At 39.7% G+C, this 72089-nt stretch overlaps 1 protein-coding gene across 6 annotated transcripts; it reads left to right on the top strand.

The window, feature by feature from the left end:
• Positions 1 to 9587: 9587 nt before the first annotated feature.
• ZNF527 (zinc finger protein 527) lies at positions 9588 to 36976 on the top strand. Of its 6 annotated transcripts, none has more exons than XM_032325612.1 (5): positions 9588 to 9792; positions 13141 to 13215; positions 18843 to 18969; positions 19566 to 19649; positions 33654 to 36976. In XM_032325612.1, the coding sequence occupies exons 2-5, from the start codon at positions 13183 to 13185 to the stop codon at positions 35222 to 35224; spliced, it is 1815 nt and encodes a 604-aa protein (XP_032181503.1). In that variant the 5' UTR covers positions 9588 to 9792; positions 13141 to 13182; the 3' UTR covers positions 35225 to 36976. The 6 variants fall into 6 exon arrangements, with proteins under 6 accessions (XP_032181503.1, XP_032181509.1, XP_032181504.1 ...); XM_032325618.1 differs by having other exon boundaries at positions 9642 to 9792; positions 19566 to 19661; XM_032325613.1 differs by lacking the exon at positions 9588 to 9792 and having other exon boundaries at positions 18843 to 18959; positions 19566 to 19661.
• Positions 36977 to 72089: the final 35113 nt, after the last annotated feature.

Below are 72089 nucleotides of genomic sequence, written 5' to 3' on the forward strand. Positions count from 1 at the left end.
TTGAGCTTAGAAAGAATAAAAGTTGCCTCAGAGCAGATTAAAACACAAATGAAAACACTAACTATGGCTTAAAATGTAAAATGACTTTAAAAATAAAAAAAATTAATTTTTTTAAATTTGATAGACAGAGATCACAAGTAGGCAGAGAGGCAGGCAGAGAGAGAGAGGGAAGCAGGCTCCACGCTGAGCAGAAAGCCTGATGCGGGGCCAATCCCAGGACCCTGAGATCATGACCTGAGCTGAAGGCAGGGGCTTAACTCACTGAGCCACCCAGGGGCCCCAAAAATAAAATTTAAAATTATTGTTGTCCCCCTCACTAAAGTCCTCACACCCAATAACATGTACAGTTAGGTGGCATTAATTATTTTCACAACATTGTACAACCATCACCACCATGTATTTCTAAAACTTTTCATCATCTCAAACAGAAACTGTAACCATTAAGCAATAACTCCCATTCCCTGCTCTCCCTAACCCCTAGAAATATCTAATCCACTTTCTTTCTCTATGAATTTGGCTAATTTAGATGTTTCAGATAAATGGAATTGTACAGTATTTGTCCTTTTGTGTCTGGCTTACTTCACTTAGCACAGTGTTCTCAAGGTTCATCCATGTTGTATCGTGTATTGGTACTTCATTTTTTTATGGCTGAATAAATTCCCTTATATAGATATACCACATACATATCCATTCACCTGCTGATGGATACTTGGGTTGTTTCCAGCTTTTGGAACCCTCATATACTACTATGCATGTATACACACATATCTGTCTATACCTGGGAAAAAAAAATCTGTTCGTATGGATGCTTCCAATTTCAATTCAACATCACAGCGTTCATTCTAAACTCTTTCCCACACCTAAAATCCCTTTTCTTATAGTTAGAAACCTGGCCCCCATTACCCATATTTGCTTATTTGTTTAGTCTTAGAATGCACATTAAGTAGTTTCAGAATTGCTAATGCATACAACCGTGATAAGCAAACCCACTCACTGGAGTTTATTATTTTTGTAGATCTTTTTGTCTTTGGCCTGAGAGTTACTCAAGTTAGTTCCATTTTCCCCACCTTCAGTGTGGTTATGTTATTCACTTGAAATAGAATTAATTTGTTCATATTTAATTTGGGGATTCCCTCCATCTTTGCTGTTCTGAACACATCTTAGGGTATCTCCTATGATTCTCACTCCTAATACCACACTGTTGGGTAATACCTTTCCCTTGTGTGTGAGTGGGAGTGTGAACAGCCTCTATCCAAAAGAATATGGCAAAGGTTATGTGATATCACTCTTGTTTTTATGTTAAATTGTATGGCGAATGTGAAGAGATTTTGCAAATGTAATGAAGGTTCCTTAATCAGTTGACCTTGAGTTAATGGAAAGGTAAATTATCTTAAGAGGGTCCAACTTAATTCAGTAAATCTTTAAAAGAAGGCCTCAGTCTTCCCTAAAGTCAGAGGCTCTGAGAAGCAAAGATTTTCTCTTTATTGCTGGCTTTGAAGAAACAAACTGCCCTGAATTCTATATCCACAAAGAAACCATTTCTGCCAACTATCAGAAAGCGCTTGGAGGTTAACCCTTTCTTTATCAAGCCTACCAATGAGACTGCAGCCCAGCTGACACCTTGATCTCAGCTTTCTAAGAGACTGACAGAGAATCTAGCTAGCCGTGCCCTGATTCCTGAACCACAGAAATTATGAGATAATAAATGGGTCTGTGGTTATTTGTTACATAACAATAAAAAACTATATTCGTTAATTTTATCCTTTTTTAAAATATGTGAAATGCTAACATTTCTGAGTCTAAACTACACAAAATATTTCACTCAAGGAAGTGTAACTCCCTCAATCACTTTTATTCCCTCCCCTCTCCATATGCTCTTCTTCTGGATTTGAACTCAAGGCATCAGAATGATGTCTAGCTGTAATGTAATATAATGTAATATAATTTGGCTGATGTGCCAAGGCCAGCACTAAATAGGTGCTGCGAGAATTAGGTTCTATCCATCAACACGCAGAAGCAGCAATGAAAATTAGGTAAAAAAAAAAAAAAGCTGGATTAAAAAAAACAAGCTGGATGATTCTTGAGAGAAGCAAGAAAGTCATAAATGAATGTTCATTTAAAGATTTTAGGATAAAACTTAAATGTTTTTAGTATGTATCATTTTTCATGATTTCCCACTAAAACCATTTTTCATAATTTCCCACTATCTAACACTTCCAATTAATCAACCAATTGCATTTGATAAAAGGTATCAACTATGAAAATAAATAATATAAAATTCTTTTGATATAATTGTTCAGCTTTTAGCCAACTGAACTTGCCAAGTGGAGAAATAAATACCTTTATTGTAAAAGCCACTTCTACCTGGGATTTATATAACTGCCAGCTAAAAGTATCTTAATTGAAATATCCCAAATTCTTACTCTACTACCAACCCTCCCACTGATGTATACACATGTCTAAGTGCCTACTTGATATCACCTCTTTAACATTCAACAAGTACCTCCAACTTAACATGACCCCACCCTACCCTAGATACCTGCTACATATCATCATTTACTATTTTAGTAAAGGATACTATCATTCATATAAATGATCAGGACAAAAATTGAAGCATTATATTTAGTATTGGTCTTTCCTTCATATTCACATCCAAGCGTCAGCCACTCTTGTTACTTCTACACTCAAATTGTATCATTTTGACCATTTCTTTTTTTTAAAGATTTTATTTGTTTATTTGACAGAGATCACAAGTAGGCAGAGAGGCCGGCAGAGAGAGAGAGGGGAGGAAGCAGGCTCTCTGCTGAGCAGAGAACCCGATGCGGGACTTGATCCCAGGACCCTGGGATCATGACCTAAGCCGAAGGCAGAGGCTTTAACCCACTGAGCCACCCAGGCGCCCCATTTTGACCATTTCTTATTGCCTGTAACATTTAATACCCTAATTCGAAGCCCTCTATCTTAACAAGGTCAGTAGTTTCTAAACAGATTAGATACCAGCAAGCCGGTTACTGATATTTAGAGACCTGGGTCAGTAGTACAAATGGAGGTCCCCATCCAGCTCCCTTCTCTTAATCATCTCCACGTTTGTCCACAACAAAAAGGGCCTCATGTCCACATGTGGACACCCCAACTTGTATGTCTAAGCTGTCTAGTCTCACAATGTAGCTACCACTTGACCATCTTGTGCACAGAGGCAGCATGTTTGCCTTTTGGAGGACAGATGAAGGGAGAGAGCTTAAGAGACCGAAGAGGCACAGGCTCTTGAAGCAGGCTTGAGGCTACGTAAGTGGAAAATTCTCAGGTACTTAGAGCACGGTCTAAAGGAGGTTGTAGGCTCTGGACATGTAGGTATATTTGCATATCAATTTCTTACCAGGAAGAAAAGGGGCTTGACCAAAGGAGGGCCAAGTGAACTTTTCTATTATTGATAATTATTAGAATGTTAAATATATTTATTATTTTTATCATCTGGATACCAAAATTATGACTGAATCTTTTAAAATCTTATTTAAATTCCATTAATTAACTTCTAGTATGTTATTAGTTTCAAATGTGGAGTTTAATGATTCATCAGTTATATGTAACACCCAATGCCAGTCTTTTTTTTTTTTAACAATTTCTTAAAAAGATTTTATTTATTTGAGAGAGAGAGTGAGTGAGCACAAGCAGGGGGAGATGCACAATTATCCCATCCCACCATCCACCTCCCCTCCAGCAACCCTCAGTTTGTTTCCTGATTAAGAGTCTCTTATGGTTTGTCTCCCTCTCTGATTTTGTCTATTCTTATTTTCCTCTTCCTTCCCTTATGATCCTCTGCTTTAAATTACACATGTGAGTGAAACCATATGATAATTGTCTCTCTCTGATTGATTTATTTTGCTTAGCATGATACCCTCCAATTCCATCCATGTTGTTGCAAATGGTAAGATTTCATCCTTTGGATGGCTGAGTAATATTCCATTGTGTATATACCTATACATCACATCTTCTTTAAATGAATGGACAAATAACTGAATCTTTAAAAAGCTTTTGACACTTATAGAGTGTTTAGGTCACAGGGAAAAATTAAAATTTCATTTTTGTTGCCGAGAAGTTAAACAAGGTAACTAGTAAGATTTTTAAGGATAGGCAATTATTACATTAAGATTAAATTCAGTGATGAAAGTGGAATGGAAATGATTTCAAGAAAAGGGCCCAGTGCAAGATTACTAAATTTTAAAAAAGCTTATGTATGTTTAGTGATGCTATAGAAAATATGCTAGAATGGTATTTTGCATCATTTAAACTCATGAAGAATATCTTATAGATGTCAATTTAAAAATGTGACTTTGTTTCAGCTCAGGTCTTGATTTTAGGTTCATGAGTTCAAGTCCTGCTTTGGACTTGAAAAGCAGGAAAAGAAAAAAAAAAGTAATTTTTTTCAAATTGTTTCAAGAGGAATGTAGCAAAACCTTTGAAAGACCACTGCTCTGATAAAGCAAGATCAGGTTTAGTAAATGTTGTATCAAGTATACCAGCACAGACATGTGATCCTAAAGAGAAGTTTGACTTCTATCTCATACTATCTCATACTTATAAATTGTCACACTTCAGTTGAGTCCCCCAACTGTAAATTGGATAGGAGTATTTATTTGTAGTATTGTGAAGAACAAATGAAATGACATATACAAAGGAAATTACACAGTTCTTGGATCGTGTAAGTTACCCATTAAATGTAAATTTTCTTCCCCAGAAATTAGCCATTGGTTTTTAATTTATCTGGATTTGACATTCATGAATTATGGTGTAAGGAAGTTCTTTACTAGCACTAATAGTAGGTATGGACTCATACCTCAGGAATCAGTGCTAAGCAAGGCCTGGTAAACTTGTACTTTATCCTTCCCTAGGCAGTTATAAAAGAAATTCTAGTGTAAGGAATATGGGTGACCAATCAAAATAACTAAGACAAGAAATAATTCTTGGCTTTTTCATTCTCAATTTTATTTATTTCTAAATATTTTATTTATTTTAGAGAGAGAGTGAGCACACAAGTGGGGAGAGGGGCTGAGGGAAAGGGAGAGAATCCTCAAGCAGACTCTGCACTGAGCACAGAACCTGATGTGGGGCTCGATCCCATGAACTTGAGATCATGATGTTAGCCAAAACCAAGAGTCAGACTCAACTGACTGAGCCACCCATGTGTCCCTTCAATTTTATTTTATTCTCAATTCAGAATAACTGCCTTCAGGGGCACCTGGGTGGCTCAGTGGGTTAAGCCTCTGCCTTTGGCTCAGGTCATGATCCCAGGGTCCTGGGATCGAGTCCTGCATCGGGCTCTCTGCTCAGCGGGGAGCCTGCTTCCCCCCACCCCGCCTGCCTCTCTGCCTACTTGTGATCTCTGTCTGTCAAATAAATAAATAACATCTAAAAAAAAAAAAAAAGAATGACTGCCTTCAAATAAGAAGAAACTTTAAAAAAATATATTAAAGAGGGGCACCTAGCTGGCCCAGTCAGTAGAGCATGTGATGCTTGGGGTCGTGAGTTCAAGCGCCACATTAGGCTTAGTTTGAAAAAAACTTTTCTTAAAAATTAAAATGTTGAAAAAACACCTATCAGGGATGCCTGGGTGGCTCAGTGGTTTAAGCCACTGCCTTTGGCTCAGGTCATGATCTCAGGGTCCTGGGTTTGAGGCCTGCACTGGGCTCTCTGTTCAGCGGGAAGCCTACTTCCTCCTCTGTCTCTCTGCCTGCCTCTCTGCCTACTTGTGATCTCTCTCTCTGTCAAATAAATAAAATCTTTAAACATACACACACACACACACACACACACACATATCAAAGATACAGAACAGATTGGTGGTTGCCAGACATGGGGTAGGGGTGTAGGTAAAATGGGTGAGGTGCGTCTAAAGGTACAAGCTTCCTATAAAATAAATGAATCATGGGGATGTAATGTACAGCATAGTGACTAAAGTTAATAAAACTATATTGTATATTTGAAAGTTGCTAAGAGTTCAAAGTTCCCGTCAAAAGAAAAAAACTTTTATAACTATGTAAAGTGATGGATGTTAACTAGACTTATTGTGGTGACCATTTCACAATATATACAAGTACTGAATCATTATGTTGTACAACTGAAAAAACATATTATATTTCAGTTATATCACAATTAAAAAAATAGATGACTAATATACCTAATAGTTTATTTTTAAAAAGTCACATACCGTGATTCTCACACTTGTTAGGATATTGAGAACTGTTTGTTTGTTTGTTTGAAAGAGAGAACACAAGCAGGAGTAGGGACTGAGGGAGAGGAAGAAGGAGTCTCCCCACTGAGCAAGGACTCCTCCCCTCAATGTGGGATTCAATCCCAGAATCCCAGGATTGTGACCTTAGCCAAAGGCAGAGACTTAACCGACTGAGCCACCCAGGCACACCAGGATATTGAGAACTGTTAAGTGATGGGTGCAATTAGTGGTTCATCATGAAATATTTTTATTAGATAATACAAAGTTAGAAAACATATAAATCTATATTATCAAAATTACAGCAAAATATGTAAAAACATGAGTTCATCCATATAACCACATATTAAACTAGACAAGAGCTATTTCAGAATTTATGTTTAACAAAGAATTGTTTAACAAAGAATTTGCTTTATTAAGGTATTTTGTTACTAAATATGCACCATTTTTTGTCATGTAGTAAGATTCCTTTATAAGGAATTAGTAACATTGATAAACGTTTCTGAGAAGAAAAAGAAACTTGGAAAATTATATGAGTTAATTTATTTTCCAGCAAATTGGAAAAGTGTCATATACTAATCATTTCTCTGTCATCATTTCAGCTTCAAACGTGCCCTTCTCTATTCTGTGACACTGGAGGTGGACCTCTGACAAAGCCATTTCCCAGTCTCCCTTGCTTACTGCTATAGTTTGCCAATGGAGAAATTAAAAGGAGACTGAAAAGCGGAAAGAGAGAAGGAACTCACTTCTTATTTTCCGGTTCTTTCAGTATCTCTAGCAGCAGAAGAGGGCTATAGCTTGCCTGCAAATTCTTTTTGCAGTTAAGAGCCAGGCTGAATCTCCTCTTCAGAGCTCTTAGGATCTGGTAAATCCATCCCTTCCCCTCATTCCTCAAGCTCTATGGTGTTAGTGGTTTCTTGATGTTACAAATCTATCCCCTTTTTGGTCTTTCAGTCATTCAACATTGTATAATAAATCTCCTGCAATTAAATAATTAAATATTCTGTTTGAAATTGTCAGTGTAGTTCTGCTTTTTTTTTTTTTTTCTATCTTGATGGACATCATCCTACCACAATTTGTTTTAGCAATGCAACCACTAACTTGGTTGCCATACTTTGAGTACTACTGTCCTGCTCTACTGGAGATGACTAGAGTCAAACCAGTGTTGGACTTGGTGGTATGAGATAAGAAAAATAAATAAAAGACAAAAAATCTTCCTATGATCAATTATGATATGTGATGAAGTAGTTATACACATTCCAAGTTTCTCTGAAGGTATACTGTGCCAGTCAAGAAAGGAGTGTCTTGGGGCACCTGGATGGCTCAGTGGGTTAAAGCCTCTGCCTGTGGCTCGGGTCATGATCCCAGGGTCCTGGGATTGAGCCCTATATCCGGCTCTCTGCTCTATGGGGATCCTGCTTCCTCCTCTCTGTCTGCCTCTCTCTGCCTATTTTTCATCTCTGTCTGTCAAATAAATGAATAAATAATCTTAAAAAAAAAGAAAGGAGTGTCTTACATTTCTGGCACATTGTATGAAATATCCAAGATGATCTCTAGTACTAGCTTCAGCAGCACATATACGAGATGATCTGTAACCTGCACTGATAATCAAATCCAGGAAAGAGCTGTTCCATGTACTGGTCAAGTAGCAAACCAGAATTATCATCCGAAGAACACTTACCTAGTACATTTCCCCATGAAAGTGACCCAAATATTAAATGTCTTTATAGAGTCTTTAAAAAAAAAAAGTGCTTGCCTCATTTTGTAAGTAACAATGACCATTTTCACAGAATAAATAGCAAATCACTCCAACCCTATTAGCCAGACTCCTTTTGTTCAAGACTCTCTAGCTTTAGCTATTAGAGGTGTGTGTGTGCGTGTGTTTAGAGGGAGATTGGAGGGATTATTCTCCAAAGATTGGATGTCATTCAAGAACTTCCTCCTTGTTTCCACATACCCCTACTTACCAAGATCTTGACTTCAGTACACCTTCCAGTTCTTCCAGGGTCTGGGGATTGGGATGAATATTGCTTTGTTCAGAATTTTAACCACCAAATACTTTCTCCTTGATCAAATTTTAGTTAGGCTCCTCTAGACCCTCTTCTCAATAGTGAGGCTTCAACCTTTGGGTTTCAATGTTTGTCTTTCCATTACCCAGTTTTAGCAAGAATTCTGTCAACTCAGTTTAGCCAGAGCCCTTAATACCTGACTACTTTTAATTTCTAATTAAATTCCTCATCCACCCAGGCAATATCTGATCACCCTGGACTGCCCTCAGCAAGAATTCTGTTTGTCAGTCTAGCAAGAATTTTCCCCTACCCTTGATGTCTCCTCTTAATTTTCCATCCAGACTGCCCCAACCCCCATAAACTTGTTCCTTGCACATTTTAAACCCTACTTGTTCTCGCTGTATTGGAATTGATCCCAGTTCTATGCTGAAGTTTCTTCTCCCCTATTACGATTGTTCTTGAATAAAAGTTTTTTAAAAACCTCTTTTACTACCATTCAGCTGTAGCTTTCTTTAACTTCACTCAGGGGCTCACATTCTTGTCGTGACTGACAAGGCTTTCTTGAAGTTGGGCCCTGAATGAAGTTGTCAAGTGAAAATGTGGAAGGAGTACCAAGAGAACCCCTAGAGATCCGGCTATCACATCATAAAGGGCTCTGGGGCAAATGGGTGTCTCCTAACGAAATCTAATTACCCTTCTGTGGTACTACATTAGGTCCAAGTAGAGAAAGGGTATAAAAAGGAAGGTAACAGTGACCCGACCCATGGCCGGAGTTGAGGGATGGCATAGGAGCGGGCGAACAGTTAGATCTGGAGACAGTCATACACAAAGGCACACAAAGAAACCTCTCCCACCGGCTCGACACTAAAGGCAAGCCCAGAAACAAAAACAGCCCCAACGCGTGTCACAAGTAAACTCCTTGGATCTCCAGGGTAAGAACAGAAAGAAATGGTCGCCCAAAGTCAGCCACAGTCCCTCTCTCAAATCCACAAACACTCTCACATTCTCGGCATCACACAACGACCCACAATCACGGGACGTGATTTTAAATGCAGAAGCTCACTGCACGGACAGAAAACTTTGCCCCGCGGTGCGCAGGCACAAAAGTGTGCAACGACGGTCACACACAGATCGCCACACCTGAGCATTCAGTAACGCTGAAGTCACGCACGCGCGGAGCTTCACGGTTTCCTCACACGCCGGTGCCCAGGGGCCCCTGAGTGCCCGAGCTCGACTCTGGTGGCACACACCTCTCTACTTACACACCCTCGGCCACGGCAGCCTGCGCAGGCGCGGAGTAGAGGCGAGCCTTGGGTTCCTCTGGGAAATGTAGTTCAGCAAAGAAGGCCGCGGCGCAAAGCGTTCTGGGACTCGTGGTTCGCGGGGTTCGTAAGGAAAAGCTGAGCAGCGTCCAGCTCAGCTGGATGTTTCCCCAGCCGAGCTCGGGGTCCCGCGCGCCTGAGTCCCTGCTCACCTTCACTCCGCGAGGGATTCTGGGAGGGGACGTCGCGGGTCCGGAGTCGCTGGGCGGGTTTCCAGAGCCCGCCGCGCTGGGAGGTGAGTTGGGCCTGGCTGCGCGCGGGAGCCGGAGGTCAGGGCCGGGCTTGGGGTAGAACCGCAGCTACAGGGATTGGACCAGGGTGGGTGCCTCTGGGGTTACTGTCCAGCTAGCTATGTGAGAGGCCGCTGTGTGACAGAATGTGATCTTGTCTGTCACCGCATGTGTGCTTATGTGCGACTCTATGTTTCAGGTATAAAACTGTGTGTGCGTGTCTGTTTCTGCAGGTACAACTATGTGTTACTGAATATGGGTTTGTGAGAGACTGCGGGTGTGACACTGTGTGTCGCCGGTGAATTTGTGAGATTATGTTTGACTACTTGTCTCTGTGGATTTAACAGTGTTTGAATGTCTAAGACAGCAGGTGTGATTGTGTACCTGTGTCCATCTTCTCTCTCCAGGTATAGATTTGTCTGAGTAATGATGACAGGTTGAGTGACCTAGTGTGGTATGTCACTGTGTGCGAGATTGCATGGGACTGTCTCTTTGTTGGGGTAATTGTGTCATCTGTCTTTGTGTTAATGCCACTGCATAGGTGTTTGACATTACAAGTGAGCTTGCGTGACCATGGATAGTGTATGTGTGTGACTGGGTGAGAAATTTTATCTATATGTACGTGAGACAGAAAGCTTTATTGTGTGGGACCTAGTGTGTGATAGTAGGCGCAGAAATATTAAAATTACTTGCCCAAATTCATACAGTTTTTTAGTGACAGAACGGGGTCTTGAACCTATGCATTTTGGCTCCAGAGTCCTTGCTTTTAATCACTAAACTCTCTTGATCTTTCCCATATTGTGAGAATGAAAAATTTTGGACCCTGGGTTCTAAGAGTTTTGGAGAGGATTGTTCCTGACCTTGGACTAGGAACCTCTAGGATATGGGTTTCTTCCTTCATTCCCCTTGTGAGTCACAGGACCTAGTCTAAAGACATTGTAGTGAGACCATCCCCAAACTGACTGTCTCTGGGGGAGGAAAGCGTAATCTGAAAGCCTAGTTTTTCTCTCCTTCGGCCATGGAGTTTGAGATTTTAGGTTTGTCTTTGTCAAAGCTCTTCCATGTTTGGTGCTCAGAGAGGCTGATCCATGGCTCTTTTCCTTATGTACCAAGTGAGCTAAATTTTAGTTCTGACTTTCTCGGTTAATAAGAAAAATGTTCGTTCTCATTTCCTTTGCAAATGTGTGTATAGGATGTAGGCAGGGACAAGGGTAGCACTTCTTTATGCCAGGAATTGGCTCATGCTGTCTTGACAGTGAGGAAAGAAATGTTCTGAGAGATGGAGTAATGTGCCCAAGGTCATGTAGCCAATGAGTGAAGGATTGGAAAGTCAGCATGTGCCTGGGGGTTATATAAAACCCAAGTCTTTAAATTCAGCTTCAGAGACTGATGTTCATCTCAAACTTGGAGAACATTACCCAAACGGTACACAGTTACTTGCAAACAGAAATTTTAAAAAGGCATTTCTTTTATGCAGCTGCTAGATAGGGCTCCCAGATGCAGAGAATACTTCATTGATTCCTCTCAGATTTCAAAGGCTTTTATGGACAATTTGAAGCTGCATTGTGCTAATGAAATAATTTTTTTTAAGATTTTATTTATTTATTTGACAGAGAGCACAAGTAGGCAGAGAGGCAGGCAGAGAGAGAGAGAGGAGGAAGCAGGCTCCCCACTGAGCAGAGAGCCCGATGTGGGGCTCGATCCCAGGACTCTGGGATCATGACCTGAGCCGAAGGCAGAGGCCTTAACCCACTGAGCCACCCAGGCACCCCTGAAATAAATTTCTTAAACAGTGAGTTGGCTAGTGCAGAGTAGTAGCCTAGAATTAGGGAGTTGTGTATCCTAAATTCTAGGTCAAACACAACTATGCTCACTTTCAGAGTGAATAAATGTTGGCCCTGAGGGGACTGTGCACTTTGTTACTGGTTTGTATTAAAAATGAGCAATGCCTGCCTCAAGCTTTATTCCTGTGAAGTAATAAAGGTAATATCTGCCTGCTCTGAAGAGGCTTCTCTAGTAGATGTATAGCAATGATTCCCCAGGTTATGTTAAATATTTTGTTCAGACATTGTAGGCTCTTGAAGGAGGACCAGCTTTTGAGTCTTATTGCAGTTTTACCCTTAGGACTGAGTTAGTTGTTTAAGCTTTTTTTTTTTTTTTTTTAAATTTTTTTTTAAAAGATTTTATTTATTTATTTGACAGAGAGAAATCACAAGTAGGACAAGTAGGCAGAGAGGCAGGCAGAGAGAGAGGAAGGGAAGCAGGCCCCCTGCTGAGCAGAGACCCCCGATGTGGGACTCGATCCCAGGACCCTGAGATCATGACCTGAGCCGAAGGCAGCGACTTAACCCACTGAGCCACCCAGGCGCCCCTGTTTAAGCTTTTTGAATCTCAATTTTACTTGTTGGTAAGATGGGGTTAATAATACTTATCTTTGCAGTTTTGTGAAGATTAAGATAACGACATACATGTGTAACATTGCTATTTATATTACAGGAGGCACAGCAAGATTTATTTACTCATTTAGCAGATATGTTTTGAGCTCCTGCAAAGGTATTATAAAAATAATACATAAATATATATATAATATAAAAATAACAGATTTTTTTTTAACACCTGGCATTATTCTAAAACCAGAGATATATCAGTGAACAAAATGAATCATAGTTCTGTTAGATCCTACACTATTGTTTGGGGAGACAACAATAAAGAGAATAAAATAAGTCCAACGGTATCAGATGCTAAGAAGAAAATGTATCAGGATAAGGGAAAGAGAAGGGAAATTCTCTTTAGATAGAATTTTCAGGAAGGTTCCCCTGATATGGTGACAATTGAGCACTAATAGGAATGTGAAGAGAGGGAGTGAGCCTTCCTGAGTCCAGGAAGAAGGAAAAGCAAAGGCAACAGCCCTGAAGAAGGAGTGTGCACAGTGTTTGAAGAACTGTAAGGCAACCTGTGTGCCTGGAGTGGGATGAGCCAAGGGGGCTGAGGGTAGGAAATGAAGTCTAAGGGCAGTCAGGGGTCAGATCATAAACCACCATTGTTGACCATTGAGATTTTGTTGAGTTGAGGCTACATGTTCTTAATATCAGGAATTTAGGGCTTAAATTCAGCTCTGGTTTTTTTCTGAGATCTTGGAAGGAGGCTGTGGAGACCTTAAAGGGACAAGAGTTCTATCTTTGTGAATCTCAGGTCAGCAGCATGGGGCTGGTCTGCCATTTTTTTCTTAATTTTTTATTTTTTATAAACATATATTTTTATCCCCAGGGGCACAGGTCCGTGAATCGCCAGGTCCACACACCCCACAGTGGTCTACCATTTTTTTTTTTTCCCCTTTAATTCTCTCTTCTCAGGACTTTGTTCTCCAAAAGGGAATACTGAAGAAGGAAAGAAGGATGGCTGTTGGGCTTTGTAAAGCCATGTCCCAGGTAAGTTGATGTTTTCACTTTGTTTGCAGAAATTCCCCCTCATTTTTTTGGACTTTGGGACCTCAGAGAGTCAGAAATAGCCCTGTGAGCACTCTCATCTCTTCTGTCTCTTAACTACTTATGATCTCTCTACAAATCATTTTTCACTCAGTGCTGTGCTGAAATATGTGATGGGAAACAACTATCCTCTTTAGATGGATCATGATTTGTTGTGCTGCCATTCAGTACAAATGAAATGAAGGACAGAGGTGTGATTATTGAGTGTCCTATTAAATAAGAAGGTCCAGGATGGCCTCTCTGAGGAAGTGACATTTAAGCAAAGAAAACCCTCAGTGAAAGTAGGGGGGAGGTTTTGTGAAGATCTGGGAAAGAGCTTTAGAAGGAGAAGGAAGAGGGCACCTGGGTGTCTGAGTCGTTAAGCATCTCCCTTCGGCTCAGGTCATGATCTCGGAGTCCTGAGATGGAGCTCCACATCAGGCTCTCTGCTCAGTGGGGAGCCTGCTTCCCCCCAACTCCCCCGCCTGCTGCTCTGTCTACTTGTGATCTCTCTCTCTGTCAAATAAATAAATAAAATATATTTTTTTTAAAAAAAGGAGAAGGAAGGGGCGCCTGGGTGGCGCAGTCTGTAAAGTGTCTGCCTTCGGCTCAGGTCACGATCCCGGGGTCCTGCTCAGCAGGGAGCCTGCTTCTCCTTCTCCCTCTGTCTTCCCCCCTTCTTGTGTTCTCTCCGTCAAACAGATAAATAAAATCATTTAATTAATTAATTAATTAATTAATTAGACAGAAAGAGACAGCAAGAGAGGGAACCCAAGCAGGGGGAGTGGGAAAGGAAGAAACAGGCTTCCCTTTGAGCAGGGAGCCTGATGCAGGGCTTGATCCCAGGACCCTGGGATCATGATCTGAGCCAAAGGCAGATGCTTACCCGACTGAGTCACCAGGTGCCCCCAATAAATAAAATCTTTTTTTTTTTTTTTTTTTTTTTTTAAAGGGAGAAGGAATAGCAAATACGAAGTTACTGTGGTGGAAAGATGTCTGATGTATTCTAGGAATATCATTGAGCCAGTATCCTCAGAGGGGAATGAGCACTGTGAAAGCAGAGGAGTAGCTGGGGAACAAGTTATGTGGACCCTTGAAACTCATGACCAGAACTTTGAGTTTTGTTCTGAGGGTGAAGGAGAGTCATTGGAGTGTTTGTGATTTAATGTGATTTCTATTTTAAAAGGAAAATAGAAAGGAAGTAAGGGTGGAGCAGGGAGATCAGTCAGGAGACTACTGCAGTAGTCCACCTGGAAGGTGATAGCTACCTGGGCCATTGTGGTGGTATTGGAGCTGCTGGGGTTTGGGGTATATGTTGGAGATAGAAAATAAGGGATTTGGCCAGGGACTGGTTTGGGAGTGTGAAAGAAAGTCAAGGATAATTACAAAAATTTTTGACCTGGGGCAGCTGTGCAAATGACCTTAGCATTTACTGAGGTGGAAAGACAGGGCAGAATGATGAGATGGGAACAAAACTTGAGTTCTTGATCTAGTAAGTTTGAGAGACCTGTTGGATATCCAAGTGCAATAGTGATTATATACCTGGAGTCAGGATTGGAGATGTGAATTTGAGAATCATTAGTGTATTTAAAGCCATAGGACAGGATAGGATTATCTTGAGGATAGGATTGTGAGTTAGATAGGAAAGATGCCCAAGGACTGAGTTTTGAGTATTCAGTATCTAGAGGCTGAAAAGAAGAGAAGGAACCAGCAAAAGAGACTGAGAAGGACTGATGTAAAAGAAAAACCAGAAGACTATGGGTTCTGGTAGTCAGGAGTACAGTGTGTTTCATAGAGGGTATGATCAACTAAATTAAATTCTTCTGAGAGACAGTGAGGAAGATGAACTGACCATTGGGTTTGGTAACATGGAAGCTACTGATATTCTTGACAAAAGCTACTTGATAGAGTGGTTGGGATGAAAGCATTGCAGTGGGATCACAAGGGAATAGTGGGCCTAAAAGGTAAGAATAGAGATGAGTCGAGACCTGTGCTGTCCAGTAATGTACCCAGTAGCCACATAAGACTGCTCTGAGTTAAGATGTACTATAAGTATAAAATATATACCAGATTTTGAAGATTCAGTACAAAAAAGAATGTAAAACATCTCATTAATAATTTTAACATTGAGTACATGTTGAAATAACATTTTAGATGTAATGGGTTAAATATATTATTAAATTTGCTTCTTTTTTTGTTTTTAAAGATTTTATTTATTTATTTAGAGAGAGAGAGAGAGCAAGAACACAAGAGCAGGGAGAGGGAGAAGCAGACTCCCAGCAGAGCAGGGAGCCTGACTCGTGGCCCAATCCCAGAACTCTGTGATCATGACCTGAGCCGAAAGCAGAGACTTAACCGACTGAGCCACCCAGGCGCCCCTAAATTTACTTATTTCTGCTTACCTTGTTTTTTCTTTTTGCAATATGTAACTTAGTGATTCAGCATGACAATTGGTCTTAAACTGTAAAATGTAAACTTAAACTGTAAAATGGGGTTCATAATTTTTTCTTATTTTTTTAACAAGTTTTACAATGAGATTTAAGATAATATTGGTAAAATGCTCATTAGTGTGTCTTATACCACTTACTGGTATGTAGTAATTGGTCAATAAATACAGCAGTTATTCTTATGTGTTTCCATCATTAAATCTATTTACTTTTTTAATGTAGCTACTGAAAAATTTTAATATGAGGTTTACTTTATTTTTCTATTAGACATTGTCGATTTAAACAACTCTTTGGAAGAATTTTGTTTTTAAGAGGAGTAGAGAAATTGGACAATAACTACAGTGAATTATGGAAGGGAATTTATTTGTCCATAAGATGAAAGATACTGTATCAGTTTGTATACGAATAAAAATCATTTAGGAAAGTGGAAAATACTGATAATATAAGAGGGATATCTGTTATCTCCCTGATACAAGGAAGAGAGGTGACAGTGTCTTTGTGTGGACAGTGGAGGGAATGGTCATAGACAGGAGCCTAGAGTTTCATGCATAGTAACAGAGGGAAGACAGAATATATGAGTATAGATACAGTTTAGCAAGGACCTGTGGTAAGCAAGAAGATGAGGAAGTTCAAAGTGAAAACAGGGAAGGAATTGGTGGTATTTTGAGAGAGAGGCAGAATCTATGAAGTAGTCATAGGAAAATGGGAAAGTGAATTTATGGGGGGAAGTGTAGTGGTGCTTTTGTGGACTCTCTGGTCATATCCTAGAAATACATTGGATCAGCGTGTTTATCAGTCAGGTCTCCAGCAAGAATCAAAAGGGAAGTGTTTCCAAGTTATGAATCAGTGTATAGAGAACTGTAAAGAATAGTGCTATACCCTCGGACAGTAAAACTTGGACCTGAACCCAGAGATAGAGAGATCTGAGTGGGGAGGGCCTCTGACAGGCATTGTGACCTAGGATCAAAGGAGACAGACCACACAGGGTGGTGCTGTAAGGAGGATGCCAGGGGAGTAAATATTGTGCCTCACTTGCCTCCTTCCCATCTCTTGCATGTGGCTGAACCCAACTGAAAATGGGGTCAGGTTGGGGAGTCTCTTAATGCAGTCAACACAGGTCAGCCTCCCAGGACACAGAGAAGTGTAGAGGGACAAACGAAAGTTATATAACTGTATGTAGTTGTATGAGGCTTTTTTCTCTAGCCACGTTCATCTGTATTTCTGCAGTGTAGAATAACCATATTTGTCTTTTTTTTTTTTTTTTTTTGCAATTTGATGAACAGCAGTGTACTTTTAATTTGAAAGCACAAGCAAAAGAGATTATTTTCTAGGTAAATATAAAATACAAAAACTAGCTCAAAAAGTAGAAAACTAAATATACCAATGCTCAAAAAAGAGTTAACACAGCAGATGCTGTGTTTAGAAGAACCCACTTCCTGGTTGGCTTTTGACTGGCATCGGAGATTTTGGCACTAGATCCGTTCTCTACACTGATAGATACTTCATGATTTTTTATAAAAAATGAGACAATACTCTGCAAAATGGAACTCTGCCATTTTAAGCTTTGAGTACTCTTCCTTCCTATGGATGTATTACAGGAAAGTTTACCATTTATTCACTGAGTGGCAAATATTTACTGTTTACAATGTGACAGGTTTTATAAACACCAAATATTCAAGAGCTTGTAAAACAGAGATCCTTCCCTTCGTATAGCTCATAGTCCAATGGTGTAGGCTAACCTGTTTATTTATTTATTTATTTATTTATTTATTTTTAAAGATTTTATTTATTTATTTGACAGAGAGAGATCACAAGTAGGCAGAGAGGCGGGCAGAGAGAGAGGAGGAAGCAGACCCCCCGCTGAGCAGAGAGCCCGATGCGGGACTTGATCCCAGGACCCTGAGATCATGACCTGAGCCGAAGGCAGCGGTTTAACCCACTGAGCCACCCAGGCGCCCTTATTGATTTATTTTTTAAAAAGATTTTATGTAGTTCTTTGACAGAGAGTGAGAGGAAGAGAGCACACAAGCAGGACTGGCAGAGTGGGAGGGAGAAGTAGGTTCCTGAGTGAGGCTTGATCCCAGGACCCTGGGATCATGAACTGGGCTGAAGGCAGACAGTTAACTGACTGAGGCACCCAGGTGCCCCTTTATTTTATTTTTAAAAAGATTTTATTTTATTTATTTTAGAGAGAGAGAGTGCATGAGCAGGGAGAGGGAGAGTGGCAGACTCCCCACTGAGTGTGGAGCCCTGTGTGGGGCTCCAGCCCATGACCCTGAGATCATGACCTGAGCTGAAATCAAGAGTCGGATGTTTAACCCATTGAGCCACTCAGGTGCCCCTAAACTTATTTTTTGACATTAAAGTTTTTTTCCGGATTTTTCATATAACCTTCCAATGAAAATTCTATCTAAATTACTTCACATACAGGGCGCCTGGGTGGTTCAGTGGGTTGAGTCCTCTGCCTTCAGCTCAGGTCATGGCCCTAGGGTCCTGGGATCAAGCCCCTGGGCTCTCTGCTCGGCGGGGAGCCTGCTACTCCCTCTCTCTCTCTCTTTCTGCCTGCCTCTCTGCCTACTTGTGATCTCTGTCAAGTAAATAAGTGAAATCTTTAGAAAAAATAAAATAAAATAAATAAATTACTTCATATACTTCATTATTTCTTCAGAACACCTTTTTACAACTTTCTCCTCATATATCAAATCTAAGTTTCAGACCATACCCTATTGTTAAACCCCAATTCAAGGTCTTCCCTCACTATTCTGACCCATTCAGTATCTCAGTTTGAGGAGTATAAAGGAATCATCACTATCAGAATTTCTTGATACATAGTATGTGTAATATAAAATAGCCTTGCTGACATACTTTCATGTTATAAACTCATGTTTCAGGTCATAAGGTAATTTTTTTCCTGTGTGTACATCTCTTTTTATTCACAAGTGTGAAATTTTCAAAGGGTGAGTCTGTTTCTAATATTTCTCTTTTCTCTCAAAAGTTTTGACAAGCCTGGGCATGTACTTGCTCTCTAGTAATTATTTTCCTCAGGCCACCTAGAGTTTTGAACTCTGGCAAAATTTCATCTTTTCTGCTAGGACCATATGGGAGTACTTGGCAACGAGATCTTTTTTTTTTTTTTAATTTCAGGGTCTGGTGACCTTCAGAGATGTGGCTCTAGATTTTTCCCAAGAGGAATGGGAATGGCTGGACCCGTCTCAGAAGGATTTGTACAGAGATGTCATGTTGGAGAACTACAGGAACTTGGTATGGCTTGGTAAGGATGTTACCCCCGTAATTCAGAATCTTCCCTCTGGGGTGTTTTTACTTCCTCCACTGGGAATATCTAGGTCATCTTAAGTGCTTAGCTGAATTTCTACTTCCTGTTCCCAGGGAATAATTTGAAGTAGTTCCAAAGAATTAGAAATGAGTAGCCCCCATTGCTGTAGAATGAGGTAGGAATTTGTTAAATTACAAATTATGAGGTCTCACCCTAGACCTCCAGAATCAGAAACTCAGGAAATAGGCCCAGTAGTCTGGGTTTTAATGAGCCCTCCAAATGATTCTGATGCCCATAAAAGTTCGAGAACCACTATGGTTTCAGACTTAGTAGGTCTGGGCTGGGGCCCAAGACTTTGCATTTCTAGTAAGTTCCTAGGTGGTGGTGCTTTAGCACTTTGAGAGCCACTACTGCAGAAGAAGCTTCATCTTCATCCTTCATACAAGCATCATTCCATTCTCTGGCCCTTCCTCTAATTTCTTTTCTTGCCTAATGAACAAAAGATTGAGATTGAGTCCTAGAAAGGCGATAGCAAGTTGATTGTCTGCCTGTTTGTCTCTTTCTTGCTCTCATTTTTCTTCTCCTGTAAACAGGACTCTCCATTTCTAAGCCCAACATGATCTCCTTATTGGAGCAAGGGAAGGAACCTTGGATGGTGCAGAAAAAGATGTCAGATGGTCAGTACGCTGGTGAGTGACCAGGAGCTGGGCAAGGAGGGCTGTTGTATGGTGGCAGGCCAAGAGGTCATGAGAAGGCTACCCTGCACTTGAGGAGGCTGCCATGGGCTAGGCAGGGGTGGGTTTCTCCCTATTGCTATCAAATTATACACTTGTGATTCTTCTGCATATAACCCGAATCTTAGTCCTTCCCACTTCTTTCCTTTTTAGGGTCAGAAATGTATACATTTCCAGATTATATTTTAGAGTTTTTATTTTTACCAAAGTTTTCAGGGTTGTGCATGCACATTGTTTAAAGAGTCAAGTAATTTTACAACACTTATTCCCTTAATATACATGCTGCCAAAGCAAGCACAACACTTCTTCCCTTAAAATAGGCAGTCTCTTGTCTTCTTCCTCAGTTTCCCTCTCAGAAGGATTGATCTTGCTTTTGCAGCTTATTTTGGATGTTTCCTTCAAATCTGCAATATGTTTATATTGCTGTTTCTTAATTGTCTTTCCAGGTTTAGACCTCATCCAATATTTTTTTAAGAAAGTAAGAATTTAGTACTTTCTTTCTTTTTTAAAAGATTTTATTTATTTATTTATTTGACAGGCAGAGATCACAAGTAGTCAGAGAGGCAGGCAGAGAGAGAGAGGTGGAAGCAGGCTCCCCGGTAAGCAGAGAACCCGATGCAGGGCTCGATCCCAGGTCCCTGGGATCATGACCTGAGCTGAAGGCAGAGGCTCAACCTACTGAGCCACCCAGGCACCTGCCCCCATCCATTCTTGAGCGCTTCCTTCTTTCCTGGTTCCAGGTATTCTAGGTTCATCTTGTTTTCCTTGCCTTAGTCTTGAATCAGCTGTTTCTCCTGGGACCTCTATTTCCCTTTATTGGGAAATGATGCTTAGAAACCAAGGTCTGGGTGCTATGTGTGCTCTTTGCTACCAGAATGTCATTGTTCCGAGGCCCTCACAGCAGATTAGCTGGAAAATATATGTGTGTGTAACCCAATACACATAGGTATACTCACATTTGTATATTTGTATCTGCTTCTGTATTTTTATATTCTTTTTAAAAAGATTTTATTTATTTGAGAGAGAGAGCAAGTAAAAGAGAACATGAGAGGGAAGAAGGTCAGAGGGAGAAGCAGACTCCCCGTGGAGCTGGGAGCCCAATGTGGGACTTGATCCTGGGATTCCAGGACCATGACCTGAGCTGAAGGCAGTTGCTTAACCAATGGAGTCACCCAGGCACCCCTATTTTAATATCTTGATTCTAGTCCTACTCCACAGGGTTTAGTTTAGCCTTTCTCCTTTACTTATCTATACTTTCTTTTTCTGACAATGAGAAATAATGCATTTACTTATTTCTTCCATTTTAGTATGCATATTAAGTAGTTTTAGAATTTCCAAGCTATTCCTCTGTGAGAAACAAATTTACTAACTAGATTACATTAGTTGTTTATGGTTGTTTCTATCTGTAGTCTTACAGTATTCAGTCAAAATACTCTTTTCCAAAGTTATCTAAGTTAGCTCTTTTAGATTTGTTTGTTACTACTTATATTCTGTTTGGGTTCCTGCCACACTTGGTTGGTTTTAATTATATATTTATTTTTGTATCTGAAACATTACTATGCTTTTAAGGATCAGAGCTATAGAAAAATATATCCTCAGTAATATGTTCGTTTCTCTTCATATCTACTATCCTAATTCTGTTCTTTAATGTCTTCCTACCCCTTTCTTACCCACTTCTTATAGATTAAAGATCTCTTTATTTTCAGACTTGTCCTTTTTATGTTTCTTTTGTACAAATGAGCCAACATATATGTAGTTTATTGTATCTCCTTGTATGCTACATAAAGGGTACCTGGGTGGCTCAGTGGGTTAAAGCCTCTGCATTCAGCTCAGGTCATGATCTCAGGGTCCTGGAATCGAGCCCTGCATTGGGCTCTCTGCTCAGCAGGGAGTCTGCTTCCTCCTCTCCCTGCCTGCCTCTCTGCCTACTTGTGATCTCTGTCAAATAAATAAAAATCTTTTAAAAAAGGGTGGGAGTAGCATACTGTACATACTCTTTGCATCTTGCTGTTTTCACTTAACTATAAATACACTCCATTAGTCATGGACATCTTCCTCATTTTAACAGCTACAAAATACTCTATTATCTGGATGTTATGGTAATTTATTTAACTACTCATTGATGTGTGGACTTCTGGGATGTTTGCACTATTTTACAATTAGGACCAGGACTTCAGTAATAACCTTGTATGTATGTTTTCTCATATTGTCAAGGCTGTATTTTCAGGATAGATACTTGGATGTAGGATTGCTGAGTGTGTATGTAGTTTTGTTAGGAATTGCCAAATGCCCTTCCAGAAAGGTTGTAGCGGACTGCTTTCTGTATTGGGTTTTTATTGCTGCTGTAACAAATTACCACAAATTTACTGGCTGAAAACAACATGAATTTACCATTTTATAGCTCTAGAGGTCAACAGTTGAAAAATGGGTCTTATAGGACTATAATCAAGATGTTAGCAGCCTGTCTTATGAATACCGTGGAAGAGAAACTGTTTCTTGCCTTTTTATGCTGTTTTTGGATCTTTCCTCATCCTTTTATTTTCAGTTTTTTAAAATCACTTTAAGTATGACATTTACATACAGTATAGAATTGAGTTTTTCTGGTGCCAATCTGAATATCATTTTTCAATTTTATAGGTGAAAGTCCAGTACATTTCTTATATGTTTGTGCTTAATTCTGTGTTATTGTTTTATATGACATTTTCTGGTTTTTACAGGTTTTTTTTTTTTTTTTAAGATTTTATTTATTTATTTGACAGAGAGAGAGATCACAAGTAGGCAGAGGCAGGCAGACAGAGAGGCGGGGAAGCTGGCTTCCTGCTGAGCGAGAGCCCGATGCAGGGCTCAATCTCAGGGCCCTGGGATCATGACCTGAGCCGAAGGCAGAGGCTTTAATGCCACACAGGCACCCCATGGTTTTTACAGTTTTTAAAAAGACATTTACTTATCTATTTTTCTAGCCTTTTATTTTGATTACTTAATACTATAGTTTTGTAATAAGTAGGAATTTTTTTCTTTTGTTCCAGTGTTATAGTGCTCTGTTTCTGTAGACAATATTTATTCCTTCTGTTACTTTAAAAACTAGCCTTTGAGTTTGTTTCTTTACCTAGTATAGATGAGTCAGTTAGTAGGCTTGTTTTACTTCCTACTTTCTCTTCCTAAATTTTGTTAGTTGTACACTTTTTATATTGTCAAGGCATATTATATTTACATGCTTTCTGTCACTTTTGTCCCAACCATTCATTTCATCTTTGTTCTACAGTTAAATATATTGTGTTTTCCATGAGGTCCTTTTGCTGAGATTTCTCTAGATATCTCTTGGTTGCCTGAAGTTTGTCCTCTAGAAGTTTCCTCACAAAGAGTTCACACAAATAAAAGCTTCCCAGGTTCTATCTTGTTCACAATTAGCTGTTCTTTCTATAAGTTTATTATAGTGTAATATTAATGTTGAATAGTGTTATGAAAAAGTCTGATACCAACTTGATATTTTCCTTTATGTATTATTAGCTTTATATTTTGTTCTGGTCTCCTAGTAGTTCTTTCTTTAATTTTAAAGTTATTTTGTTAGAGTACGTCTCAGTCTTGACCATTTTTAGTTACCTTTTCCTGCCTTTTCTTATTTTCATTTCTACTTTATCAACTATAGTTTCCAAATCTATGTTAAATAATTGCTATAAATTTTTTTCTTTCTGATATCACAAGACATTTTCAGGTGTTTCACATTAAATGTGCCTATTTTTTTCTGTTCCTAGCTCTATGGGTGTATATATTTTAAGCATGAAAAGCTTTTGGATTTTATATACTTTCAGCATCTTTTAAGGCAATTATTTTTTTTCTCTTCCTTTACACTTTTTTCTTTCATAAAATTTATGGAAGAAAAATTCTGTAAGAACTTACAGTGAAGATTTCCTATTGCTGAACTATTTTTGTATTTCTGAGTTGCATACATGGTCATGTGTATTATTCATTAAATATACTGCTTGATTTAATTTTTAATATTAAAGAATGTAGCCTGTTATCCATGGGGGAGATCAGTCTGATATAAGGGTAGTGAAGGAGATCAGTGGAACAATAGAGAAAGCTCAGAAGTATATATGAGAACTTTATATTTGATAACAAGGTGGCTTTTTATTTTTATTCTTTTTAAAAGATTTTATTTATTTATTTGACAGAGAGGGACACAGCAAGAGAGGGAACACAAGCAGGGGTAGTGGGAGAGGGAGAAGCAGGCTTCCCACTGCGCAGGAACCTGATACAGGGCTTGATCCAACCCTCGGATCAGGACTTGCGCCGAAGGCAGACACTTAATGACTGACTAAGCCACCTAGGTGCCCCAACAAGGTGGCTGGATTTTAAATCAGTCGTGTAAAGAGATTTTCTTAAAAGTTAAGGTTAGTATTTGTATAATACTGGATTTTGGAAAGTCTTTCTTAAAATGTATATCAAGGCCAGACTGCATAATGGAAAAATGGGAGATTTGACTTCATGTTTTCAAAAATTTTAATTGAAAGCACTGTAAATGAAGATGACATGTGACAATAAAAAGTGATGACTTGAAAAAAAAAGTGATGATCAAGGGGGAAAAAATACTATAAAGCCTTAAAACCCTAAATTTATAAAGGACTTCTATAAACTACTTAAAAGAAAATGCTAATGCAATTAAAACATGTGTAAAAAATACAAATAAAGAATTCACCAAAGAAGAAACCACAAAATGCAAAGCCAGTACACATACACATTTATGAAAATGCTCTAGTTTACAATCAGAAAATTGCAAGTTATAAATAATGAGGTACTCTTTACTTATAGGGACAAAAATTTTAGAGTGATACTAGTCAGTGTAGATTAGTCTGAAGACATGTATTTTATGTTCTGGTAGGAATGCAAATTGATAAAAATTACCTTGGGGGGCAGTTTGACAGAGGATATTAATATTTTAAATATGCACATTTATAGTTTTATTTAATACTTCTTTTAGAAATATATCTTATAGAAATATAAAATTATGGGCCCCTGGATGACTCAGTTAGTTGAGTGTCCAGCTCTAGGTTTTGGTTCAAGTCATGATCTCAGTCAGGGTTCTGAGATCGAGCCCCATGTGGGGCTCCTTGCTCAGCATGGAATCTGCTTGAGATTCTCTCGCTGCCCCTCCCCTCCCGTCCTCTCATGTGTGTGTGTGTGTGTGTGTGTGTGTGCTTGTTCTCAAATAAATAAATAAATAAATAGATAAAATCTTTTTAAAAAAGAAACATAAAAGCATGCATAAACATACTGTAGAAGCTGCTTACTTGATTTATAAGTGATTACTCTTTTTAAAAGATTGTCATGAGGGATCATAAAATATATACACACATGAGACATTTTATTTTTAATATCCTTATGATTGTTGCTTTACATTCTTCTTCAGGCATACTACTTATATCTGTTTGATTAGATCTCTGGCCATGACCTTTTCTTGTTCTTTCTTTTGGGATGAATTCCTTTCCTTTCCTTTTTAAATCCATTTAAAATCTCTGTCTTCTTCTATATTAGAAAAACCTGTTATGTTTCCTGCTCCTGAGAGTAATGTCTTTATGAAGAAGAGTGTCTGGGGCCTGGAGCTTCGGGGAGTGTCTCTGATGTGTGCTCTGTGCTCTGCGTTTGTGTTTTGGCTGCTCTGTCCTTCAGGCCAGCCATCTGTAGAGGCTCTCCTTGCCTGCAGTGGGCAGTGTTTAGTCCTTGGCCAGAAGTGGCAAGTTTTAACTAGGTGTGTTCTGGTGTGCACCTGAGACTAATGTAAAACTGTCAACTATATTCAAAAGAAATTCTTAAAATCTCTCTTCAGCATGCATTTTATTAACTCAATATTAAAGTATGTGGTTCTCAACCAATGAACTAATGAGGTTGAGAACACAACTAAATTTTGTCAAGCAAGTAACTCAGCTTTTGGGCTAGAAGTGCAAAAATCTATTAAGATGCCTAGTTACCAAAATTATGGTTCATCCATTCTGTGAATAGAGTAGTTTTATTTGTATTGACATGGGAAAATGTCTATAGTATTTTAAGTTTAAAAAAAATTTTTTTAAAGATTTTGTCTATTTATTTCAGTGGGGGAGAGAGAAAGCATAAGTAAGGGGTAGGGGCAGAGGGAGGGGGAGAAGCAGACTCCCTTGCCAGGAGTCTGACACAGGGCTTGATCCCAGGACCCCAAGATGCTGACCTAAGCCAAAAGCATATGCTCAACTGACTGAGTCACCCAGGTAGCCCTAAGTTTTTATTTATTTATTTATTTAATATATTTTTTTTTCATCCTGAACATACCTAGAAGGGAATCTCATAGGAAAGACACATGGAGGAATTTCCAAATCAATTAAGATGCAGATTGTTTTGAAAAGGTACAGTTAAGAACCAGCATTAGGGCTGCTCTATAACATTTTTCTGTTTTTCTTTTTTTTTTTTAAGATTTTATTTATTTATTCATGAGAGACAGAGAGAGAAGGAGAGGGAGAAGCAGGCTCCCCACTGAGCAGGGAGCCAGATATGGGACTTGATCCCACGACCCCAGGATCATGACCCAAGCATAAGGCAGATGCTTAACCATCTGAGCCACCCAGGTGCCCTCTTTTTTCTTTTTTTAAAGTAATCTCTATACCCAGTGTGGGGCTTGAACTCATGACCCTGAGATCAAGAGTCTCATGCTCTACTGACTGAGCCAGCCAGATGCCCCTTTCCTTTTTCCTTTGAATAGAAATAGTATTTATTAGAAAATATTCAAGTGATTAAAAAATGTATGAAGTAGGGGCTCCTGGGTGGCTCATTCGTTAAGTGCCTACCTTCAGTTCAGGTCATGATCCTGGAGTCCTGGGATCGAGCCCCACATTGGGCTCCCTGCTCAGTGGAAGGCCTGCTTCTCCCTCTCCCCCTCCCCCTGCTTGTGTTCCCTTTCTTGCTGTGTTTCTCCTTGTCAAATAAATAAATAAAATCTTTTTAAAAAATGTATAGAGGGGTGACTGGGTGGCTCAGTGGGTTAAAGCCTCTGCCTTCGGCTCAGGTCATGATCCCAGGGTCCTGGGATCGAGCCCCGCATTGGGCTCTCTGCTCAGCAGGGAGCCTGCTTCCTCCTCTCTCTCTCTGCCTGCCTCTCTGCCTACTTGTAATCTCTGCCTGTCAGATAAATAAATTAAATCTTTTTAAAAAAATGTATAGAGTAGGAAGAATACTCTTCTCTTGAGATACCATCCAAAGACCTTTACTGTTCATGGTTGGATCTGTATCTTTCTAGAATTTCCCTTGGACAGATCTCTCTCTCTCTCTCTCACACACACACACACACACATACACACACACAATTTTTATATGCATCTGTTTACAAATTGCTTTTTTCTTTTTCTTTTTTTAAGATTTTATTTATTTGATAGAGATCACAAGTAGGCAGAGAGGCTGGCAGAGAGAGTATGGGGGGGGGTAGGAAGCAGGCTCTCTGCTGAGCAGAGAGCCCAATGCGGGGCTCAATCCCAGGACCCTGGGATTATGACCTGAGCTGAAGGCAGAGCCTTTAACCCACTGAGCCACCCAGGCGCCCCTACAACTTGCTTTTTCAAAAAAATTTTTAACTTAAAACATTGTATCGGTTAGGATGTGGAGGAAAAAGGAGCTGTAGTGTGCTGCCATTGGGAATGTAAACTGGTACAGATATTACAGAAAACAGTATAGAGATGCCTAAAAAATTAAAAATAGAAATACCATATGATCCAGTAATTCCATCAGTGAGTATATACCTGAAGAAAACAAAAACATTAATTAAAAAGATGTATGCACCCATATGTTTATTGCAGCATTATTTATAATAGCCAAGATCTGGAAGCAACATAAGTATCCATTGAGAGACAAATAGAGAAGTAAGATGCGTATGTGTACTCAATGGAATATTACACAGCCATAAAAAGATGAGATTTGGGGCGCCTGGGTGGCTCAGTGGGTTAAGCCGCTGCCTTCGGCTCAGGTCATGATCTCAGGGTCCTGGGATCGAGTCCCGCATCAGGCTCTCTGCTCAGCGAGGAGCCTGCTTCCCTCTCTCTCTGCCTGCCTCTCCGACTACTTGTGATTTCTCTCTGTCAAATAAATAAATAAAATCTTAAAAAAAAAAAAAAGATGAGATTTTGCCATTTGTGACAACATTGATGGTCCTCTAGAGGGTACTATGCTAAGTGAAATAAGACTGAGAAAGACAAATACCATATGATTTTACTCATGTGGAATCTAAATTTTGAAAAATGAATAAGCAAAATGCAGAATCAGACTTCTAAATATGGAGAACAAACTGATGGTTATGAGAAGGAAAGGGATAGAGGATGAAACTCTTATTCTTCACTGGATCCTATAAATTTGTGTGCTTCAGGTGTGTTTCTTTTGACATTTCCCTATAATTAAAGAGAATTTTACAAATTGCCTTCGTTGAGTCCTTTCATAGAGATTTTAATGAAAGGATGGTATAAAATGCAATGCTTAGGTTGTATTACTGATTCTAGAAACTTTTTTCTTTAGAATTTTCTTTTATATTATTGCTCATCCTATGCCATGCATCCTTTAAGATAATTTCATAAGTTCAGAGGTAAATTCCTTGTGGAATTCTTATTGAAATTGACCTGATACAAATTAAGTTGGGGTAAGCAAGCATGTGTATGTATTTTTTTCTTTTTATACAGTTATGTCTTATATTTTTATCTACTTAAATCTTCTTTGAAAAAACTCCTTTGAAATAATTTCATACCATTTCATACCATTTCATAGGATCTTTTCAGTGTTTCTGTACACCATACTACCTTTTCTTTTCCAACTACTTTTATACCAATTATAATCTCCACTCATTGCCTTTACTTCAGATTCTCTTACATGTCTTAGCACTTGCAGTCTGGCATTTGCTCCCTCTAATTTGGCTAAATCCAGGTGCCTTTCTTTATTTTCCTATTCATCAGCTTACCGAGATTTATAAGATAGTTCTGACCACTATTCATTTTCTCTGTTCAAAGCTCTATTCTGTTTCTCTCTCCCTTTAACTGACTCATGCCCCTATTTTTCTGTATTTTCCTCATTCAACTGTAAGATTTTTGTCATGTTACTTTGGATCTTTGTCCAGTGACATCTAGTAGAACATTCTGTGATGATGGATATATTCTATATCTGTGCTTTGTAGCCACTAGCCACATTTGGCTGTTGAGCACTTGGAATATGGCTAGGTATTATTGAGAAACTGAATTAATTTTTTTTAATTTTAATGAATTTAAATTGCCATATGTGGTTAGTGGCTACCATATTGGACAGCATAGCTCTATACAGTTTTTTAAAGATGGAGATCCAATCTGTAAATCTGTGGATCATTGGTCAGGCTATTCATGGAAACACGTTTTCTGGGCTTTGGCTTTCTTCTTAAGATTTCTCTTTAGGTCCTGTCCTTTTATCCTAGACTTCCTAGTAGAATCTTCTAGGTTTCCTGCCAGGAGATTATTTACTTCATCAGGAAATCTTCCAGGGAGATTCTATAGTCTAGTAAGACTTTTTCTTCTGCCAAGTTATATTTACTATGCTTACTAGTTTCTGTGCAGTTCTGATTGGATTCCAAAGTTGGTCAGACTTTGATTTTTAACTTCTGTCTATTTATAGATTATAATCAGTTGGAAATTACACATCTTTAATTGCCTGGAGATAGAGAGATAGATAGATTTTAAAGATTTTATTTATTTATTTGACAGAGTGAGAGAGAGAGAATGGAAACACAAGTAGGGGGAGTGGGAGAGGCTTCCTGCTGAGCAAGGAGACTGAGGTGGGGCTCGATTCTAGGACCCTGTGATCATGACCTGAGCCAAAGGCAGACACTTAACTACTGAGCCACCCAGGCACCCCAGCCTGAATATATTTTAACCCCAAAGGATTTACTTCTCCCATTGTTTGTCTTGTTATTTGACCATCAGTCTATTTCATAATCCCCCCCCTTTTTTTTAAAGATTTTATTTATTTATTTGATAGAGATCACAAGTAGGCAGAGAGGCAGGCAGAGAGAGAGGAGGAAGCAGGCTCCCCGCTGAGCAGAGAGCCCGATGCAGGGCTCAATCCCAGGACCCTGGGATCATGACCTGAGCCGAAGGCAGAGGCTTTAACCCACTGAGCCACCCAGGCGCCCCTCCCGCCCCCCCCTTTTTAAGATTTTATTTATTTTTTTGACAGAGAGAGCACAAGTAGGCAGAGTAGCAGGCTGAGGGAGAGGGAGAAGCAGGCTCTCCACTGAGCAGGGAGCCCCTGTGGGGCTTGATCCCAGATCCCAGGACCCTGGGATCATGACCCAAGCTGAAGGCAGGCGCTTAACTGACTGAGCCACCCAAATGCCCCTCATAATCCTTTCTTGAACATAAATGTAACTTCTGAGACTACTAATGGTGTAGGTGTAATGATAACTTAACAAATCCTTATTAATTTGCTGCATTTTATGGTAAGTGTCACTGAATACATATAACGAACGTCTGTTTCCTAAATGTATGCTTTTTTCTTATACCACACTTGTAAGATCATCTCATTTTGCCTACTAAGAAACTGAGGCTCAAGAGATGGCGTAATCAATTTGTTAATTTGTTAAAGGTAGAATAACTAGCTCCCTAGATGAAGAAGTAGGATTTAAACTCACCTATGACCCCAAACCCTGTATTTTTTCCAGTGTGACACATGGATGCCTATTTAATCTCTTCCACTTTGCCTGAATCCATAACTTCCCTTTCCCCCTTAATCACTGATAAGGGTGAATTGTCTCTCTTCTTTCTTGCTGAATGCCACTATAATACCTTAATACCATTGACTTTAGGTGTTTCTGGACTCGATCACTATGAATATGTCTTCCACATATACCATACTTCCTGTTCTGTACTTTCCCAGGCTATACTCTATACTGTCCCCTAGAATACCCTATATGGAATTCCTTCCCTGATAGTATTCATTTGCCTAAGTACAGAGTGTCGTCTTCTTTTTTCCCCCCTGAAGAGTTGTTGGAGCTCCAGGCATCTCAGAATACCTGATGTTGGAAAATGTCTGTAGTTTTCTCCCATCAGTTTTTTTTTTACTCAGCATTACAGTAGGTACTTTATAAAGCTGCCATTTGCCTGGAATAGAGAAAAGATTTATACTTGGTAAGAGGAAACACAGTGGCCCTGGGTGATGAATATAGGAAAGAAGGTTCTAGGAGAGTTCGTGAGGGAACAATGAATTTGTGCCAAAAAAAAAAAAAAAAAAAAGAAGAACAACAGTGTAGACCTAACAGAGTAAGTGAATAAATCCCTCTCAGGCCTTGGTTGAGATAGAGCCCAAAGTAAGAGAAAATCCATGGCTATGCATAGGAAGAGTAGGTAGGGATGGGGCTTTCCCTGGGTGGAGGGTGTATTGGAAAGAAGAAAGATACAGATGCATAATGTATTCTTTGTTTTTCAACTTGTGCTGACCTGGCCTGCAGGTGGCTTTTCTTTCAACAGATGGGATGCTGTTATGGAAGAGACTATGTTATGGATGTATGTAAGACTATGTATGTAATGCTAACATGTGCAATTCTAAAATAATCTCCATGCATATCAGAACATGAAAATGAGGAGGGCCTGGATGGCTCGGTCAGTTAAGTGTCCCACTCTTGATCTCGGGGTCAGGAGATTGAGCCCCCGGTCAGGCCCCATGCTGGACTTGGAGCCTGCTGAAGATTTTCCCTCTCCATCTCCCCCTCACAACACCTCATGCTCCCTCTCTATCATTCTCTCTCTGTCTAAAAAACAAAACAAAACATGAAAATGACTGTTACTGGAATAACCACTGCATTTTGGAAGCATGATCATAGCCTTGACAATCAAGCTCAGATTCTCCAGGAATTATTCCTTAACTAAATTAGTGAGTTTCGATTTCTGTTTTCCTGATGCTTATACTGCTAATAATCTGTATCATATTAACCAGTCCTTCATTATGTGTCAAACTGAATTTTCGTATGTACAAGTTTTATCTCCTTAGAGTTTAAAAAAGAGAGAAGGGTAGCACCTGGGTGCCTTAGTCAGTTAAGCATCTGACTCTGATCTCATCTCAAGTCTTGATCTCAGTTGTTAGTTGAGCCCTGTATTGGGCTCCATGTTGGGTGTGGAGCCTACTTAAAATTGTTTTTAAGATTTTAAAAATTTATTTGACAGAAATAGACAGTACAAACAGGGAGGGGACAAGGAGGGAGAGGCAGAAGCAGGCTCCCTGCTAAGCAAGGAACCTGATGTGGGACTTGATCCCAGGACCTTGGGATCATGACCTGAGCTGAAGGCAGATGCTTAGCTGACTGAGCCACCCAGGCGCCCCCCAAGTTTTGTTTTGTTTTTTGTTTTCATCTAAAAAAAGGAGAGAAAATGGTGCCTGAGTGGCTCAAACAGTTAAATGTCTGCCTTCAGCTCAGGTCATGATCCCAGGTTCCTGGGATTGAGCCACGCATGGGGCTCCCTGCTCAGCAGGGAGTCTGCTTCTCCCTCTGCCCCTCACCCTGTTTGTGCTCTCTCTCTCTCTCTCAAATAAATAAAATCTTAAAAAAAAAAAAAGGAGAGAAAACGACCCATGTCTCAGACTCTTTTCCCTTCTACTAAATGCTGGGTGCATAATAGTCGATTCTGTATAATTGAATATATTGGCTGATTATTGTGTGACATGAGAAGGACTTTCTCATTTTCCTTTTTTTTTTTTTTTTTTAAGATTCCTTTCAGTGACTAACCCAGTGTGGGACTCAAACCTACAGCCCCAAGATCAAGAGTTGCATGCTCCACCAACTGAATCAGCCCGGAGCCCCTCATTTTCCTCTTTTTGAGATCATCTTTTTTTTTTTAAGATTTTTTATTTGAGAGAGAGAATGTGTGGGGAGAGGCAGAGGGAGAGAGAGAGGGACAAGCAGACTCTGTACCGAACCCAACACAGAGCTTGAGCCCAGGACCCTGAGATTATGGCCTGAGTCAAAAGTCAAGAGCCAGCCACTTAACTGACTGAGCCACCCAGATGCCACTTTGAGATCATATTTTAAAAAATAATTTTCTTTCCATCTTATCTCAACAATACCCTCTCCTGAAAGTATCAAGTTTCTATTTTGTAGGCAGCATTTTTCTCTCAATGATGAGCAAAGCTGACCTTCAGATTTCTTCTAGACAATAACAAGAACAACCAAAAAACCCACAGTACTGGGACGCCTGGGTGGCTCAGTTGGTTAAGCAGCTGCCTTTGGCTCAGGTCATGATCCCAGCATCCTGGGATTGAGTCCCACATCAGGCTCCTTGCTCAGCAGGGAGCCTGCTTCTCCCTCTGCCTCTGCCTGCCATTCTGTCTGCCTGTGCTCGCTCTCTCCCCCACCCCTCTGATAAATAAATAAAATCTTAAAAAAAAAAAAAAAACCACAGTACTTTTTTTCTGGTCCCTAATAAAATCTTAAAAGTTGTTGCACTTTCTGGCAGCATTCATTCACTTAACAAAATACTACCATTGTCCTGGGCACTAAATACAATAGTAAGAAGAAAAAGAAGTAAAGCATCAATCCCTGCCTTCATGGAGCTTTTAGTCTTAAGAATAGTACTAGATAGTGCAGAGTAGATTCGAGACTTGAAAGACTAGAGGCAGGGAAACTGTGATTATGATCTAGTCAGTTTTTCTCAATTTCTTATCTTTTCAGCATTGAGCTTTGTCTGCATCTTGATCCCCTACATTTCCCCTATCACCTCCCTATCGCCAACACATATATCTTCCTTTATCAGCTTTCTTCATTCTTTGTTCTTTCTTTGTATGTTTTTCATATTTGCTTGGCCATATTTGAAAGGTGTCAAAACCATATACTTTCTCCCCTCATCCCCCCAATTAAATTCTTTAGTTTCTTCTAGAACAGTTTTCTCCTTGCAGAGGCAAAAAGGACACATTTGCTTTCTTGATATTTTTCAGACTGGGAGTCTTGGTATGAAATCAAGGAATTATCTCCAAAATGGTACATTGGTGAAGAGGAAATATCCCAGGGGATGGTAATGGAAAGACTTAGAAGTTATGACGTTGAATATTCCAGTTTCAGAGAAGCCTGGAAATATGAGGGTGAATTTGCGCAGCATCAACAAAAGGAGAGGCATTTCAGGCAAGTGACAGCCCTTAAGGAAATCTCTGCTGTGAAAATGGACAAAAAATATAATAATTCTGAGAGAAGTGTTCTCTTGAAATCAGTACTTTCACCACAAGAGAGAGTTCCCACAGTAGAGCAAGTACATAAATTTGGCATTTATGATAAAATGTTTCCCCCAAATTCCGTCCTAATTGAACGTAAAAGATTACCTGCTGAGAAGGACTCTTTGACAGATAATGAATGTGAAGAATTCAACCAGAGTACATACCATAGTAAAGATATAGGAATTCGTCCTGGGGAGAGACCTTATGAAAGTAGTGATTTTTCGAAGCTCTTAAGTTTCCATTCATTACTTACTCAGCATCAAACAACTCATTTTGGAAAATTACCACGTGGGTTCAGTGAATGTGATGATGCCTTTAGCTGTTACTCATTCTTTACTCAACCTCAGAGAATTCACACTGGAGAGAAACCGTTTGTATGCAATGACTGTGGAAAAGCCTTTAGTCATGACTTCTTTCTCAGTGAACATCAAAGAACGCACATTGGAGAGAAACCATATGAATGTAAGGAATGTAACAAAGCTTTTAGACAGAGCGCACACCTTGCTCAACATCAAAAAATCCACACTGGAGAGAAACCTTTTGCATGCAGTGAATGTGGGAAGGCCTTTAGCCGTTATGCCTTCCTTGTTGAACATCAGAGAATTCACACAGGAGAGAAACCATATGAATGTAAGGAATGTAACAAAGCCTTCAGACAGAGCGCACACCTCAATCAGCATCAGAGAATTCACACTGGAGAGAAGCCCTATGAATGTAATCAATGTGGAAAAGCCTTCAGCAGACGCATCGCCCTTACTCTGCATCAAAGGATTCATACAGGAGAGAAACCCTTTAAATGTAATGAATGTGGGAAGACTTTTGGCTATCGCTCACACCTTAATCAACATCAGAGAATTCATACAGGTGAAAAGCCTTATGAATGCATCAAATGTGGGAAGTTTTTTAGGACTGACTCGCAACTTAATCGACATCATAGAATACATACCGGAGAGAGACCTTTTGAATGCAGTAAATGTGGGAAAGCCTTCAGTGATGCTTTAGTTCTAATTCATCATAAGAGAAGTCATGCGGGAGAGAAACCCTATGAATGTAACAAATGTGGGAAGGCCTTCAGTTGTGGCTCATACCTTAATCAACATCAAAGAATTCATACTGGAGAGAAACCTTATGAATGTAATGAATGTGGGAAGGCTTTCCATCAGATCTTGTCCCTTAGGCTACACCAGAGAATTCATGCTGGAGACAAACCCTATCATTGTAACGAGTGTGGGAATAATTTTAGCTGTGCCTCAGCCCTTAGACGACATCAGAAAATTCATAATAGAGAAACTCTCTGATTGTAAGAAGTGTATGAAAGAAAACATTTAGTCACCACTCAGTCCTTATTAAATAAATATCAATGAATTCTTTGGTTAATGATTCTATGAATGTAGTAAATATGGAGAAGCCTTCAGTTTATGAGCATCCTTTATTTGAAATAGCCTGAATCATAGACATCTGTTACTTTTGGATCTATTCTGTGCCCCATTTAAAACTTACCTCGCCCTTAGTGCAAATTATTCTGATGAAACTATTAGGGAGAGCAGTGGATTGGTCATAGGTGGCCATAGTCTGGTTAATAAGGACTTGGAAGAATGCCCTGTTTGCACCACTAAAACACTAGGGGGGCATTATTACAGATATAAGAAAAGATCATTTTTTTCCCCTGGAATTGCAAGTTTCATGGATTTAAAGGATTTTTAAGGTTAAAAACTCACCATAGCTTTTTTTTTTTTTTGGTCACCGCATGAGGAAAGCCTTCTCAAGATCAGTCTAACACAGAGGAAAGTGGAGATAAGAGACAAATCTGATGACATTGTTTGATCTTCTGAGTTCAGTCATGCCTGAAGTCTATACCATCTTTTACTTTTTAATTTCTGTGGTCCAATAAATTTCCTTTTTTTTCCCCCCTTAATTTGAATTGGATTACTGCCTCTTGGAATTACAGTCCTGATTCATACACCCTATGTTTGCTGTACATTTGAAAAAGCCTTAATTTTTTATGGCACAATTATCCTGAGAAACTCTGTAAGCAAACAAGTATTTGGAAGTTGAATACACAGCCTTCATGAAGCTGAGATAATTATTATGTTTTACTTGTTGATAAAAATTATTTTGGTATTTGTTAGACTCATTATAAGGATAAGTTTTTTAAAATTCACCTAGTAAAACTCCTTCACAGGCTTTCCCATAAGGAATTAAAATCATTTGTGGTGGCGACTCACTATAGGCCTTTAAAGAAAGAGTGGCAGGCTAAGAGAATAATGGATTTGTCACATTAATGAATGGCTCCTCATCTTAAAGGAATTATTTGATGTTCTGTTTTCAGAATGGGTTTAAGCATATTGTGTAATAGAATATAATAGAGTTGTAAATGAGGTTTTCTTTTGTGGGGAGACTGTAAGCTTGGCTTAAGAAGTTTATGGATAATTTCGTTGAACTAGAGATTCAGACAAAGATATTTCCAGCAGACAGAAAGGATGGGACATTTCCAACTCATAGTAAAAGTGAAACAGTTAGAGCCTAGATTTCTTAGGCTATAAGTTATTACCATTCTTCACAGTAATGAGGAATATGAGGGTATAGGGCAGTATATTCCTATTGTAAATGAGTGGGTATAGAGAGGTAAACTGATGATATGATAATGGGGCCACCTTAAAAAGTTAGAACTGTTAGAATCTTGGACATTGTCTGGAAAGCATTTGTAAAAACAACAGAACAAATGAATTAAGAAGGAGTAAAAGATTTGTATGTGTGCGTGGAGTGAAGCAATGACTACTACTCTTAAAATTTCTTTATTAGTCAATTTATATTTTATCTAATACAAATTTGAAAATTTCCTGAATATTAAGACGGATTCCCTTGAGACTGAAACCATGGATTTAGTATGACTTAATACTTCAAACCTTGAACAGAAAAAAATACGATTATAAAACACTGCCAAACATATTATATTTAACTAAAATGTCACTTGATATGCTGAAAATCCATGTCATTTCTTTATTCTTTCATATATTACCTAGAGGTCTAGAAATACTTATTTTATTTTGTTATTTTATTTTTATTGTGTTATGCTAGTCACCATACAGTACATCATTAGTTTTTGATGTAGTGTTCCATGATTCATTGTTGGCATATAACACCCAGTGCTCATTGCAATATGTTCCCTCCTTAATACCCATCACCAGGCTCATCCATCCCCCCAGTTAATTCTCTTTAGGATGTGGACTAATTCATTTAGAACACATGGGTAAAACCCTTTCTACATGGTTATTGAGTATGACCAGTGATGGTGGAACTGTTGGATTCCTTTTTTAATCTGGTTCTTATGTTGCTGAACATGCCTTTCTGCCATGTCAGTTTGTGCAATTTTTGCTTGTCCTATTTAAATTTTTCTTTTATATACTCTTGATTAAGCAGGAGGTATGTGTGTGTGTGTGTTTTATTGAAACATTTTGTATAGAGTGCTTACTGTGTGCCAGGCTTTGTTCTAATGTAGGCATTGGAGATACAGTAGTGAACTACACAGACAGAAATCACTGCTTTTCTTTTCTTTTCTTTTTTTAAAAGATTTTATTTATTTATTTGACAGAGATTGCAAGTAGGCAGAGAGGCAGGTGGGCGGGGGGGGGGGCTGTGGGGAGCAGGCTCCGTGCTGAGCAAAGACCCGATGGGGGGCTCGATCCCAGGACCCCAGGATCATGATCTGAGCTGAAGGCTGAGGCTTTAACCCACTGAGCCACCCAGGCACTTTTCTTTTTTTTTTTTTTTAAGTAGAGCTAATTTCTACTGAGGAAAACTAACAAATTATATATATATATATATATATGTAAGAGAGTAAATTCTAAGGAGAAGAAGATGAAGGAAGAGGTAGGAGACAATGTTCATATTTTAAATTGTATGGCCAGGGAAGGAAGTCTCTTTTGAATTTGACTTTTTATTAAGGAGATGAAAAACCTGGGAAAAGTAAGAGATCTATAGGTAAGAGATCTATCTATACTGTGTATATATACACACACACACATTTGTATGCCTTATATGCCTATTGGAAAGGTAATCCGTATGTATGTGAATTATGTATGTGTGTATATATGTAATCCATACATGTAAATATTAACTTTGTACTTACTAAATTCATTCTCATATGTATCTTTCATTCTGTATTTGTGTACTGCATTTTAACGTTTTTTCTTTTTAGTCTCATGAATTCATGACCTTTTGTAATCTTAACATATTTCAGTTAATTATAATGTATATATTGTGGTGCTCAGTTGTCAGAATGAGCCACCGGGGATCAATTCAGACTGCTCTGACATCTTTGCAAGCATCCTTACTTTCTGACAATAATAGAATGTTCCAGACCCATCCTCAGTGTTTTTTGCCCAAATCATGAAGTTAGCTACCATGCAAGGAATTTAGGGAGGGAGAAAACAGGCACATGTATTCAAAAGGAGATATGAAATCAGAAATAGAAGTTTCCCTCGGGTGGCTCAGTTGGTTAAGCAGCTGCCTTCGGCTCAGGTCATGATCCCGGGGTCCTGGGATCGAGTCCTACATCGGGCTCCTTGCTCGGCAGGGAGCCTGCTTCTCCCTCTGCCTCCGCCTGCCTCTCTGTCTGCCTGTGCTCGCTCGCGCTCTCTCCCTCTGTCTCTGAAAAATAAATAAAATCTTAAAAAAAAAAGAATGGAAATAATTTTTCTCAGTTAAAGGTCTTGCTAGCCAGACTTGGGGTTCTAAGAAAGAGTCTAAGTAAGATTGGGTTGTCCATATACACTGTGTTTTTTGTTTTCTATCATTTCTGTTGCTCAGGAGGAAAAAGATAGCTCAACTCTGTGGTAGAGCTTACTTTGATAAGTATATATTAAGCTCACCCTAATAAGAACTATATGTTAATTATTGTTTATAAAATGAAGTTGTTTCAGGATTTTTGAAACACTGTTTTAATAAGTTTAAAGTGGCCATTTGAAAGTTAATAATTTAAAGTTGCCTCAACTGATACAAATGAGTCAAAAGGAAATGTCACTAAGCTTCTCTAGATGCCTTATGATTCCACTTGTTCTCTTCTGGCTACAGAAGGTTTTCTTTTTAAAAGTTTTTCCGATCTCTCTTCCTGAGAAAACAATACAAAGCTTTGTGTGAAATATAAATAAATTTCCCACAGAGTTCTGTGCCCTTTTAGTAGTTACTATATTTGGATGCTAGGACTTTGCATGAATTTTGGGCAAAATTGCTGCCATTTATGATTGGGCTCCTTTTAGAGACAGCTGGGGAAAATGTTTCCTTTTTTGAATATGATTTCACATTGATTTCAAGTTCCTACTTAGCATTTTAATTTGCTGTACCCTACTAAGATTTTCTTCTTTGTCCACAAAACTCAAGACAGACAATGGGTTATGTAGTGGAGAAAAGCAGATTCTTTGAAGCCATGAGGTGAGGATACTTTAGTGACAGAGAAATGACTCATCTTCCTGGCCAGCTAGCTTTCTTTCCTTCTTTTCTTTTCTTTCTTTCTTTTTTGAGGATTTTTTTTTTAATTTATTTGACACAGAGTGGGAGAGACAGCGAGAGAGGGAACTCAAATTGGGAGTGGGAGAGGGAGAAGCAGGTTTCTTGCGGAGCTTGGAGTCAGATTGGGGTTGGATCCCAGGACCCTGGGATCATGACCTTAGCCAGAGGCAGACACTTAATGACAGCCACCCAAGCCCCGCCCCCCCCAAAGCCATTTGCATGGTAATTCATCACATATTCTAACCAGAAAAAGTAGTGAAAGTATCTGCTATTTTGATTATTGGCACAAGTAGAGGTGTTGGAGTCAGACAATCATATGGATGGCAGCTCTTTTAGGAGAAACTGAGAAGTGATTATACTTCTTTTTAGTTTAGTTTAGTTATCTATAAAACTGAAGTAATAGTTCCAGCCTTTTGTTTTTATAAAGAATACTTGAAAGAATGTAATATATGTAACATTTAACATGACATTGATTAATCATGAAATCAAGCCGGAATTTGAATTGTACGCCCCAAGCCAGCTGTTCATGTAAGACAGAATTGTAAATCCTGCCCCTGTGAATCTGCAGCGTCAGAGTCTCAGAGGCCGTCTGGCTATTTGAGGTTGTTTGGACTCTGTCTTCTATTAAGACAGAGTCCAGGAAGTTCTGGCTCTTGGTTTTTTAAATCTCCATTTATATTTTTGGACTTCAATTCATATACATTATCAAAACTGTTTAGTCCAACACTCATTTCTTGGTTTATTTTTTCCCAAATAATCCCCAATTCCTACTCTCCCCCATAGGCATGCACACGTATTCATCCTTAAATATATAGATATCCCTTATAAAATCAGTCATATGTTGTATGTTTGAAATTTATATCAATGGTATTATGCTATGAAAGTGTCATTTTTTCTTACTCAGCTCTCTCTTCTTTTGTGTTTCTTTTAAAGTTTTTTATTTTTTTTTATATTTTTATTTATGTATTTGACAGAGAGAGATCACAAGTAGGCAGAGAGGCAGGCAGAGAGAGAGGAAGGGAAGCAGGCTCCCTTCTGAGCGGAGAGCCCGATGTGGGACTCGATCCCAGGACCCTGAGATCATGACCCGAGCCGAAGGCAGTGGCTTAACCCACTGAGCCACCCAGGCGCCCCAAAAGTTTTTTATTTTAATTCCAGTATAGTTACCAGACAGTACCGTATTGGTTTCAGGTGTCCAATACAGTGATTGAGCAATTCTATACATGGCTCAGTGCTCATCATGATGAGTATACTCTTTAAGGCCATCGCCTATTTCACTCATTTGCCCCTCACCTCCCCTCTGGTAATCATCAATTTGTTCTCCATAGTTACAAGTCTGTCTCTTGGGTGCCTGGGTGGCTCAGTGGGTTGGGCCGCTGCCTTCGGCTCAGGTCATGACCTCAGGGTCCTGGGATCGAGTCCCACATCGGGCTCTCTGCTCAGAAGGGAGCCTGCTTCTCTCTCTCTCTCTCTCTCTCTCTCTCTCTGCCTGCCTCTCCATCTACCTGTGATCTCTCTCTGTCAAATAAATAAATAAAATCTTTTTAAAAAAATAAATAAAAGAGTCTGTCTCTTGGGGCACCTGGGTGGCTCAGTTGCTAAGCATCTGCCTTTGGCTCAGGTCATGATCTCAGGGTCCTGGGATTGAACCCCACATTGGGCTCTCTGCTCAGCAGGAAACCTGCTTCTCCCTCTCCCTCTCCCACTCCCCTTGCTTGTGTTCTTTCTGTCTAATAAATAAACTTTTTTTAAAAAGAGTCTTTCTCTTGGTTTGTCTTTCTATTTTTCTTTTGCTCATTTGTTTTGTTTCTTAATTTCCACATATGAGTGAAATCATGGTATTTATCTTTCTCTGACATATTTCACTTAGCATTATACTCCCTAGCTCTATTCATGTTGTTGCAAGTGGCAATGTTTCTTTCTTTTTATGGCTGAATGATATTCCATTGTGTGTGTATATTCATCTCTCAGTGGACACTTGGACTGCTTCCATATTTTGGTTATTGTAAATAATGCTGCAATAAACATAGGGGTGCATGTATCCCTTTAAATTAGTGTTTTGGGGGGCACCTGGGTGGCTCAGTGGGTTAAGCCTCTGCCTTCAGCACAGGTCATGATCTCAGGGTCCTGGGATCGAGCCCCATATCGGGTTCTCTGCTCAGTGGGGAGCCTGCTTCCCCCCCCTCTCTGACTACTTGTGATCTATCTCTCTGTCTGTCAAATAAATAAATAAAATCTTTTAAGAAAGAGTTTATAAATTAGTGTTTGTGTATTTGGGGGGTAAATACCTATTAGTGTGATTTCTGGATCATAAGGAAGGTAGTTTTACCATATTGTTTTCCGCAGTGGCTGCACCAGTTTACATTCCCACTGAGTACAGGCAGGTTCCTTTTTCTCCACATCTGCCAACGTTTGTTATTTTTTGTTATTTTAGCCATTCTGACAGGTGTGAGGTGATGTCTCATTGTAGTTTTGATGTGCATTTCCCTTTTGATGAGTAACGTTGAGTATCTTTTCATGTGTCTGTTTTCAGTGTCTTCCTCTGCATATCTTTTGAGAAATGTCTGTTCATGTCTTCTGCCCATTTTTTGATTGGACTGTTTGCCTTTTGGGTGTTCAGTTTTATTAGTTCTTTATATATTTTGAATGCTAACCGTTTATCAGATATTCATTTGCAAATATCTTTTTCTGGTCTTTCTTTTTTTTTAACTTTAAGTAGGCACCATGCCCAGTGTGGGGCTTGAACTCATGGCCCTGAGATCAGGAGTCACATACTCTACCAACTGAGGCAGCCAGGCGTCCCTCATATTCCCCCACTTAGTAGGTTGCCTTTTAGTTTTGTTGATCCCCCCCCGCCCACCGTGGAGAAGCTTTTTATTTTGATGTAGTCCCAATAGTTTATCTTTGCTTCTATTTTCCTTGCCTCAGGAGACCCATCTAGAAAAATGCTTTGGCTGGGGCACCTGGGTGGCTCAGTCATTAAGCATCTGCCTTCAGCTTGGGTCATGATCCCAGGGTCCTGAGATTGAGCCCCGCATCAGGCTCCCTGCTCAGCAGGGAGCCTGCTTCTCCCTCTCTCTCTCACCCTGCTTGTGTTCCCTCTCTCACGGTGTCTCTCTGTCAAATAAATAAATAAAATCTTTTTTAAAAAATACTATGGCTGATGTCAGGGAAATTACTGCCTGTGCTCTCTTGGAGGATTTTTGTTGTTTCAGTTTCAAGTCTTGCATTTCGGTCTTGAATCCATCTTGAGTTTATTTTTGTGTATGGTATAAGAAGAAGGTCCAGTTTCATTCTTTTGCATTAGCTGGTCAGTTTTACCAGCACCATTTATTGAAGATACTTTTATCCCTTGCATATCATATTCTTGCTTCCTTTGTTGAAGATTGGCCATGTAATTGTGGGTTTATTTCTTCATTTTTTATTCTGTTCTATTGATTTGTGTCATGTTTTTATGACAGTACCATACTGTTATGGTTACTACAGATTTGTAATATAACTTGGAGTTTGGAATTGCGGTACTTCCTGCTTTGTTCTTTTTCAGGATTGCTTTGGCTCTTTGGGGTCTTTTGTGGCGTCATACACATTTATGGATTGTTTGTTCTAGCTCTGTGGAAAAGGCTGTGGTATTTTGACAGGGATTGCATTAAATCTGTAGATTGCCTTGGGTATTGTATACCCAAGGCAATCTTGTTTTAACAATATTGTTTTAACAATATTTGTTCTTCCAGTCCATGAGCATGGAATGTCTTTCTATTCCTTTGTGTCATCTTCAGTTTCTTTCCTCAGTGTTTTATTGTTTTCAGAGTATAGGTCTTTCTTTCACTTCTTTGATTAAGTTTATTCCTAGCTATTTTATTATTTTTGGTGCACTTGTTAATGGGATTGTTTTCTTAATTTCTCTTTCTGTTGCTTCATTATTAGCGTATAGAAATGCAGCAGATTTCTTTCCTTCCTTCTTTCTTTCTTCCTGTCTTTTTCTTTCTTCCTTCCTTCCTTTCTTTCTTTCTTTCTTTCTTTCTTTCTTTCTTTCTTTCTTTCTTTCTTTCTTTCTTTCTTTCTTTCTTTCTTTCAAGATTTCTTTGTTTGAGAGAGAATGTGGCCGGAGGGGCAGAAGGAGAGAAACCAAGCAGATCCTGTGCTGAGCACAGAGCCCTATGCAGGGCTTGATCTCATGACCCTGAGATCATGACCTGAGCTAAAATGAAAAGTCAGATGCTCAACCTACTTCGCCATCCAGGCGCCCCAGAAATGTAACAGATTTCTGTACATTGATTTTGTATCCTGTGACTTTACTGAATTCATTTTTCAGTTCTAGTAGGTTTTCTTTGGTAGGCTTATTAGGATTTCCTATATGTAGTATCTTATTATCCAAAAATAGTGAAGGTTTTACTTCTTCCTTACCAACTTGGATGCATTTTATTCCTTTTTGTTGTATGATTGCTGTGGCTAGGACTTCCAGTACTATGTTCAATAAAAGTGGTGAGAGAGGATATCCTTGTCTTGCTCTTGACCTTAGGAGGAAGGCTCTCAGTTTTTCCCCCATTGAGTATGATGTTCACCATGGGATTTTCATATAAGGCCTTTATTATGTTGAGGTACCTAAACCTACTTTGTTGTGAGGGGTTTTTATCATAAATGGATGTTGTACTTTGTCAAAAGCTTTTTCTGTATCTGTTGAAATGATCTTATTTTTTTTAATCCTTCTTACTGATGTAAGGTTTCATATCATGTTGCTTGATTTGCAAGTATTAAACCATCCTTGTATCCTGGGACTAAATCCCACTTAATTGTGGCAAATGATGTTTTTGATGTGTTGTTGGATTCAGTGTGCTGGTATTTTGTTAAGAATTTTTCATCTATATTCATCAAGATATTGGCCTGTAGTGCTCTTTTTTTGTGGTGTCTTTATCTGGTTTTGGTATCAGAGTAATGCTGGCCTCATAGAATGAATTTGGAAGGTTTCCTTTCTCTTTTCTTTTGGAATATTTTGAGACTACATATTAACTGTTTTTTAAATGTTTGGTAGAATTCACCTGTGAACCCAGCTGGTTCTAGACTTCTATTTGTTGGAAGTTTTTTTATTACTGAGTCAATTTCTTTGCTGGTAATCGATCCGTTCAAAATTTCAGTTTCTTCCTGCTTCAGTTTTGGTAGGTTATATGTTTCTGGGACTTCACCCATTTCTTTTGGTTGCCCACTTTGTTGGTACATAGTTTTTCACAATCTTATAATTGCTTGTATTTCTGTGGTGCGGGTTATTATTTCTCCTCTGTCATTAATGATTTTATTTTCATCCTCTCATTGTGTGTTTGGTTTTTGGTTTCTGGTTTTTGGTTTTTTTTTGATGAGTCTGGCTAGAGGTTTATCAATTTAATTGATCTTTTCAAAGAACCAGCTTCTAGTTTCAGTGATCTGTTCTATTGTTTTTTTTAAGTTTTAGACCATGTATTTCTGCTTTAATCTTTATTTTATTCCTTCTGCTAGTTTGGGTTTTGTTCTTTTCTAGGTCCTTTAGGTATAAGATTAGGTTGTTTTGAGATTTTTCTTTCTTCTAGAGGTAGGTTGCTATGAACTTCAACTTAGAACCACTTTTACTGAACCCCAAATATTTTGGATCATTGTATTTTCATTTTCATTTGTTTCCATGTAATTTTTTATTTCTTATTTGATTTTTCGTTGACCCATTTATTGTTTAGTAGCATGTTATTTAGCTTCCATGTATTTGTGCTCTTTCCACATTTTTTCTTGTGGGTCATTTCTAGTTTCATAGCATTGCGGTCAGAGAGGTGCATGAGGGATGCCTGGGTGGCTCAGTCAGTTAAGCTGTTGCCTTCGGCTCAGGTCCTGATCTCAGGGTCCTGGGATTGAGCCTCTCATAGGGCTTCTTGCTGAGCAGGGAGCCTGCTTCTCCCTCTGCCTGCTCAGCCTGCCACTCCCCCTGCTTGTGCTGACAAATAAATAAAATCTTTAAAAAAAAAAAAAGATAAAAAGATGCATGGTGTGTGACTTCAATCTTCCTGAATTTTTTGAGAATGTTTTGTGGCCTAATACGTAATCTATTTCTGGAGAGTGTTCCATATGCATTGGAAAAGAATGTGTATTCTGCTGTTTTAGGATGGAGTCTTCTGAATATATCTGTTAAATCCATCTGGTCCATTATGTCATTCAAAGTCACTATTTCCTTTTTGATTTTCTGTTTGGATGATCTGCTCATCTGTATAAGTGGGGTGTTAAAGTCCCTTACTATTATTATATTACTATCAGTTATTTCCTTTATGTTTGTTATTGTTTTATGTATTTGGGAGCTCCCATGTTGGATTTATAAATATTTACAATTGTTATGTCTTCTTGTTGGATTGTCCCCTTTATGACTATATAGTGTCCTTGTCTCTTGTTGTGTATAGTCTTTGTTTTAAAGTCTATATTGTCTGATATAAGTAATGCTAACCTGGCTTTCTCTGGACATCCATTTACTCTGCATGGTTTTTAGATCCATTGTGTTTCTCTGTGTGTGGTCATCTAATGCTATTCATCACTTCTAACACTTGCATAGTAACTAATAATATATACTTACTGTGTTTTATTTATTCTTTACCCCCTGAAGTGATGGATACAACTCCTGGCTTTCATAAAGAACATCCTAGTATGTATCCCCTTGTAGACATGGACTAGATTAGAATACTTACCCTGGAATATTGCACCTGTTTTTTTGCAGTTTTATTAGGTACAACCAGATTACTTTCTAGAGTGGCTGCCTCTGTTTACATTCTCATCAACAGCACCTCTTTCTATGTGTTGGTAAACACTTGATATTATCTTCCTTGGATGTTTTTGGTTTGCATTGTTATTGTTGACTTCTGGTGAGCTGCAGCATATCTCCATATACTTCTCAGTCATTTGGACTCCATCAAGTGGTTTTTTTCTTACCTTGTCTCCTATCAAATATGTCATCAAATCCATTAATAAAAGTTTGGTTAAAATTTACTTTTAGGGGTGCCTGGGTGGCTCAGTTGTTAAGCGTCTGCCTTTGGCTCAGGTCATGATCCTGGGGCCCTGGGATGAAGTCCCGCATTGGGCTCCCTGCTCTGCAAGGAGCCTGCTTCTCCCTCTCCCATTCCCCCTGCTTGTGTTCCCTCTCTTGCTGTGTATATCTCTGTCAAATAAATACAGTCTTTTAAAAAATTTACTTGTAAATCCATCTGGGCTCTAGGCGTTGTCTTCTGAGATGGTTTTATACCATTTCAAATTATTGAGTTTATTAAATTTTTGTTTCTTAAAAAAATTTCTTTCTGTTTCTAGTTTTTAATATTTTATTTTATTAACATATAATGTATTATTCATTTCAGAGGTACAGGTGTGTGATTCATCCATCTTACACAATTCACAACGCTCACCATAGCACATACCCTCCCCAGTGTCCATCACCCAGCCACCCCATCCCTCCCACTCCTTCCACTCCAGCAATCCTCAGTTTGTTTCCTGAGATTGAGTCTCTTATGGTTTGTCTAATCTACTTGATGTTTATCAATCTGATAGGTGAAAAATGTTAACCAACTGTAGTTTTAATTTGTTTTTTTCTTATTGTAAGTTTGGGTTTCTTTTCTGTGAACTGTATCTTTTGCTCAATATTCATAAAAATCTTTATTTTTTTTTTTTTTTTTAAGGGAAATTTTACTTTTTATTTTTTTATTTTTTTTTTTTTTTACAATTAAAGTCATTTTTTTTTTAATTTATTTCCAGCATAACAGTATTCATTATTTTTGCACCACACCCCGTGCTCCATGCAATCCGTGCCCTCTATAATACCCACCACCTGGTACCCCAACCTCCCACCCCCCGTCCCTTCAAAACCCTCAGATTGTTTTTCAGAGTCCATAGTCTCTCATGGTTCACCTCCCCTTCCAATTTCCCCCAACTCCCTTCTCCACTCTAAGTCCCCATGTCCTCCATGCTATTTGTTATGCTCCACAAATAAGTGAAACCATATGATAATTGACTCTCTCTGCTTGACTTATTTCATTCAGCATAATCTCTTCCAGTCCTGTGGACAGGACTGGAAGAGATTATGCTGAAATCTTTATTTTTAAGAAAGATTTTTTTTATTTATTTGAGAGAGAGAGTGAGCACGAGAGGAGAGAGGATCAGAGGGAGAAGCAGACTTCCACCAAGCAGGGAGCAGGACTCGATCCTGGGACTCCAGGACCATGACCCGAATGAAGGCAGCTGCACAACTAACCAAGCCACCCAAGAGCCCCTCTTTTGCTCAATACTCAATTTCTTTTTTTTTTTTTTAATTTTTATTTATTTTTTTAAAAGATTTTATTTATTTATTTGACAGAGAGATATCACAAGCAGATGGAGAGGCAGGCAGAGAGGGAAATAGAGGGAAGAGGGAAGCAGGCTCCCTGCTGAGCAGAGAGCCCGATGCGGGACTCAATCCCAGGACCCCGAGATCATGACCTGAGCCGAAGGCAGCGGCTTAACCCACTGAGCCACCCAGGCGCCCCTCAATACTCAATTTCAAAGTAACCTTTTACTTATATAATAAGGAAATCACCTATGATTCACAAATTTTTTGAATTTGTTTAGGGTCTTCTTTTGCCCTGCCAAGTGACTTTTGTTACCTAATTAACAAGTATTTTCTTTTAAACCTTCTGAGTTTTTAATTCATGTTTAAAAGGCCCTCTGCATCTTCAGATAATTTAAAAATGGTCCTATGATTTTTCCTATTACTTTTGTTTTCATTTTTTTACATTACAGGTTTTTTGTGTGTGTGCAAGAATCTAATCTTACCATTATATTATATACTCCATTTCTCAGCACCATTGATGAATAATCCAACTTTTCCTACTTATTTGAAATGTCACCTTTAACATATACCAAATTACCACATGTATTTGGGTACATTCATGTAATTCCTATTCTGTTGCATTAATTTGTCAAGTCTACCATCTCTATTTGTATTGATATTGCTGGGTATAATAGTGAATTTTTCCATTTCTCTTTCTCTTTTTTGGTTCTAGCAGTTTTTGCTTTTTGTGTTTTGAAGCTCTTGCAGGAAATGCAAACATTTGGGATTGTTACATACTCTTTTTTTTCTTCCTTAATTACATTGCTATCACTATCTATCTGTCATCTATCTATTATGACCAAATAGGGTTTGTTACAAGAATGCAAGCCTAGATCAATCAATATCTGGGAATTTGTCAACATTTAGCAATATAATTCATAATAATGGGAGTTCATAAACATAAAGTAAAAGAGAAACCCTACAGGATTATGTAAATAGGAACCAAAATTTTGATAAATTTGGTATCTATTTCTATTTTTTTTTAAAGATTTTATTTATTTATTTGAGAGAGAGAGACAGTGAGAGAGAGCATGAGCAAGGAGAAGGTCAGAGGGAGAAGCAGACTCCCCATGGAGCTGGGAGCCCGATGCGGGACTCGATCCCGGAACTCCGGGATCATGACCTGAGCCGAAGGCAGTCGTCCAACCAACTGAGCCACCCAGGCGTCCCGGTATCTCTTTCTAAAACACTAAAAAAAATTTTTAAAAAGTAGGCTCCATGCCCAACATGGGCTTAAACTCATGACCCCAAGATCAAGAGTTACATGTTCCACTGACTGAGCCAGCCAGGCACCCCAATACACTTCCTTTTTTTAAAAAAATATTAAAAAAAAATTATTTATTTGACAGACAGGGATCACAAGTAAGCAGAGAGGCAGGCAGAGAGAGAGGAGGAAGCAGTCTCCCCACTGAGCCGAGAGCCTGATGCAGGGCTCGATCTCAGCACCCCCGGATCACGACCTGAGCCGAAGGCTCAGAGAGAGATTTTTAAAAAGGAAGTATATTGGGGGCACCTGGGTGGCTCAGTGGGTTAAAGCCTCTGCCTTCGGCTTGGGTCATGATCTCAGAGTCCTGGGATTGAGCCCTGCATCGGGCTCTCTGCTCAGCGGGGAGCCTGCTTCCCCGTTTCTCTCTGCCTGCCTCTCTGCCTACTTGTGATCTCTCTCTCTGTCCAGTAAATAAATAAAATCTTTTTTAAAAAAATGTGTGTGTGTGTGTGTGTGTGTGTGTGTGTGTGTGGTTGTTTTTGTTTTGTTTTGTTTTGTTTTTTCTGGAGGCATGGTTGACACTATTACATTAATTTAATGTGTACAACATAGTGATTCAAAAGGTTTATACATATTATGCTAAATTTGCTATAAGTGTAGTTACCATCTGTCTCCATACATTACAGTGTCATTGACTATATTCCTTATGCTGTGTCTTTTTTCCTTGGGATTTATTCATCCCTTGCTGGAAGCCTGTATCTCTTACTCCCCTTTACCCATATTTCCTACCCCCCTCCCATCTGGTAACTATCAATTCTCTGTATGTAAGGGTCTGATTCTTATTTTTGCTTGTTTATTCATTTGTTGTTGTTGATTGTTATGTACTCTTAGTTGATCCTCTTATCATTATAAAAGAACCTTCTTTGTCCCTGAAAACATTTTTGTTCCCAAATCTATTTTGTCTGATATTAATATACCCACTTTAGCTTTCTTTTAATTTGTATTAGTATAGCATATCTTTCTCCATCTTTTTACTTTTAACTTATTGGTGTCTTTCTATTTGTTTCTTTTTTTCAAGTAAGCTGTACACTCAAAATGGGGCTTGAACTTACACTCTTAAGACCACGAATCATATGGTTCCTCCCCCTTTTAAAAATTAACATATAATGGGGCGCCTGGATGGCTCAGTGGGTTAAGCCGCTGCCTTCGGCTCGGGTCATGATCTCAGGGTCCTGGGATCGAGTCCCGCATCGGGCTCTCTGCTCAGCAGGGAGCTTGCTTCCTCCTCTCTCTCTCTCTCTGCCTGCCTCTCTGCCTACTTGTGATCTCTCTCTGTCAAATAAACAAATAAAAAATCTTTAAAAAAATTAACATATAATGTATTATTTGCCCCAGTTGTACAGGTCTGTGAATCATCAGGCTTACACATTTCACAGCACTCACCATAACACATATCCATATCCATATCCAATGTCCATAACCCAGCCATCCCATCCCTACCTCTCCACCTCCCAGCAGCCAGTCAGTTTGTTTTATGATATTAAGAGTCTCTTATTGTTTATCTTCCTCCTGATCCCACCTTCTTTCATTTTGTCTTTCCCTACCCACCTCAACCTAACCACCCCCCCACACCCTGTCTCTCAAGAGAATCAAATACTTTACCAACTGAGCCAACCAGGCATCCCTGTGTCTTTCTGTTTAAACTGGGTTTCTCATAGGCAGCATATAATTTTTATATATATATTATTAATTTCTTTTCAGCGTAACTGTATTCATTGTTTTTGCACCACACCCAGTGCTCCATGCAATCCGTGCCCTCTCTAATACCCACCACCTGGTTCCCCCAACCTCCCCATATAATTGGTTTTTAAAAATTATTTTAAAAATTCAGTGTGAAAATCCCTGCTGTTTAATTGGGGTGTTTAGACCATTCACATTTTAAGAATAATTTATTGAGGTGAAATTCACATAATATGAAACTAGACAATTTTAAGTAAACATTTGGCAGCATTTTCTACATTCACAGTGTTGTGAAACCACCATTTCTCTCTAGGTCCAAAACATTTTTATCATTCCAAAGAAATTCCTTACACATTCAGCAGTTTCTCCCCATTCTCCTCTCCCTTCATAGCCTGTCAGCCACTAAACTGCATCCAATTTCTATTGATTTATCTATTTTGGATATTCCATATAGATGGAACCATACATTATATGATTTTTTGTATGTGGTTTCTTTAGTGTAATGGTTTGCAGGTACACTCATGTAAGCATTATCTGTACTTCATTCCTTTTTATGGTTGAATAATATTCCACTGTATGTAAATACCACATTTTGTTTATCTGTTAGTATGTTGGTGGAGATTTGGGATAGTTACACTTTTAGGCCATTGTGAATGGTGCTATTTAGAACATGCATACACTTCTTTTCAGTTCTTTGGGGGTGTATGCTAAGAAAATTATTGAATCATATGATTATTTTGTGCTTAACTTTTTGAGGAACTGCCAACTGTTTTCTACAGGGCTGAAGCATTTTAGATTCCCAGCAACACTGTGCAAGGTTTCCAGCTTCTCCACACCCTCACTAATGCTTACATTTCTTTTTTAAATTAAGCCATCTGAATAGATGTGAAGTGGTACCTCATGTGATTTTGATTTGCATTTTCCTAATGACTGATGATGTTAAATATCTTTTCCTATATTTGTTGGCCATTTGTCTATCTTTTGTGGAGAAATGTCGATTCAAGTCTTTGCCCAAATTTTAACTGGGCTGTTTATCTTTTTGTTGTTGGGTCTTAAAGAGTTCTTTATATACATTGTATAGCAGACCCTATTGTATACAAAATTTGCAAAGATTTTCTCCCATTCTGTAGGTTATCTTTTCATTTTCTTGATAATGTCCTTTAATGCACAAAAGTTATTAATTTTTATCAAGTCCAATTTATTTGACCAATGAGATGAAAAAAATAGGGATGTTTATCATTTCTGCGCCTGCTTTCTCTGACCTACTGGCTGGGAGATCATGAGAATTTTAACATCTCCCTTTTCCCCAAAGATGGAAATTACTTGTTCAGGAAAGCAGAGCTATCCCACCAGTCTTAGACTGCTCCTACCTAGACTCATTTGAGGGAGAAATAAATATATATTTAGATCACTGCGTTTTCAGGTCTTTATTATGTCAGCTTAATCTACACCCTACCTTATACAAGCCCAGTGTGCCATACCAATGTTACCATTTTCTGTTTGTGCCATGATAAGGTTGGAAATCACCATGACTTATACCTCTTCTTCTTTGTCCCTTTTGCTAGCCCCTTCTCCTCAATGTCATCGAGGGGGAAATCCTTTCTCTCCTACCCATCCAGGTATGTAGCTTACTCTGGTCCCAAGATATAGACTGGCTACCCCCAATTCTTGCAGAAAAGTTGGGCATATAGTGGGTGTCGGCCATAGGAAGCCATTGCCTTGCTTCGGGTGACACCTGGTTAGGTAAAGCCTAGTGAGCTTCGCTGCTGGAAGTCTCCAGGATGCTCCCACCCACAACCAGGAGCCCAGCATCCATGAAAAACTGTATCTGCATCTTGGCTTGCCCTGGCCTAGTGTTTCCTCGACTGCTGCTTTTCTAGCTGGGAGACAGGAGTTTTGCTTCCTCTGAGACAGATACTTTTTTCATTGCTGTTTCTGCAGCTCTTACAAAACTTTATCCTGTTCTGCCTGGTCTGAGAGGCATAATGATACCAGGTAAACCGAGTTTCCCAAAGGTTACCTCCATGCCTCTGAGCTAGGTTATAAGGCAAAGGGCTGCCAAAATTAACGTGACCTGCAAGCTCCTTGGCTCACTGGTACCTTTGGACGAGTATCCCTAGAGCGGCTTTCTCCTGGGAGTAGCTCCCCACCCCCCAGCCAGGGCTTCCAGACAACGGAACCTCCGGGCTGCGCGGGTAGGGAGGGGTCCATAGAAATGCTCCTCTTAAACCCTTTGGAGCTTATTCCTTTCCGCTTCTGATTTCGGTGCCCTTCATCCACCACCACCACCTCCCCCCACCCTCTCAGTACCCCTTCTCCGGTGCAAAAACACTTGAGGTCCCAACCCTAGCCTGGCAGCTGGAACCGGAAGTGGAGGGAATTTGGCCCTAGGGCCGACTCTGCCCGCCACCTGCGCGGGTTAGATCACTAGGAGCACCTGCTTCGCCCTCCTGAAGGAGGAGTCCCAGAGTCCTTCAAGCCGGATAGGCTCCAGCCATTTCCCGCCCCCACATTTCCCAGAGGCCACTGGGGCCCGATTGGGTTTTGTGACGCACGTGGCAACGTCAGTGTTGGCCTTTCTTAAGGTGGGAGGGGTGGGCGGCTGATTAGTGTTTCTGTCGGGTTTTTGGGAGAGTTATCGGCGCTGCTTCTCTCCCGGCGCCCTCCCAGGTGGTGCGGCGCTGTGCTCTCACCCCTTGTTCAGGAGAGAAAGCCGTGAACTCAATCTCCTAGAGCCCAAGGCAAGTTCTGTGGGAAAATACAGCCATTTTGGCCAGGGATGTAGGCTCTCTTTGGTGTATGAGGGACTGAACCCCCGCCTTTTGGAGTTTTTGCGGGGACTGAAGAATCTTGTGTCATGGCCAGAGAAGCAAGAATGAGTTTCAAATCATGTGTGTTTGGAAGCTGCAAGTCTTCTGTCTCGTATTCTTCCTCCAGACCATAGAACTCTGTTCTACTCACCTATGGAGCGGAGGGAAGTTTGCACCACTTAAGCCTTGAAGTCTTGGCCCAGGTGAATTGCTGCCTTCCGTCTTTCCTTAAACGCCATCTTGTTTTTCATGACTTAAGCTCAGTATTTTGTTTAAAGTTTGCTATCCTAACAGGCTCTCTGGCATTTGGTCTTAAGTTCTTCCTACTGCGAGAACTGAGTAAGGGGCAGGAGGGCTAAAGAAATGCTTTTATATTTATAAATATTTTTTATATTTATTTGACAGGGCAAGAGAGGGAACATAAGCAGGGTGAGTGGGAGAGGGAGAAGCAGGCTTTCCCCCAGGGACCTGATCTCAGGCTCAGTTCCAGGACCCTGGGAGCATGACCTGAGCCAAAGGCAGACGCTTAATGACGACTGAGCCACCTGGGCGCCCACCACTTCCCACTCTTTCCTCCTTGCTCTCTCTCCATTCTTTACTTGGCGGATGGTTGGTGTAGGAGCTGTTTACCAACCATTTTATCAATCTGTAAGGTTCTAAGACTGACACGTTCATTTGCATCTTAACATTTCTGAAATTGGGATCTTTTTTTTTTTTTTAAAGCAATGGTATATTCAACTTGATGAAATACAGTAACATTGCCTACATCATACATAGCAGTTTTTAAGACCAGAAGGTGTTGGGTCCATTATCAAAGGAAGGAGACTGAGACAAAGTGAAAGTTATGCAAAGCCTTATTCTATGCCAAGCATTAGAAGTCAGACTGACCTGCCAGGGCCGCCTCCGAAGAGAGCGACCCCCATTGGTCTTACAGGCTAGTTTTTATAGGACACAACCGCAGACCTCTACGTATGTGGCTTTGGCTGATTGGATGTCTTTTACCTGTCTGGCCTTATTTTAGGTGTGTGTTTTAGCGACTGTTACCCGGAACTGATATCACTAACTGCTGAGGCATTTATTAAACAACAAAATGGCTACCTAGGCAACGAAATGGCTATCTAGGCAACATGGAGTCACTCTGGCTAAGCAGGCCCAGGCAGGCCCTAGGGGTTTAACATGGAATCGGCCCCAACAGAAGGTAGATCCTGATACCTGATAGGGGGCATCTGCATCAGGAGGAATTTAAAAGGTTTGTGATTGAGGCCTTTAGCAGAGATATGGGTCAACAGGATAGGAATTCAGTCAGAGAACTGAGGGGAGATGAAGCACAAGGTTTACTGTTATTCCTGAAGGGTCTGGTTTAAAGTTGAGCAGTCTGGGTAAGGAAGATGTATGTGGAATTCTAGGTCAGTCTTTCCAGCAAGCTCTCCATCAGGGTGTGGTGTGGCCCAATGAACAGTTACAAGTTGCAAGTAAGGAGCTGATTTCCTTAACCTGAAGTTTGGGAACTCCCTGGATGGGTTCCTAGAGGTTCATGAACTCAGTGTATGCAGAGTGAGTTGTCTGTACAGCGTTGCATATTGAGGCCTAGCTGTTTTTCTAGGGAACAGGGTTAGATTCCAAAAGAGATATATAACTCCTGTCTTGGCTCAGACTGCTGTTACAAAATACTATAAAGTGGGTGACTTAGGGAAGTCTGAAAGCTAGATTCAGGGTGCTATCGTGGTTGGGTTCTGGTAAGGACCCTCTCTACAGGCTGCAGACTGGCAACTTCTTTATCCTTACATAGCCCAAAGAGAGTGTGCTCTGGTCTGTTTGTTGTCTTATAAAAGTACCAGTGACATTCTTTTTTTTTTTTTAAGATTTTATTTATTTATTTGACAGAGATCACAAGTAGGCAGAGAGGCAGGCAGACAGAGAGAGGAGGAAGCAGGCTCCCAGAGAGCCTGATGCGGGACTCGATCCCAGGACCCTGAGATCATGACCTGAGCCAAAGGCAGCGGCTTAACCCACTGAGCCACCCAGGCGCCCAACCAGTGACATTCATAAGGCCTAATTGCTTTACCCTCATGGCCTGATTGCCTCCCAAAGCCCCCACCTCCAAATACTGTCATATTGGGCGTTAAATTTCAACAAGTGAATTTTGGAAAGACAAAAACATTCAGTCCATAAAACCCCCCAAAGTGTTAAGAACGCCTTTAATCTTGCCCTAAATTGGCATCCTACAGTGAAAGCATAGCTAAAATCATATTTAATTATTCACAATTCCAGTTGAACACAGACTTGATATTAAATGATGTTAAGGACTTATGTTAATTTTGTTAAGTGTGGTGTCATTTTGTGAGGTGCCATTCATTAGAGATGTAACCCGAACTATTTAGAGCTACATGTCATCATATCTGATTTGAAGTGTTCAGCAATATACATAAATCAAATATGGTACTCACTAAATATGAACAGTCATTAAATATAGGTGATGATTATATGCTTGTTCATTGCTTTCCTTTGTATATTTGAAAACTTTCACAATAAAACATTTTAAAAATCCTAGGTACAAAAAAAAAGACTTCATTTTTTAGAATAGTTTTAGGTACATAGCATAATTAAGAGGAAGGTACAGAGATTTCCTATATGCCCCCTGCCCCCGCACATGCACAACTTCCCCTATTATCAACATCATCCACCAGAGTGGATGAACCTACATTGCCACATCATAATACCCAAAGTCTGCAGTTTACATTAGAGTTCACTCTTTGTGTCTTACAGTGGTACAGGTTTTGGACAAGTGTATAGTGACATGTATCCATTATTACAGTATCATGTGGAGTATTTTCACTGACCTAAAAGTTCTCTGTGCTCCACCTACTCATCCCTCCCCCACCCCCAACCCCTGGCAACCATTGATCTTTCTAATGTCTCCATGGTTTTGTTTGTTCCACAGTGTCATATGGTTGAAATTATACTGCATGTAGTCTTTTAAGATTGGCTTCTTTCACTTAGTAATATGAATTTAAGCTTCCTGCATGTCTGTTCATGGCTTGACAGTATCTTTCTTTTTAGTGCTGAATGATATTCTGTTGTCTGGATGTACCTGTTTATTCATTTACCTACTGAAGGACATCTTGGCTATTCCTAAGTTTTGGCAGTTGTGAATAAAGCTGTTGTTATTATCTGTGTACAGAATTTTGTGTGGACATAAGTTTTCAGCTCATTTGGTAAATACCAAGGACTGTGAATTGTTAAGAGTATGTTTGGTTTTGTAAGAAACTGCCAAACTTACAAATGGCTGTACCGTTTTGCATTACCACCATTAATGTATAGGAGATCCTGTTCTACATCCTCTTCAGCATTTGTTAGTGTTCTGGATTTTGGCCATTTTAATAGGTGTGTGGTGGTATTTTGTTTAAATTTCATTTCCCCGAAGACATATGGTGTGGAGCATCTTTTCATATGCTTATTTATCGTCTATATGTCTTTTATGGTGAGGTGTCTGTTCATATCTTTTGTCCATTTTTAAATCAGGTTGTTGAGTTTTAAGAGGTCTTTGTATATTTTGGATAACTCCTTTATCAGTTATATCTTTTGCAAATATTTTCTCATAGTCTATAGCTTGTTTTCTCATTCTCTCTCTTTTTTTAAAGATTTTATTTATTGGGTGCCTGGGTGGCTCAGTGGGTTAAAGCCTCTGCCTTCAGCTCAGGTCATGATTTCAGGGTCCTGGGATCAAGCCTCACATCCGGCTCTCTGCTCAGCAGGGAGCCTGCTTTCTACTCTCTCTTTGCCTGCCTCTCTAACTACTTGTGATCTGATTTTATTTATTTGACCGATCACAAGTAGGCAGAGAGGCAGGTAGAGAGAGAGGGGGAAGCAGGCTCCCTGCTGAGCAGAGAGCCCAATGTGGGACTCGGACACAGGACCCTGAGACCATGACCTAAGCCACCCAGGCACCCCTTCTCATTCTCTTGACATAGGTAGATATTTATTTATTTATTTATTTTAAATATTTTATTTATTTATTTGACAGAGAGAAATCACAAGTAGATGGAGAGGCAGGCAGAGAGAGAGAGAGAGGGAAGCAGGCTCCCTGCCGAGCAGAGAGCCCGATGAGGGACTCGATCTCAGGACCTCGAGATCATGACCTGAGCCGAAGGCAGCGGCTTAACCCACTGAGCCACCCAGGTGCCCCCATAGGTAGATATTTAAATTTTTTTCCTATTTTTTGAAATGAATCACAGAAGATTTTTTTTTTTTGCAATCACACGAGGATTTATTTGACAAGCTTAAGCTTGGGCCCAAGTATACCCGACGCAACGGAGTAGGGACTTGGACCCCGAACCAGATTACAGTCAGAGTTTTATTTTTTTAATTAAATTTATTTATTTTCAGCACAACAGTATTCATTATTTTTTCACCACACCCAGTGCTCCATGCAATCCGTGCCCTCTATAATACCCACCACCTGGTACCCCAACCTCCCACCCCCCCGCCCCTTCAAACCCCTCAGATCGTTTTTCAGAGTCCATAATCACGGAAGAATTTTTTAAAAAGTCTTTAGGAAAAATATTAGATTATGTTCACAGTGATGAACCAGAATTCTCCAGAAATTAACTTGTATTTAAATTGTATTTATGGCAAAAAGTATTTTAAAATATATTATAAAACAAATATCTGCACATAGATACTATTTTTTACTTGGTGGTTTTTGTGGGGGAATGGTTGGAGGAATTTACACTTATGAAGTACCTACAATGGCACGTCATACCATGCCATCTGCTTTATCTCTGATGTTTCACAAGTTCTTTCTGGTCACATTTCATTTAAGGCCCATTTTTCCTTATTGATTTTTTGTCTGAATGATCTATCCATTGATGAAATAGTAGGGGTATAAATTCCCCTACTATTACTGATTGATGTCTATTTCTCCCTTTAGGTCTGCTGACGTTTGCTGTGTATATTTATGTGTTCTATTTGGGGTGTATAAATATTTACAAATGTTATATTCTCTTGTTGAACTGACCTTTTTATTGTTACATGAGCTTTTTGTCTCTTATTTCTTTGTCTTAAAGTCTATTTTGTCTGATGTAAATACCACTACTTCAGCTTTCTCTTGGTTTCATTTGCATGGACTACTTCTTCTATCCCTTCATTTTCAGTCTGTGTGTGTCCTTACATCTGAATTAAGTCTCTTGTGACAGATGAAACATTGTTCAACCATACCCTAGCTCTTAGTTGTCTCAAATTTTTGTTATTATCCAAGTAGCTTACTTTGTTCTTAGTGGCTCCTGGAACTGAACCCAAATTCATCTGCCCAATGCACAGCAAAAGACAATCGGTTAGATATGGAGTATGCAGTAAGGAAAGGGTTTATAAAAGAGGAAGTCAAATGAAGAAACAGGAGAGCAAGCCTTAAATCTGACTCCTGGAAGGGGGAGAGTCAAGGATTTTTAAAAAAAAGATTTTATTTATTATTTTAGAGAAAGATAGAGTGAGTGGGGGGCGAGGGGTAGAGGGAGAAGGAGAAAGAGAATCCCTAGCGACTCCACACTGAGCATGGAGCCTGACATGGGGCCCAATCTCATGACCCTGAGATCATGACCTGAGCCAAAATCAAGATTTAATGCTTAATTGACTGAGCCACCCATGTGCCCTGGGAGAGTTGAGGATTTTTAAGGCAGTGGAAAGGGGTCTGGGTAAATGGTAGAGGAGTTATGTGACTCAAAGTCAGGTAAAGCTACTAAGTAGAAAATGAGGGGTGCCTGGATGGCTAAGTGGGTAAAGCCTCTACCTTCAGCTCAGGTTATGATATCAGGGTCTTGGGATTGAGCCCCACATCAGGATCTCTGCCAGCAGGGAGGCTGCTTCCCCAGCGTCCCCACCCCCGCCTCTGCCTGCCTCTCTATCTACTTGTGATCTTTGTCAAATAAATAAATGAAATCTTTAAAAAAAATTAAAAAAGAAAATTAAATAGAGGAAGGTTAATTTCATTTTGTTGTGCTCAAAGAGAGGTGAGTGGTTCTCACCAGTTCTGTCTGGCTTCTTGAAAATTAATTGAGTCTCTGCAAAACAACCAAATCAACACTTGTTTATCATGGTATCAGGCAAGAATGTTCTCTTATAAAAACATGGTGGCAGAGAGCTTGCTGAGAACAAGCCGATTTGGATAAAAGAGACCTAGCTCTGCTCATCTGCCTTGTTAAATCTTTGGTTACCAGATTCACTCCCAGTAGTTGAGGGTATGCCAACACTCATCAGAGATCCAAAGTGGAAGATTTTGGTCAGCAATTCAGGCTGATTGGAAGCCATACCTTCAGGCAGTAGCTTTTAAAGTATGCAAATATTCCTCTTTCAGGAGAAGACTGGGAGATGGGTATTTTTTTTAAGGTTATATTTATTTATTTGAGAAAGATCACAAGTAGGCAGAGTAGCAGGTAGTGAGAGAGGGGGAAGCAGGCTCCCTGCTGTCCCATGCAGGACTCGATCCCAGGACCCTGAGATCATGACCCGAGCTTAACCCATGGAGCCACCCAGGCGCCCCGAGATGGGTATTTCTGTCTGCTCTTCCTGCACTGAGCCCTGGGGGATGGTTAGTTAAGAACTGTTTCTTTGTTTGCTGCTATACTGTTGAACCCTTGAACACAAGCCCTCCAGGCCATCAGAGGCAGGTGATAGAGGAAGCAGCCATGAAAGCCAGGGTGCCAGATATGTTCACTAGCTTCTTTCCTGTAGACAGTGCTGACCTGGGGTAGAGCAGAGGGAGAGCATGGAACTGACACCTACCAGCCTTCCTGATCTCTGGAGAGGATTGGTGCCTAGGTATGTATTTAATCAGAAGCCTGGCTTTTGGGTCACAGCTATGAAGATCAGCTGTTAGGCTTCTTTCACAGAAAGTCTGGGAGGTGTAGTCTGTTGCCTATCTGGATGTGCCCTGGTTGGGGGATAGCTCCTTACGATCTCTTTCTCTATTTGTTACAGTTCTGGGACCCCTGGATGTAAGCCTCATTGGCCACCAGAGCCCTGGTATTCCCTGGTGGCACCCACAGAAACTGGGACTTGGGTGTGCCCAGGCTCCTTTCCAGGAGACTGCAGAGACCCTAATTAAGGCAGAGGGAACAGTATGAAGATGGTACCTGCTGGGCTCCACAGTCTTTGTGTTACTGAATGATCTTTCACAGCCACTGATTCAGGAAATGAATGGTAAGTCTTGGTGCACTGCTGAGGCTAACTGCTCCATCCTGGAGAATTCCGAAGGGGATGGACCAATCCTAGCATAACTCCTGGCTGGTTTTGCCAACACTGTTGCTGAACAAACTTGGATAAAGTCATTGCAAGAGCAGCCAATAACTCTAGAGATGAGGGTTTGGCAAAGAGAAAGGGAGAAATTTTGTTGGAGTGCCAGCAGCTGGGGCAGGTGGCAGGTTCAGGCCTCAGCAATCAAACTGCCTGCAAGATTGACACCTCGATTTTTATAAGGTGAGATTGGGAGGGTATGTGCAAGAGAGCAGATCATGATTATGCGTGGGGGTTGGTAAGTGATCATGGCCAGGGAAGGGTATGAGTGAGGTGTGGTCTCCTAGACATTCCAGTTGCTGTCAGGGTTTTTCTGGCCTGGTGGTGGGAATGTTCTAGTCATTGTCAATGCCTCAAGAAAGTACCATATGAAATAACTGTTGAGGTCTAGTTGAGCAAGAGGGTTTACTGACATTTGGAGAGTAATGTAGGCCCCTAAACATGGGTAAAATAACCTGCCCCACAGGGTAAAGCTTTAAGATAAACAGTTTTCTTTCACGGAAAGAATGGTTGCAGTTCAATCATCTGCCTTTGTGTTGGGCTCTGTGAGGGTAAATGGTACATCTGACCAAGCCCTCGAAGAACTGTTTGTTATAGCCTCAGGAGTCTCATGGACAAAAGCTTGGTTGGCTTTCAAAACTTTTGGGGTCTTGGCTCTTAGGTGTAGGTCTTAAAAGTTGGTGTTCCAGGGGCACCTGAGTGGCTCAGTTGGTTAAGTGACTGCCTTTGGCTCAGATCATGGTCCTGGAATTCCGGGACTGAGTCCCGCATCGGGCTCCCTGCTCAGTGGGGAGACTGCTTCTCTGACTCTCCCCTTCTCATCCTCTGTCTCTCTCTCTCTCATTCTCTCTCTCTCTCTCAAATAAATAAATAAAATCTTTTAAAAAAAGAAAAGTTGGTGTTCCAGATGTGGGGTTAAAATCCTTTGCTTGGGGCGCCTGGGTGGCTCAGTCAGTTACATGTCTGCCTTTGGCTCCGGTCATGATCTTAGGATTCTGGGATTGAGCCCCCCCTTCAGGCTCCCTGCTCAGTGGGGAATCTGCTTCTCCTTCTCCCTCTGCCGCTCTCCCTGCTTGTGCTCTCTCTCTCTCTTAAATAAAATCTTTATAAAAAATAAAATAAAATCCTTTGCTCCTTAGGAAGAAGCTTAGAGTTATAGGTTCCCTCCTTATTTTGGTTGCTGTGTTTGGTTTGTGTGTGGTTTGTGTGTTTGGTGAGGTTTATGGTGAGATTGTGTCGCAGCTCTCCTACCTGGTCCAGTGTGGGTTCTTTGTTTTTCACCCAATGTGTGGGGTCACTTAGCTATATTTTGAGTCTATTTCAAAGGAAATTGTTTTATTGTAGTTGTAAATGTAAGGTTACCATCCTGAACTGGAACCTCATTTTTTTTTCTTTAATATATATATTCAAAGCCAGATGGCTGTATTGCCTTGTCCTGTAGAATCTCAGAAATCCAGCAGATTTCCTTCATCCCATTCCATTTTCTTTTCTTTTTTTTTTTTTTAAAGATTTTATTTATTTATTTGAGAGAGAGACAGGGAGAGAGAGCATGAGAGAGGAGAAGGGCAGAGAGAGAAGCAGACTCCCCGTGGAGCTGGGAGCCCGATGCGGGACTCGATCCCGCGACTCCGAGATCATGACCTGAGCCGAAGGCAGTTGTCCAAACAACTGAGCCACCCAGGCGTCCCCCCATTCCATTTTCTACACAACTGGTAGTGTGTCCGCTGGTGTAATCCCATCTCTATTCCTGACTTCAACTGAGTTGCCTGATGAAAGCCATTAGTAATCTCTCTAATTGTTGAGCCACACTCTTGGTCTTCTTTCCAGAACACACATTTTCACTTTTTGGCAATAAGAATAGGCTGAGGATTTTCCAGATCTTCAAGTTCTGTTCCATTTTTTTTTTTAATTTTAAAATTTATTTATTTTTTAAATAAACATATAACGTATTTTTATCCCCAGGGGTACAGGTCTGTGAATCGCCATGTTTACACATTTCACAGAACTCATCATAGCACATACCCTCCCCAATGTCCATATCCCCACCACCCTCTCCCGTCCCCCCTCCCCCCAGCAACCCTCCGTCTGTTTTTTGAGATTGAGTCTTTTATGGTTTGTCTTCCTCCCAATCCCATCTTCTTTCATTTTTTCTTTTCCTATCCCCAACCCTCCCACATTGCATCTCCACTTCCTCATATCAGGGAGATCATATTATAGTTGTCATTCTCTGATTGGTTATTTCGCTAAGCATAATATCCTCTAGTTCCATCCATGTCGTCGCAAATGGCAAGATTTCCTTTCTTTTGATGGCTGCATAGTATTCCATTGTGTATATATACACCACATCTTCTTTATCCATTCATCTGTTGTTGGACATCTAGGTTCTTTCCCTAGTTTGGCTATTGTGGACATTGCTGCTATAAACATTCAGGTGCACGTGCCCCTTTGGAGCACCACGTTTGTATCTTTAGGATATATACCCAGTAGTGCAATCGCTGGGTCATAGGGTAGCTCTATTTTCAGTTTTTTGAGGAACCTCCGCACTGTTTTCCAGAGTGGTTGCACAAGCTTGCATTCCCACCAACAGTGCAGGAGGGTTCCCCTCTCTCTGCATCCTCGCCAGCATCTGTCATTTCTTGATTTGTTAATTTAACCATTCTGTCTGGTGTGAGGTGGTATCTCATTGTGGTTTTGATTTGTATTTCCCTGATGCCAAGTGATGTGGAGCATTTTTTCATGTGTCTGTTGGCCATCTGGATGTCTTCTTTGCAGAAATGTCTGTTCATGTCCTCTGCCCATTTCTTGATTGGATTATTTGTTCTTTGGGTGTTGAGTTTGGTAAGTTCTTTATAGATTTTGGATACTAGCCCTTTATCTGATATGTCATTTGCAAATATCTTCTCCCATTCTGTCAGTTGTCTTTTGGTTTTGTTCACTGTTTCCTTTGCTGTGCAAAGGCTTTTGATCTTGATGAAATCCCAGTAGTTCATTTTTGCCCTTTCTTCTGTTGTCTTTGGCGATGTTCCTAGGAAGAAGTTGCTGTGGTTGAGGTCAAAGAGGTTGCTGCCTGTGTTCTCCTCAAGGATTTTTTTTAAAAGATTTTATTTATTTACTTGACAGAGAGAGATCACAAGCAGGCAGAGAGGCAGGCAGAGAGAGAGAGAAGGAAGCAGGCTCCCGGCTGAGCAGAGAGCCCGATGCAGGGCTCGATCCCAGGACCCTGCGATCATGACCTGAGCTGAAGGCAGTGGCCCAACCCACTGAGCCACCCAGGCGCCCCTCTCCTCAAGGATTTTGATGGATTCCTTTCTCACATTGAGGTCCTTCATCCATTTTGAGTCCATTTTTGTGTGTTGTGTAAGGAAATAGTCCAATTTCATTTTTCTGCATGTGGCTGTCCAATTTTCCCAACACCATTTGTTGAAGAGGCTGTCTTTTTTCCATTGCACATTCCGTCCTGCTTTGTCGAAGATTAGTTGACCATAGAGCTGAGGGGCTATTTCTGGGCTCTCTACTCTGTTCCATTGATCTATGTGTCTGTTTTTGTGCCAATACCATGCTGTCTTGATGATGAAGCTTTGTAATAGAGCTTGAAGCCTGGAATTGTGACGCCACCAACTTTGGCTTTCTTTTTCAATATTCCTTTGGCTATTCGAGGTCTTTTATGGTTCCATATAAATTTTAGGATTGTTTGTTCTATTTCTTTGAAAACAATGGATGGGGGGGCGCCTGGGTGGCTCAGTGGGTTAAGCCGCTGTCTTCGGCTTGGGTCATGGTCTCAGGGTCCTGGGATTGAGTACTGCATCGGGCTCTCTGCTCGACAGGGAGCCTGCTTCCTCCTCTCTCTCTCTGCCTGCATCTCTGCCTACTTGTGATCTCTCTCTGTCAAATAAATAAATGAATAAATAAATAAATAAATAAATAAATGGGATTTTGATAGGGATTGCATTAAATGTGTAGATTGCTTTAGGTAGAATAGACATTTTCACAATATTTGTTCTTCCAATCCATGAGCATGGAACATTTTTCCATTTCTTTGTGTCTTCCTCAATTTCTTTCATGAGTACTTTATAGTTTTCTGAGTATAGATTCTTTGCCTCTTTGGTTAGGTTTATTCCTAGGTATCTTATGGTTTTGGGTACAATTGTAAATGGGACTGACTCCTTAATTTCTCTTTCTTCTGTCTTGTTGTTAGTGTAAAGAAATGTAACTGATTTCTGTGCATTGACTTTATATCCTGACACTTTACTGAATTCCTGTACAAGTTCTAGCAGTTCTGGAGTGGAGCCTTTTGGGTTTTCCACATACAGTATCATATCATCTACAAAGAGTGATAGTTTGACTTCTTCTTTGCCAATTTGGATGCCTTTAATTTCTTTTTGTTGTCTGATTGCTGAGGGTAGGACTTCTAGTACCATGTTGAACAGCAGTGGTGATAACAGACATCCTTGCCGTGTTCCTGACCTTAGCGGAAAAGCTTTCAGTTTTTCTCCATTGAGAATGATATTTTCAGTGGGTTTTTCATAGATGGCTTTGATAATATTGAGGTATGTGCCCTCTATCCCTACACTTTGAAGAGTTTTAATCAGGAAGGGATGCTGCACTTTGTCAAATGCTTTTTCAGCATCTATTGAGAGTATCATATGGTTCTTATTCTTTCTTTTTTTAATGTATTGTATCACATTGATTGATTTGCGGCTGTTGAACCAACCTTGAATCCCTGGAATAAATCCCACTTGGTCGTGTGAATAATCCTTTTAATGTACTGTTGGATCCTATTGGCCAGTATTTTGGTGGGAATTTTCGTATCTGTGTTCATCAGGGATATTGGTCTGTAATTCTCTTTTTTGATGGGATCCTTGTCTGGTTTTGGCATCAAGGTGTTGCTAGCCTCATAAAATGAGTTTGGAAGCTTTCCTTCCATTTCTATTTTTTGGAACAGTTTCAGGAGAATAGGAATTAATTCTTCTTTAAATGTTTGGTAGAATTCCCCTGGGAAGCCATCTGGCCCTGGACTTTTGTTTGGAGATTTTTGATGACTGTGTCAATCTCCTTACTGGTTATGGGTCTGTTCAGGTTTTCTATTTCTTCCTGGTTCAGTTGTGGTAGTTTATATGTCTCTAGAAATGTATGAATTTCTTCCAGATTGTCGAATTTGTTGGCATAGAGTTGCTCATAGTATGTTCTTATAATTGTGTTTCTTTGGTGTTGGTTGTGAACTCTCCTCTTTCATTCATGATTTTATTTATTTGGGTCTTTTCTCTTTTCTTTTTGATAAGTCTGTCCAGGGGTTTGTCAATCTTACTAATTTTTTTCAAAGAACCAGCTCCTAGTTTCGTTGATTTGTTCTATTGTTTTTTTAGTTTCTATTTCATTGATTTCTGCTCTGATATTTATGATTTATCTTCTCCTGCTGGGTTTAGGCTTTCTTTGTTGTTCTTTCTCCAGCTCCTTTAGGTGTAGGGTTAGGTTGTGTATTTGAGACCTTTCTTGTTTCTTGAGAAAGGCTTGTACCACTATATATTTTCCTCTCAGGACTGCCTTTGTTGTGTTCCACAGATTTTGAACTGTTGTGTTTTCATTATCATTTGTTTCCATGATTTTTTTCAATTCTTTAATTTCCTGATTGACCCATTCATTCTTTAGAAGGATGCTGTTCAGTCTCCATGTATTTGGGTTCTTTCCAAATTTCCTCTTGTGACTGAGTTCTAGCTTCCAAGCATTGTGGTCTGAAAATATGCAGGGAATGATCCCAATCTTTTGATACCAGTTGAGACCTGATTTATGACCCAGGATGTAGTCTATTCTGGAGAGTGTTCCATGTGCACTAGAGATGAATGTATACTCTGTTGCTTTGGGATGGAATGTTCTGAATATATCTGTGATGTCCGTCTGGTCCAGTGTGTCATTTAAAGCCTTTATTTCCTTGTTGACCTTTTCCTTAGATGATCTGTCCATTTCAGTGAGGGGAGTGTTAAAGTCCCCTACTATTATTGCATTATTGTGGATGTATTTCTTTGATTTTGTTATTAATTGGTTTATATAGTTGGCTGCTCCCATGTTAGGGGCATAGATATTTAAAATTGTTAGGCCTTCTTGTTGGACAGACCCTTTGAGTATGATATAGTATCCTTCCTCATCTCTTATTATAGTCTTTGGCTTAAAATCTAATTGATCTGATATAAGGATTACCACCCCAGCTTTCTTCTGATACCAGTCTTAGCATGTTAAGTTGTTATCCACCCCCTCACTTTAAATCTGGAGGTGTCTTCGGGTCTAAAATGCAGGGCCCACATTCTTGGGTGCTTAGGGAGGTGCTTTCCTGATTGGATGTTTCCACCTGGCTTGGCTCATCCTTGTATTCTGGGCTCTGTTATCTCCCCCTGACCTGACATGTGCTGGTATATGGGCTGTGTTATCAGGGGCTGGTCAATCATATTTTTCTGGTTTCCCAGACTTGTTTCTAAGTAAGTTCCTCTGGGGGGGCAGGGTCAATCGAGGTTTACTGCATAAACAACAAAATGGCTCGCTCTGGCTAAGAGGCCCTTCCACCCGTCACTTTGGAGTCACTTCTCCGCAGGTCCTACCTTTCAGAAAGTGATAGATTTTCTGTTTGTAGAATTGTTGCTCTTCTTCTCTTTGATTTCCCATTGGGTTTGTAGGTGTTCGCAATGGTTGGATAAGCTATCTAGCTGATCTCCTGCTACCTGATGTCGTCTCAGTCTGCTACTTCTCCACCATCTTGACTCCTCCCAAGTTCTGTTCCTTTTTGCTTAACAGTTTCAGTTTGTCTCTCTCTCCTCTCTCCTCTTGCAGTTTACAATAAGCAATATGAAACCAGGCTGCACTGCACCTTTAATACTTTCCTTAGAAACCTCCTTAGCTAAATATCCAAGGTTGTCCAGTCACAAGTTCTGCATTCCACAGAGCACTAGAACACAGTTCAACCAAGTTCTTTGTCACTTCCTAACAAGGATCACCATTCTTCCAGTTTTCTAGAGCACCACTTTCAATGTGTATCTTTCTACCAGTAGTTTCTTTAATGCATCGAGGCTTTTTCTAACATGCGCCTCAAGAATCTTCCAGCCTCTTGTCCATAACCAAGTTTTAGGCTTTTGTTATAGAAGCAGTCCCATTTCACAGTACAAAAATCTGTCCCTAACAGTCACTGTCCTGTGTAATCTCATCATTTCCCATTGCATATTGGACGATGCCTGAGCTTCTCTCTGTGATATACCAACTGTTTGATAATCTGCCTGCTGATTACTTAAGTTTATCTCTCCAGACTCCATGTGATTTCCTTGGTCTGCACAATCCCTATTCATTCTGCCACTTCTATGACACTGTACATAAGTTTCCTTTTGTTCAAAATTAAAATGTCTGTTACTCTATTCTGAGTTCACATGGGGTTTAGTCTGTCTGTATTTACTCAGAGAAGGCTTCATGCCCTCTCCAGAGCTAGGACAGGTACCTTTTTTCCCCTCTCAAAGCCTTCTACTGCATTAAAAATATTTATCATAGTAAAGTTTGGCCTTGAAAATAATTTCATTGAGATTATACATGCTGGTTTGTAACATATCTAAAAATAAAGAAACATGAGACCCCCCAGGTGGCTCAGTCAGTTAAGCATCTGACTCTAGCTTTCAGCTTGGGTCCTGGTTTCAGGGTTGTCGGATCAAGCCCACAGAGAGAAGTCAGCCTGAGATTACCAATCCCTACCCCCCACTTTTCCTCCAGCTCAGGTACACATGCTCACACACTCTCAAAGTCTTAAAGAAATACAGAGATGTAATTTTTATCAAAACTCAGGTCCACAGAATTCCCTTTTATCCCATCTCTCATCGCTTCAAACTCACTGTGTCCTTAAGTTTAAGTGTCTCCTTGTAATAAATAAAACACAAATATCTCGGTTTTTGTTGCTTTCACTTTACACAAGAATACTGCTTAATAGACATTTTAAACTTTTTAAAAATTTTTATTTTTATTCATCTAAGTGTTTTTGCATACATCCTGTCTCCCTATTTAGCTCTTGGCCAGCATAAATTCTTGCACATAGAAATATTACTACTGATGACCAATATAATATATTATTGAAACTAAGATGCCATTGACAGCGTGATGCACCATTTATTTTTGTACCTTTGAGAAAGAAAAATCATGAGGAAAAATCACTGCCACTTAAACTATGACATACCATTGGCCTTAAATGAATCCTAATTTCAGATATCTTTAAATGTGAAAAAAATGTGTCTTTAAATACGTGAATCACAATAGATATGAAGTAAGTGCTGGTTTAGTTTGTTTCACTGTGTGTATATTTGTGTTATATGAAAGACTGATGAAAAAGCTTATAAATGTTATAGAAAACAGCCTTAAAATTTTTTTCGTAAAAATTATTTTTTTAATTTTAATTTTAAAATCTTTTTGAAAATTCCTTATTAAATTCTCATTGCTTCTCTTCTTGAAAATGTGAATCACATTAGTTTCCTCTTTGAATTTAGCACTGTGTGCTTTGTATTTTTTTAGTTGAAGTGTAGTTGATATATATTAGTTTTAGATGTACAACATAGTGATTTGACAGTATACATTATGAAACATCACAATAAGTGGTTACCATCTGTCGCCATACAAACTTACTACAATATCATTGGCTATGTTCTCTATGCTGTACATTTTCATTTTCATGACTTATTTATTTTGTAACTGGAAGTTTATACCTCTTAATCTACTTTACCTATTTTGCCTATCCATCTCCACTTCCCCCTCTGGCAGTTGCCAAATACAGTTTGTTTTCTATATTTATTTGTGAGTCTGCTTCTATTTTTTGTTTGTTTCATTTTTAGATTCCACAAATCAGTCAAGTTATATGGTATTTCTTTTTCTCTGTCTGCCTGGTTTCACTTAACATGATGTTGTTGAGGTTTATCCATGTTGTTGCAAATGACAAGATTTTGTTCTTTTTTATGGCTGAGTAAAATTCCATTGTGTATATACCATATCTTTTTTTAAAAAAGTTTTTATTTAAGTTCCAGTTTGTTAAAATACAGTGTAACATTAGTTTCAGATGTACAGTTTAGTGATTCAGCACTTAATGTGCGACAGCTGGTGCTCATCGTAAATGCACTTCTTAGTCCCCATCACCTATATAACCCATCCCCCGACCTTCTCCATTCTAGTAACCCTCAGTTCTCCATAGTTAAAGAGTTCATCTCTTGATTTGCCTGGCTCCTTTTTTCCCCCTTTGCTCATTTGTTTTATTTTTTAAATTGCACATATGAGTGAAAGCATATGGTATTTGTCTTTCTCTAACATGTTTCACTTAGCATACTACTCTCTAGTTCCATGCATGTCATTGCAAATGGCAAGATTTTATTCTTTTTTTAAATAGCTGAGGAATATTCCACCGTGTGTGGGCATATACACATCAATCACATCTTTTTTTTAAAAAGTTTTTAAATTCTAGTTAGTTAACATATAGTGTAATATTGGTTTCAGGAGTAGGGTTTAGTGATGCATCACTTATGTGTAACACCCAGTGCTCCTCAAAAGTGCCCTCTTTTTTTTTTTAGTGCATAATGTTTTTTTTAATACATTAATTTATATATTTTCAGAAAAACAGTATTCATTATTTTTTCACCACACCCAGTGTTCCATGCAATCCGTGCCCTCTATAATACCCACCACCTGGTACCCCAACCTCCCACCCCCCTGCCACTTCAAACCCCTCAGATTGTTTTTCAGAGTCCATAGTCTCTCATGATTCACCTTCCCTTCCAATTTACCTCAACTCCCTTCTCCTCTCCACCCCTTGTCCTCCATGCTATTTGTTATGCTCCACAAATAAGTGAAACCATATGATAACTGACGCTCTCTGCTTGACTTATTTCACTCAGCATAATCTCTTCCAGTCCCGTCCATGTTGCTACAAAAGTTGGGTATTCATCCTTTCTGATGGAGGCATAATACTCCATAGTGTATATGGACCACATCTTCCTTATCCATTCATCTGTTGAAGGGCATCTTGGTTCTTTCCACAGTTTGGTGACCATGGCCATTGCTGCAATAAACATTGGGGTACAGATGGCCCTTCTTTTCATGACATCTGTATCCTTGGGGTAAATACCTAGGAGTGCAATTGCAGGGTCATAGGGAAGTTCTGTTTTTAATTTCTTGAGGAATCTCCACACTGTTCTCCAAAGAGGCTGCACCAACTTGCATTCCCACCAACAGTGGAAGAGGGTTCCCCTTTCTCCACATCCTCTCCAACACATGTTTCCTGTTTTGTTAATTTTGGCCATTCTAACTGGTGTAAGGTGATACCTCATTATGGTTTTAATTTGAATCTCCCTGAGGGCTAGTGATGATGAACATTTTTTCATGTGTCTGATAGCCATTTGTATGTCTTCATTGGAGAAGTGTCTGTTCATATCTTCTGCCCATTATTTGATATGTTTGCCTGTTTCGTGTGTGTTGAGTTTGAGGAGTTCATTATAGATCCTGGATATCAACCTTTTGTCTGTACTGTCATTTGCAAATATCTTCTCCCATTCCGTGGGTTGCCTCTTTGTTTTCTTGACTGTTTCCTTTGCTGTGCAGAAGCTTTTGATTTTGATGAAGTCCCAAAAGTTTATTTTTGCTTTTGTTTCCTTTGCCTTTGGAGACCTATCTTGAAAGAAGTTGCTGTGGCTGATATCGAAGAGATTATTGCTTATGTTCTCCTCTAGGATTCTGATGGATTCCTGTCTCACATTGAGGTCTTTTATTCATTTTGAGTTTATCTTTGTGTACGGTGTAAGAGAACGGTTGAGTTTCATTCTTCTACATATAGCTGCCCAGTTTTCCCAGCACCATTTATTGAAGAGACTGTCTTTTTTCCACTGTATATTTTTTCCTATTTTGTCGAAGATTAATTGACCATAGAGTTGAGGGTCCATATCTGGGCTCTCTACTCTGTTCCACTGGTCTATGTGTCTGTTTTTATGCCAGTACCATGCTGTCTTGGTGATCACAGCTTTGTAATAAAGCTTGAAATCAGGTAACGTGATGCCCCCAGCTTTATTTTTGTTTTTCAATATTTCCTTAGCGATTCAGGGTCTCTTCTGATTCCATACAAATTTTAGGATTATTTGCTCCAGCTCTTTGAAGAATACCGGTGGAATTTTGATCGGAATGGCATTAAAAGTATATGTTGCTCTAGGCAGTATAGACATTTTAACAATGTTTATTCTTCCGATCCAAGAGCATGGAATGGTCTTCCA

Source organism: Mustela erminea, chromosome 19 (genome assembly GCF_009829155.1).
Source record: "Mustela erminea isolate mMusErm1 chromosome 19, mMusErm1.Pri, whole genome shotgun sequence".
NCBI classification, from domain to species: Eukaryota; Metazoa; Chordata; class Mammalia; order Carnivora; family Mustelidae; genus Mustela; species Mustela erminea.

Bases quoted from the DNA above. Each gene is read 5' to 3' on its own strand.
- ZNF527 (XM_032325618.1), top strand. From the start codon at position 13,183: ATGGCTGTTGGGCTTTGTAAAGCCATGTCCCAG. The intron at 18,970-19,565 runs GTAAGGATGTTA...TCCTGTAAACAG, and splicing joins CAGGAACTTGGTATGGCTTG to GACTCTCCATTTCTAAGCCC. The intron at 19,662-33,653 runs GTGAGTGACCAG...GATATTTTTCAG, and splicing joins GTCAGATGGTCAGTACGCTG to ACTGGGAGTCTTGGTATGAA.